The sequence below is a fragment of the Mytilus trossulus genome, chromosome 6, assembly GCF_036588685.1.
Source record: "Mytilus trossulus isolate FHL-02 chromosome 6, PNRI_Mtr1.1.1.hap1, whole genome shotgun sequence".
In the NCBI taxonomy this organism is placed as follows: Eukaryota; Metazoa; Mollusca; class Bivalvia; order Mytilida; family Mytilidae; genus Mytilus; species Mytilus trossulus.
Window position 1 is genome coordinate 17,392,771 of NC_086378.1, and position 62,507 is coordinate 17,455,277.

Here is a 62,507-nt window from a genome sequence, read left to right on the forward strand (position 1 = left end):
CAGAGTCAGAATTTCATTGACAACAGCACCAAATGGAAACGAAAATATTGGAAATTCTTTTGTCTTAGAACTAAACTTACCTCCAATTAAGAAATAACAATGTAAGCTGTGAATATGCTGTTCTTCTTTGACAGTACGACAGGCTGCTATCAGTGCCTGACCAATTACCTGTCCTCCATAAACAAATCTTCCAGCAAGGGGGCGCCAAAGATTCACTGGTGAAGCCCTGATAATGATAATAAATTACAGTCTTATGACTATAACATGTATAAGGGTAACAAAACGAACATGGATTCACAATTAATGGATTGGATTTATAACCTATAATTAAAATATAGGTTAAAATATGAAAGAATATTTTATTAAGAAAATTAAATTATCTGGATTATCTGTGAAATAAGTTAAAGACAATTCAGTTTTAGAAAAGTTAGGTCTGTCGCATCTCAAAAGCCAGGTAGAATGTATTGTACCTGTGATTAGTCTATATCACATCTGGTTTATATGTGGGACTATCAGACTGTTAGACTATAGAGCTGTCAGGCTATTCAACCGTCGTACCATTGAACCGTCCGACTATAGACCTGTCAGACTGTCGAGCGGACACCGAAGAGACCTTGTGGTTGCCATCATACACCTTATCGCTATTAGCCTACTTGGCCGGTCAACCCGGCCACTTGACCTTATGACGCATACAACAATCACTTTTCCATTGTGCCGTCAGTTATTTTGTTTTCAGACGTCAACATTTTATGGGAACCTGTGTGATATCCAGTAATGGTGGACAAATAGCGATAAGGTGTATTGGCAATATCATATATTGCAATTTACTTAAAAATTGAGAAATTTCATGATTTTACAAAAATATTTATATACAGAATTTTCTAGCGTAAGTCGGTAAGACCGTTTAAAAAAAGAGAAAATTTATGCATCCTTGGAAATATACAGATACCAAGGATTTGTATAGTTAACTATACAAATCCTTGCAGATACATAAACATCTGTATATAATAAAATTTCCGATGTAAATACTAAAAATGGGGGACTTCTGTCACTCATGTTGTTGCATGATTTCATGTTAAATAAATTATATGGCTCTTGATCTTTAAACAAAAAATGTTATATAAACAACATTAAGAAACTGTTTTCTACCTGAAGATATTAGTGTCAATAGCTTCCAACGTCAAATACGATCTTACGAGTTCATTTTCTAGATCGTCAGTTCCAGTTGCTGCCATTGCCATTGTTTATGGGAGGTAACTCTAATAATATTTGGCGCGAAATATAAAAGTGCAGTCATACATTACTGTACTGAACAGTCAATGACAGTGTTATACCATGGAAGTAATAAATATTACTTCCATGGTTATACTGAATGTGAATTTGCATTGCTTTGAGGCTAGTCTCGATGTTTAACTTTTGTACAGCTGTAGTAGTGTCATTTTTACGTCTATTTAATAATAGTAAAAATATCTTTAAAGTTCTGTAATCAGAGACATATAATACAATATAATACAATATGGTGAATCCCTTTATATTCGAGGTCAAAAGTGAGACTTATATTGCAATTTTCTATTAAATGATCATTAAATGTAAGTCCTAACTAAAATACACAATCCGTGAAATGGAGAAACCATAAATTTACCGACAATCATAAAAACAACTGAATGCAAGCTCATAATATTTCGAAAAACACAATTAGAAAACAATTTACAGACAATCATAAAAAAATCAACCCAATACAAGCCAAATTAATAATGAACCCAGAAAGTAATCATTTTTTAATGATCTATACAAATTATAAATATAAGACAAAGTCGATCATGATAAACGATATTTATCAAACAAATGTTGTTTTTTTTCTACACATTATTTAATTTTATGATTTGTAAATAATATTTTCGGAAGGAGTGTGTACACCTGTGGTGTAACTACTTCGTGTGTACCAGGTGTCAAATAAAACTCATTTTAACAGGTTGTGATTTACCTGACCATCGGATAATTCAAGCCGAATATACATGTCACACTGTGACATTATCTCTCCGAGACAGGAGTATATTTAATAGAAACCCATTATGAAACAATCAAATATAATTAACTCTGATACAAGACATAAAATTTATTACGTATTAATTATTTAATATCGTAATTTTAATACAATATCAAATAAAGTCTCTTTTTCAATAATACAAATAATCAAAATTAAAATGACATTGAAATACATAATTACATATGAACTAAAATTATTCAATTAATTATGTTAAATTTAACACTGAAACAGTTAATTCATGCTTCAAATTCACCATTTCTTCGAGTACCTTTAATACTTTGATAAAGACTCTATTAACCACAGAAATCTCGCGAGATTTAAATCTGGCCGAGTGAAATCACGGGATTTCGCCGAGTTGCCAATCTCTTGTATTATATGTCTCTGTTGATACAGATAATTTATATTTCATAAATGGCGGCATATTAGACAAAATAAGGAAAAGTGATAAAGTTGATATTTATTTGTACTCTTATATTATACATTGTAATGATAGAAGTATAACTATGAATGAACTTGAGTTATTTTGTCATATTGTATATTTTAATATTTTACTAGTCCGAATGTTTATGATTGCATTTTGGTTTTAGGACTCCATTGATGTAATTATATACAGAATATACATTGTGAACTGTGCCTATTCCTTGCCAGTAAAAACTTACTCCACAAGTGGTAAGAGTCAATCTATTTTTAACCATGTAATGTTGTAAACAAGACGTTATGGATTATTTCCCTTTAAATATGCGGTTTTAAGCATATTTAGTATATTGGCTTCATTAGTCTTTATGAGAATAGTATCTACATTTTAATTATTGTTGTAATGTAATTGTATGTAAAGAACAAACAATATATTATGTTCCGATCAGTTTAATGTTATGTTCGCAGTTTTAACTTTAGTTTTGTACCGTACTTATAGTAAACCAGTAAACACTATATACTATATTATTTACGATCAAGGGTTATATTCATTTACATATCCAGTCACGTCTCAGTCCTTACAGCTGAACGGACGTGCTGGGTCAGCTCTCCTTTACCCGCTATCTTCGATGAGGGTATACAGTTAGATGTTCAACGACTTACTACTTAAGATGACAGAAACCAATCCATGCCGTACAGAGAGACGTAGTAGTTGGCGTACCCGCGTTAACATGCCTCCAAAACCATTGTCTATTATGGGGAGTGTCATGCCGATTAACGTCCGAGGGCTGTATCCTAGGCTGTTGGGTGATACGACCTTCATTTCACTGCCTCACGGCTTTGGTCCTGATAACGCTTCCTGTCATCTTCTGAACTACGTCCGAGATCATCTACCAGTACTCCTTCATCGAGGCTAGCGGGCTGCCAAGCTGACCAAACTGGCCCTGAAAGCAGCCGTTAGTGAAGAAAAACATCAAAATAGTAAACAAAGAAAAATCAACTCACCAAAACCAAGATGGCGGCCTACATATTGCGACCTCCACTACTTGTTCCTGACCCATGGCATCAAATCATTTAAAGCTCACCAAACGCCTTCGGGCACCGAGCCGACCGTGCGAGGGCTGAAAGGCCAGTCAAGGTCGTTAAACACTTCCATATATAAGGGTTATATTCTGGTGTAGTTGTATAACAATGAGATTTAAAAGTACACGTGACATCATCTCACTGAATGTCTATTATATGTAATCTCAGTATAGTACACAGTATTATTGTGCATTGTATTATACCATAACTTTATGTGATAATGTATAACTTAGTTTTATAATAGATCCGTTATTTATAATTGTGATATTGTTATTTCAGAGTTTATTTTTATACTACTGGTATAATAAATAATCCGAACCCTAAACAGAGTTTATTATTACTTGACCCAAGAATCGACCCTGTTACAAAATGGCGCCCACGTAGTTTAATGGATTGATGGCACAGTCGAATTAGGGTACCAGTGTGTGTGTGTGTGTGTGTGTGTCCACCGAAGCAGACGACAGATGAGACCACGTGATGTTTGTTTACCAACAATGCGCAGATGTCCGAAGATGCACGTGCCAGTGTTTACATCCGTTGATGTCCACATGTGTTTATTTACATTAACATTTTATACCGTGTTCCAGTTATGAAAATTTGTGAAACCGGAAGTTACTTTTAGTAACTTAGACTTTTTGATTTTCTTAATTGAAAATAGAACTTTTGTTGTTTAAATTTATTCATATTATTGTGATTGGAATTGGAGAGTAACTTAGCTTTATAAGGTAGGCTTTTTACTTATATATATATTATAATTGTATACTGAAATAGTTTGCTTACACACTTTGAAAAAAAAAACATTTTACCTATACATTAATTTGTTTACATAAAGAAGACTTTAATTAGATAGCATACATTGGTCGATTACTATATCGTATTGCAACATCAACACTTATTACAGCAACATACATTGATAGATAGCATACATACATACATACATGTAGTGTTATTGCTATACCACAGTTCAACTTGAACTTAGTTACACTTAACATTTTTACACATTGACATTGTTCATTCATTCATACATTTTGGACTTTGAAATTTTTTTGTTAACGTCCTACATACTGACCTTTCACACTTAAACATTTTACATTCGAACATTGAATTTAAAATAATTTTTGTTGTTCATTGAACATTAGCATCACTTGGTGGTTGATAGTTTACATTTATAAGAGAGTGCAGATGTACTTGTAGAATTTATTGACTTATATTTTTTACACATTAAAAGTACATTTTATACAGAAAGCAACACTATCGTATACAGTTATAGTATATAGTACCTTTACTCTGTGTTGAACTTAGACAGAGTTTGAAAAATCTATAGTTTGATTAAATAGATTAGAAAAAAGTGACTGTTGAATTATTTGAATTTATTCACTTATAAATATAATCTGATTGAGGTGCACTCATTTGCATATGATGCTCAGTCATTTTAATATTTGGTAGTACTTATTTATCAATGTACACTCATGTGTATTTGATATAATTTGTGTGTATTTTAGTAATTATAGAATTGAGTATTAGTTATTGATTAAAATTTACCATTTTGATTAACTGTAATTATGATACTCTAGTACGTGTGGTGGTTATGTAGTTTATAGTTGTATTGCAACATTTTTGTTTTGAAACACCTTTTATAGACATAGGCTTTTGGGATTGAAAGTATTTTGTTTTCATTTTCGGTTTTGTTGTTGGCATTTATTAAGTAAGGGGCTACTACATTCTTCCAATTAGTCATGGAACAGTATGGTCCAAAGAAGAAACGCCATCGTCGTAGACGTAGACAACGACCCTACTGGGACAACGACTTTGACAACCAAGCCAACCAAAACTACTCACCTACTGCAACTCCTATTCCAAAAGATCCTATTGTATGTTATAGATGCGGAGGACTTGATCACATAGCCATTGGTTGCCGTATACGATTAGACCATTCACGAAAAGCCTATACCTTCCAGCAGATCAACGCTGAAGATAGAACATATGCATACCACTGTGATGCATACCAACAGCAACAGTCAACACAAGATGTCACTGACCAACTAATAGGTAACACCAACGAAGTCACTGTTAAGATACATGGTATTCCAGCTACAGCTTTATTAGACACAGGTTCCACAGTAAGCACTGTCAGCGAGTCATTTCATCGAAAATACTTACCTGATCATACTATACAGACACTTAACCGTATTTTACACATTGAATGTGCTGATGGAGAGAACTTACCGTATCATGGTTACATCACTGTTGACTTAGAATTACCTGGAGCATCACCATCAGATTTACCACAAACTTGCTTACTACTAGTAGTTCCTGATAGCAACTACAACAAGGTCGTACCTTTGCTACTTGGTACCAACGTATTGCATAGAGCTATGGATGATGTGAAACAACGCTTTGGTCATCGGTTTTTGCAAAACGCCAACTTGATCACTCCATGGTATATGACGTTTCGATGCCTTTTACTTAGAGAGCAACAACTCAACAAAAGAAACAACAGGTAAGCATTGATTAAATGCGCAGAGGGAAAGACTGTCCGCATTCCACCGAATAAAGATGTCATGCTTCAAGGCTATATGGACCATGAGTTGCCGTACCACCCTGTATGTGGAATACTCCAACCAACACATAAGGCAGCAGTACCTGAAGACTTAGACATAGCTCCAACTCTTGTCAACTACCAATACAGAGATAACAGATTAGTACCTGTACATATCAGTAATGTTACAACGAGAACCATAACAGTTTCACCGAACGCTATCCTATGTTAGCTGCAACCTGTCTCAATTGCTGATATAGAAACACCAGATGGTACAGATTATGATGTTTTAAACGATGTACACTTACCAACAGACGTACTCAGTGATGAACAGTTAGAGAAAGGTAAACAACTACTTAGACAGTATAGAGATGTTTTTAGTATGTCAGACACCGACATTGGTCATACAGATGCAGTTCGTCATAGAATTGATCTTACTGATGATACACCGTTTAAGCAGAGACATAGGCGTATACCACCAGCCATGTTTGATGAAGTTCGTACACATCTACAACAACTACTCACAGCTGGAATAATACCACGTTCTCACTCACCTTGGTCATCTAATGTGGTACTTTGTCGAAAGAAGGATGGGAAACTCAGAAAGTGTATTGATTACAGACAACTTAATCAAAGGTCCGTGAAGGATTCCTACGCTTTGCCACGCAGCGAGGAGATACTAGACGCTCTTGGAGGTAATACGCTATATACTGTACTGGATATGAAGAGCGGGTACCATCAGGTAGAAGTAGAAGAGTCCCATAAGCAGAGAACAGCTTTCACTGTCGGTCCACTAGGTTTTTTACGAATTTAACCGCTTGCCGTTTGGATTAGTCAACAGTCCAGCGACATATCAGAGGCTAATGGAAGAGATATTAGGAGACCTCCATCTTGATATCTGCTTTATCTATTTAGACGATCTTATTATATTCTCCGATACGTATGAGGAACATCTAGTAAGATTAGAGAAAGTATTACAGAGATTAAGAGAAAGCAACCTGAAATTATCGCCAAAGAAATGCTCATTCCTTCAAGAGAAAGTCAAATATATAGGTCATATCGTCTCCAAAGATGGAATACAACCAGATCCTGCAAAGATAGACAAGGTAACTAACTGGCCACGTCCAACAACACCAGAAGAAGTCCGTCGTTTCCTTGGTTTTGTAGGATACTACCGGAAGTTTGTTAAAGATTTTTCTAAAATAGCAAGACCACTCACCGACTTGATGCCTCCACCGAAAAGCTCATCAAAGAAACGCAAGCCAAAACCTCGAGATCCAAACAGTCAATCATGGATATGGGGAGATCTTCAAGAACAAGCTTTCCAAACTCACAAAACAGCACTAGCTTCACCACCTATACTTGGTTTTCCACGATACAATAATCAGTTCGAGTTACATACTGATGCATCCATGCAAGGCCTAGGAGCGGTATTATACCAAGAACAGGAAAACAAGAAGCGTGTCATTGCTTACGCCAGTAGAGGACTCAGTAAGACCGAGCGAAATTACCCAGTACACAAGTTAGAATTTTTGGCATTAAAATGGGCTGTCACCGAGAAATTCCACGACTATTTATATGGAAACACCTTTACAGTATTGACCAAGAGGTTGTACCGAATAAGGGAGAGTATAATTGGGATACGAAAATTCTTAGTATTTCGAATAATTCATACTTCTGCAAACAGTAAATTTTAGGTCGTGGAATGACCTATAGTTGTTAATTTCTGTGTCATTTGGTCTCTTTTCTCCTATTGATAGTTGTCTTGTTGGCAATCATACCATATCTCGGTTTTATATATAATTGATATTCATGTCAACACCGAAGTGCTAACTACATAGATCTACCTAAAGCAGAAGGTTTGGCATGCCATTAAACCAGGTTCAACCCACAATTTTTTTCTTAAAATGACCTGTACAGATTCAGGAATATGGCAGTTGTTATCATTTAGTTCGTTTCTATGTGTATAGACGTTTGTTTTTGTTGCACTTCGATGTTCCTGTTGTTCATTGGTTTTCTTCTTATAGTTGATGTGTTTCCCTCGGTTTTGGTTCGTAACCCGGATTTCCACATTTAATAAAAAAAGACAGCTGGTTCCAAGCAAATATTGTTATTTTTAGAGGAGCGTTATTGAACATATGAGAAAATTTCAACCCTTTTCAATATATTGAAGCAGGTGTTTTCAAGGTATCAGGAGCACCTTAGTTTTATAACTGATGTCTGATTTTGTTATGGATGTCATTCCTCTTGACCATTTTTGATATTACGCTGCATTAGTTGTACGTCACAGTTCGAAAATCCAGTTTTCCGGAATCCAGATGTAGGATGCCATTCATCTGTTCAATCTTTTGTCCCAGACTGCTGTATCATCTGCATAGGTGGCTCCAGGGAAAGAATCTATTTAAGGATAGAGGCTTATTCATGCAATAATTATTAGCGTGTCTACATAGAATTCGTCGAGTTTGTTGAAACCGCCTCAAGTAGATGACCAAAAAGTCATAATCACATTGAGACGTTACACGGCAGTCTTTGCTGACAGCTACATAAGACAAGGAAGTTGTATATTGATTACCCTCAGACCCACAGCGGGATGAATTTGCGTGTTTTTCTTTAACTTCTCTGAATGCAAACGAAATATCTTGTTCTACGGTCTCCAGACTGTGTTGTCAATGATACATGTCCCAAGCAACCATTTTCTAATAGTGAATTCTTAATCTCGATTTCGGGTTCATGGGATTATGGAATAGGAGTTACATATAGTTGTTCTCCAAGCTATAAATCTAAAATTGGATCGCAAAACATGTAGACCTTGTAGATCTGCCTGGAACTAGATTTAATCTTAAGTTTCTCTAGTTGGGATGGGCAAGGAATATCCCAGACATGAGATGTTCAATTTATATTCCAAGTATGAAGACTAATCACTTTATTTCAAGAAGAAGAATACGCGTCAAACATTGGAGAAACTACATCTTGATGCTAATTTGCTGTCATATCATCTCACAAACAAATGTTTTCTGGGGGGAAAGGGGGAGGGGGGGCAACAAAGCGTATGAGTAAGCAATCCGACATTCAACATGTGCTGTCGAACTAACAAAAAAGTTGTAAATCCTCTGTTCTTGCATTTGACGTTTGTCAGCGAATTAAGTATCTATTCCTCCTGCATCATTCTTTTGACTAAAATTTCCCTGAATTCTTTTCAAGATAACTTTTAGGTTATTGATCATCCATCAAATATTATAGATCAGCTAGATTTCGTTCAGATTCGGGTGTTCATATTTTGTGAAAAACAATTTTTGTCTTTGTTGATCAAAGACATCTTGTGCAAATCCTTAAACTCTTCAGTGCTCCTTTGCATGGAATCATGGAAATTAATTTGGTTTTGACTACAGAACGAAATAAGATGGGAAAAAAGTCCCTATATTTTCTATTTCCTGCATGTGCTTTTCGACAGGCAAGTTTTCAGTTTCACTTATGAATGATCCATCTCTCCTTGCCAAGAATATTTTAGCTAACTAAAACCATATTAGTTTTGTAAGATAATTTGACTGTTTTTATCAAGAAACCATGTTCGAATAGTTTTGTTCCTTTAAAAAGAGTAGACTACTAACCTCTCTTAAACAGTCCTTATTATTGCTAGCTCTGCAGATTCAATGTCATCAAAGAGGCAAGTTCATAACTCAGGAATAATCAATAGTTTTCGTTTGAAACATTTTAGATTAATCTTCCATTTCTTAGATTGACCAGTTATTGGAAGTCTATTATTACTAATTTAATCTCATTACCCCCATTTGGACCTAAGTTTTCTGTTACCTTTGTGCTTGCTGTGTCTCGTTTCGTGTCGACTGCTAATAGACTATTGTCTCAGGAACAGTATACTCTTTTCATGATTTATGAGTAATATTAGTGTATAATGCAAATATATTTGACTTGCACATGCTTTGAAATAATACTATCACTTAAACAGTAAGTGCATTGTGTGCTTATCTATTCAATAGGACAGAAATATTCACAGCAATGATTTATTTCTGGTAAATTTACAGGGCCAATTAGCTCCAAAATGTACCTTGATCTTCATTCAAATGTTTTCTGATTTTGCTAGCTATTTTTTTAAGGGAAAGAAGTAATTATTTTTTCAGTTTTGTAGTTGACAATTAATAATTAAAATTCGATAATTAAATGTGTGATTTTTAATTTAATTTTGTACAGGAATAGGTTAAGGGTTCTGTATTGATTACAGAAGTTGTAACAGTGTAATGGAAACAGATTGTTTTACTTTTGATATGTTCCACCTGAAAACAATATATAGATAGTGTCCTGGTCATATACCAGTACTTGAAAAATCTGGATTTGTAAAGAATTCCTCAGACAATTCCATAATAGCAGGCGCAATAATTCAACAGGGGCCAAAGATAACAGAGGGACAGTCAATTCAAACTCCTAGATCGAAAATAAACTAAATGGCTAAAATGAAAAAAACAAACAGACAAATAATAGATAGGACACAACATAGAAGACTTATTCTATATCTGTCAACCAACTTGTGATAGCGTCAGTAAAATTTACCCCACGATAATTTCAACTTTACCATTTGGGAGTCTTGGTTAAATATCTTCCTTGTGAGCAGCAACCCTCTATCAAGGAAACCATGACAGGAAATACAAGCAACATATGTGTATTTTTTTCCAGTTCTGAGTTTAAACTAAAGAAGGGTTTTCATAAATTATGTACCTCCTTACTAGTATATCACCCCCAACTGCCATTCATCTGAAAAAATCCCCTTACTTTAAGTTTGTTTTGGACTTCATCAAACCCAGTCAAAAATATAAAACACTAACTAGAAGAGAATTGTGTGTTATAATGAGGTTCCAATGGGTTAGGCGACTAAATAACCAGCGTGGAATTCTTCTTAATAGGCTTAATTCAGAGGAAAAGTAATTACAATATTAACAAGTCAGACAAATGTAGTAACCTTTCATATATTTAATATAGAAAAATAATATGTAAATAGTACATAAACAACTTGTTTATACTGTTTCCTATAGAAAAAAATATGTATTAACATGAAATTTCAGCACATCAGAGGTATTTGATATTAGCTAGGCATGAAAAAACAACTCCAAATATTTAATTTGTGGTTTTTAGAATTAAGGTCACAACAGACACTGGTTATACACGGATCTAATTTGATGCTATAAATACTTTCAAAACAAAGTTATGTGCAGTATCTATAACAAACATAGAACTGACTTACAGTGACTTTACCCATGACATCTCCAGTTTGACTTAGAGCCATGACACAAAGACTGACACAGATGTAACCCATGATATCTCCATGTTTGACTTAGAGCCATGACACAAAGACCTACACAGATGTAACCCATGACATCTCCATGTTTGACTTGGATCCAGGACACAAAGACCGAAACAGATGTAACCCATGACATCTCCATGTCTGACTTGGATCCATGACACAAAAACCGAAACAGAAATAACCCATGACATCTCTATGTTTGACTTGAATCCATGACACAAAGACCGACACAGATGTAACCCATGACATCTCCATGTTTGACTTGAATCCATGACACAAAGACCGACACAGATGTAACCCATGACATCTCCATGTTTGACTTGGATCCATGACACAAAGACCAGAACAGATGTAACCCATGACATCTCCATGTTTGACTTGAATCCATGACACAAAGACCGACACAGATGTAACCCATGACATCTCCATGTTTGACTTGAATCCATGACACAAAGACCGACACAGATGTAACCCATGATATCTCCATGTTTGACTTGGATCAAGGACACAAAGACCGAAACAGATGTAACCCATGACATCTCTATGTTTGACTTAGAGCCAGGAACCTAACTAGAAGTTAATAAAATACTACAAAGCCTCTAAGGCTATGTTTTAAAAAAATAAATAAATATATTTTGATTTCTGTCCGAGATTCTTTTCTAGGGGCACTTCAAATTCCTTTAAATGAATGTAATTTCGACTTTTTTCCATAATAATTAATGCGTTATTATGATTTGTTCTATAATAAATGTACATGAAAAACAGATTTGACACCAACATTAACACCTCTCTTTCAGTTAAACAATATATAAAATGACCATTCAGCTGTTTCTATCTTAAAATAAGAAAATGAAAATGAAGGTATAATATCAGTTAACTGATACTTACACAAAATAATGAAACACTTATTGATAATGAAAGGCGTGTGTAAAACATAATAATTTTGGATTTTTCGAAAATGTTTTTATACAAATACCACTTGTTTGTATAGAAAACAACAAAACCTCTAACCACTACTGATACTTCTTAAAAACAATCTACTTTCAAAAGGTAAGAAACAAACATAGTGCTAACATATTGGAAGTAAAAAAATACATTTATTTTTTTCAATTACACTACTGATAAATGATATGATATGAGACAATGAAATTATCATTCTGTTGGCTTCATTCAAACAAAAATACAAAACCGATCAATGTGATCACATATTACATAGGTAATACTTCATAGCACAAAACATGGTTACAGAAATTCAAATCAAATTGCACATTTCAAATGTAATAACTTAATGCATATATGTTGTGAATTGATCCTGACCATGTTACTGCTGTGCAGAAGAATGTGCTTCTAATTATGACAACTAATGAATGTTTTATTCTTCTACTTGATCTTCTGACAGCTTTTATCCAAGAGGATTTTCTTTAGCCAGTTTGAAGACATGAATTTAAACCCACTAAAATAAGTGTATTAGCTCACTGAATTGTGACAGAGCATAAGCCTCATTGATGGGCACAGTAAAAATATTGACATATTTTGTTAGTTAAAATAACCAAACTTAATCAGTTTTAACACTTTTAAATTAGCACTTTTCCTTTTTTAACAAGCACTCATATGATAGATTTATTGTGTGAATGGAATCACAGGTACTGTTTTGCAAGTGCCCTTAAGAATTTCCGTTTTCTAATCTGTAATGCTCTCTGTATAATGTCATCAGGATTATTGCTGTTCAGGTCTAACTGGCTCAATGCTTTCATCTGTAAAATACAAAATTCATAAGAATCTATAAATCAACATATCAAGTATCTTGGTATTACTTTTAAATTCTAAACTGATCACTAACTACATTTAGAACATAATTTATATAAGAATTGATTTTGACCTCAAAACTAAAACATATCTTTACGCAATTTTAGATGACTATTCACTAAAATTTGAACTCAGAGGAGAACCTGATAAAATTTGACATAGGAGTCAATTATCAGTCATAAAACTCCTTTATATATATACAGGAATGTTGAATACATAGAATATATGTCTATCTACCCATAAACATAAGGTAAATTCAGTAATTTTCAATTGAATTATGGGTAATATGAGCATGTTGTTAAAAGGATAGATAACTTACAGCTGTCTGCCTTTTGTCCATTTCTCCTCTTCTTGTATGTAAATCTAAATATGATTAAGGAGCTATAACAAAACATTAAAATATGACAATATAATAAGTAATCAACCTCTGGTTCATTGATGACTAACACATATATTCCTTCTTCTTTTATAACAACATTGAGTAAATTGTTTTACAAACATTCAGCCTGAACTGTGTTAAGGGACACCCACATACATATTTTTACCATTCATCAAAAAGTAAAATAACAAAATACTTGCCTTTAATATAAAGGGAGATAAGACAATAGATGTATTTACACTTGTATGCAAATTTGTCTGCCATTACGTAGAATCACACAGGTTCCCGTAAACTTTGACATAACAATTCCAAAAAATTGACGTCACAATAAAAAAGTGATTGTTGCTGGACGTCAAAAGGTTATTCAGAGGCAATCTAAGGTCATTTGGAGACAAAATTCAGCTAAATACCAAAAGTGTAAATACATTTATGTTCAAATGAGATAAGAAATTCCATACATAATAGAGAAATTTAAGCTTGAGAATCATGAATAGAAAATTTATGAAATCTGTAGGTAAAATTTTGTCTGCAGATTCTTAGGTTAAATATTTGTGTGCTGCATTTTGTCAAATGTATAAAAGGATACGGACTAGAAACTCTAATATACTGATATCCCAAATACAGGAATAATATGAGTCCATGGCATCGTATGAGTTCCTTTCCTGTAAAGCCTTAAAGGCTGTAGTATAATCGACTTCATCTGTAAACTGACATAATACTGCTACCTGAAAAATAAATCATAAAGTTCAAATACAGCTTAATTTGACTTTTCTGAGAAATGTTAATAGACGTATTTACACTTTTCTGAGAAATATTAATACACGTATTTATACTTGTAGGCAAATTTGTCCGCAATTACATAACATCACACACATTCCTGTAAACTTCGACTTCATAATTTAAAATATTTGACGTCACAACTAAAAAGTGATTGTTGCTTGATGTCAAAACGTTATTCGGAGGTGATATAAGGTCATTCGGAGGCAAAATACAGCTAAATGCCAAAAGTGTAAATACGTTTATTGTATAGTGCCCTGCAGAAGATTGGAAATACTGGGTATAAAGGATCCACAGAAAAAAAGGTTTGTATATGTAAATTCCGGGAAATTTGGTTACATTTCTATCTTAACCATGTTAAAAACACAAATAGTTTGTTCTAAATATGTATGGAAGAAACAAACCTGTGTATGGCACTGTAGATACAAACAACACTTGATCATTCTTTTGTATACCTGAAAAAAGAACAAAACATTTACACACTTAATGCAAATTTTTTCAGCAAAAAGGGATTATCACTCGTTAAAAACCCATTTTCCTTCACAATCTTTAATAGAGTTTACAGCTTTTTTTCAATTGAGGAAATGTGATCAAAGAAATGGTTTTATTCACATCTTACTAATAAACAGTATAAATTTGATAAAACTCCTGTGTGATCATATTAAAGTGATATCATAAATAGTATTTACCTGATCATCATATAAACTTTTAGGTACAGCTATTGAAAAGAAATCTGATGCTACAACTCCAGACTCCATATAAAACTTCATGGCCGGGGAATATTGATTATTTGCTACAAAAAATAATGTATATTAATTTTATAAATTCAGCTAATGACCTATGAAAAACAAGCCCTCTAGGTACCATTTCTAAGAAGATAATCAAAGAGGACAAAGTGCGAAAAAGGTACATAAATTACTATTCTGGATTTATTTTCTGTGTAATCATTCATATCTTCATAATTAATAAATAAATCAATGATTTTTCTTCAGTAAAAATATAATCTTTACTATTGTTTATGGTCAACAGAAATAAAGAATAAGAGGAAACCCTGCTAACGAAAGTTAAAAAATTCAATTCTTGTATTTAATAAATGTTTACCTGTATCTATTATTATTTCATGAAATTTTTTTTTTGTGGAAAGGTTTTGTATACAAGATTTACTCACCAAAGTGAATATCTGCCTGTGTTCTAAGCCATGATGGCTGTGAAGGGTTGGTAACTAGTGCATGCTGCATCAAAATGGAAAGACTCTCTTCTATGGCTCGGACATTTAATGTATTGGGACTGAAATATATTGCAAAACAAGTTTTATACTTGGGAACAAATTCTATAATTAAATGTGATACAGTAAAACCTGTATAAACGGGCCGGCTACGGGACTATGAAAAATGGCCGGTTTAGACAGTGAGCCTGTTTATTCAGGTTTCCGTTTTGACCAGAAGTAAATGACTTGTGACGTCTGATATATTGCATTTAAAAGTTCTGTCAGATTAAAAACTACAAAAAATGGATAGACTGAAAAAGTAAAATACAAAACGCAATAATGTAATAACTTGATTTGTTTTGAATCATAATCTTCATTGGCTGGAAAAAAATTAGAAACTGGTTGTGCCTAGAATTAAAAAAAAATTCAAGTAACAACGCAAGTTAAATCCGAGATATATTGGGCTTGTCTTTTAGATAAAATTAACACGTTAATAGTGTTTTAATAAATAATACAGCTCACTGCTGTCCTATTTTATTTTAACAGTTTAACACCTGGCTAAAATATTATCCTGGAAAGCCATTTTGTATAAACAAATATGTTTTGATTGCGTATCGATCATTTAAAATTAATTTGACAAACCGGTTTTGACAGGTAATATTTGATGTAATTAAGAGTATTGGGACTGCATAAGACCGAAATTCGGAATACGAACGGTTTATTTACAAAGGTTTTTTTAAGAAAGACTTTGAAGGGAAAACAAACGGGACTTTACAGCCTCAATGGACAGGAAACCGTTTTTTTCAGGGTCCTGTTTACTCAGTTTTGACTGTAGTTGTAAATTGATTTGTCCTTTTTTAAATAAATATATGACCTTTTTTCCCATTTATATGTAAATTTATTTTGCTTATTTTATATTAATTTATGCATATTTATTTTCCCCTTTTTCATATAAATATATTACAACAAACTTAGCAACAGCTTAGGATATGAGAGAGGACCAGGAATTTGCATATTTGATTTTAAAGTCCCTGGACTATAAACAAACATCAGAAAGGATCATAAATTTTTGGATTCAAACACCCTCTACAGGCACCCCTGTCAATAGTATTTTTTCTCTATTGTGGCATGATTCTCCAAACAGGGAAAATTTGACAAAAAATAACTATAGTAATTAGCAAAATGAAAAAACAAACTATGATACATATTTACTTACTTGTTGACAACAGTGGGCCAAAACTGTACATATTCACTGTAGATTTCACAAGAAATGTCGTCCTAAATATTAAATACAAAGAAATAAAGTGAATGCAAATAAAACAATTGTTACCAGAATTTACGGGCGTTTTTCAATAAAAACGTATTTTCTTGTCCCAGCCACTTAAAAAAAAATGTGTTTGATCTTTGCAAGTATTTTTTTGTGCAGTCAGTACATTGAATTAGATTTAACATTTTTATGCAAAGAAACAGTTTATTTTTAGAGGGATTGAAAAGATATTGACTCCTGAATGGTCCAAAACAACCAAAATGGCATGTCCCTAGACCGCCTGTTCAACATTCATACTCTAAAATATCGTAAAAAAAAGAAGAAATAAATGTTTTTTTTACCTAACATAAGTTCTTTAAATATTCAAAAGTATGTTCAGAGCCAACATATTTTAATAAACAGCTTTCATTATAGGTTTTTTAATTTCAGAAGGTGTGTCCCTCACAAAATGTCCACTACGAAACGAAGTCATTAAAATTTGCCAATAAACAGTTCTATAAAATCAATGTAATTTTTGTTTGCAAGAGATATAAACATTAGGGTCTTACAAAAGAAGTGATGCTTTTATAACGGCAATTAAATTGTTGGTAAGAAAAATTGAGCACATCAAATGGACCAGAGTGATACCGTATTTTTGATAATGTCCACTACGAAACGGGTCAAATCTCCTTCAGTATCTGGTTTTAAAATTATGAAAAAAATATCAGTGTACAGCTTGATAAATGCTTTGATGAATACAATCAGTCTTGTTACTATTGCAATATAGGGATTGTGGGGAAAAAATAAAACATGCGAATACGTCCCTTACGAAACGGTCCCCTACGAAACAAGTATGGAAGAAAAAAGTTTCGTAGTGGACACTATCACTACCATGCAGTCTTTTTTTAATCTTTTTTCAATTATATTCGTGCAAAACAAATAACAAGGGTTAGTTTCATGTAATTTTTATTATGTTTTTATTAACATATGATAGGGTTGATGTCAACTACGAAACTTTTTGTCCACTACGAAACGGTTTTGTCCACTACGAAACGCATCAAAATGTCCACTAGGTAACATAAGTTGAACCTTCATATGTGAAGTACTGTCTAATCTTTATCGATAACAATGGTTTTCCAATTCAGAAAAAAATAATATTTTTCTAGTATTTAAAGTAAACAAACTGGAATGTCTATAGGAAACATTTAAAATTGCAAAAAATATGTGTGTTTAGAAGACGTTCCGTAGGGAACAAAAGTCCCCTACGAAACAGTACATAAATTATGAAAATAATATAATTTTAAAGAATATTTAAGATTGCACTTTTTGTTTACAAACAGGTCTATTATAGAGGTATTCTAAATAACTCTTGGAATTAAATCTTAGACAAGTTGATTTTCCATTTTTTTTAGGTCTGAAAATAACGCTTTTATTGAAAAACGCCCTTACAGTACTCTCAAACGATTTAACCCTTTTATTTACTAACCAAATTTTGTGTTCAATGTTTTAAAATTCTAATGAATAAAAGGTGTTGCTTTTATGTTCCCTTTTCATTTTGTTTTTGAAAAGTTAAAAAAAAATCCAGAAAAAATTCTGCATACATTTTCCGTTTTCTTCTACATACTTACATTTTAAGCGAGTGAACTGTACATTTCTGCCAGTTATTACATATGTTCATACCCTGAGTAGATTATTACATATATACCTACCCTGAGTAGATTATAGTACTTGGTGAAGCAGGAAATTAATACAGAAATACAGGAAGGATCCTGAAAAAAATAAACATTTCTATCAGAAAATCTATTCAAATTTTACAAAAGGTTAATAAGCATATTCATTTTACATTAAGATCTTCTTAAGCCAAGCATTTGAAATGCTTGATGAAGTTAGATTTTAGAATATAACTCTTTTGTACTGACAAGTGCCAATGTCATATTGAGATTTTGACCTTTTGTTGTGAATAAATTAATAAATATGTATAAATGTTACTAAAATTTAGAGCATCCCTTTCCAAGTCATTGATAATTTTAACCTTGATCCCTATGAGTCAAAAAGGATATTCCTGCAAACAAAATAAAACCATCTGAACTGAGTTTGACAAATATCTTCTTTGACTGAAACAACTTATAGAAACAGCTGAAAATTTTAGATGTTTATGTATTTTGTAACATCTGATACTGTATAGCGGGTTATTTTCGCGGGTGTAAAATTTCGCGATTTTCATTGAATAACATATACGAAAATTTTTGAAAATAAGCGAAAATGTACACCCCGCGAAAATAACCCGCTGTACGGTATTACTATCAGTAGCAACACTCTAAGTGCCTTTTGTGTTTTAAATAAGCAACAGTAGGATTTCAGTCTGGTGCACTGTCCTACATTAACCTCAGTGAGGATTCTCTGAAAGGTTTTCAGACAAGATAGCTCCAGTAAATTAACTTCTTTATCTAAATCGATACTTACCACTTTAATCTTAGTAAGGAATGTTTGAAAGGCTTCAACAGCCATTATAGCTATGGTTGGATCTATGTGTATTGTCACTACCTACCTTGGACTTTGTGAGGAATGTTTGAAAGGCTTCAACAGCCATTATAGCTATGGTTGGATCTCTGTGTATTGTCACTACCTACCTTGAACTTTGTGAGGAATGTTTGGAAAGCTTCCACAGCCATTATAGCTATGGTTAGATCTCTGTGTATTGTCACTACCTACCTTGAACTTTGTGAGGAATGTTTGGAAAGCTTCCACAGCCATTATAGCTATGGTTGGATCTCTGTGTATTGTCACTACCTACCTTGAACTTTGTGAGAAATGTTTGAAAGGCTTCAACAGCCATTAAAGCTATGGTTGGATCTCTGTGTATTGTCACTACCTACCTTGAACTTTGTGAGGAATGTTTGAAAGGCTTCAACAGCCATTATAGCTATGGTTGGATCTCTGTGTATTGTCACTACCTACCTTGAACTTTGTGAGAAATGTTTGAAAGGCTTCAACAGCCATTATAGCTATGGTTGGATCTCTGTGTATTGTCACTACCTACCTTGAACTTTGTGAGGAATGTTTGGAAAGCTTCCACAGCCATTATAGCTATGGTTGGATCTCTGTGTATTGTCACTACCTACCTTGAACTATGTGAGGAATGTTTGAAAGGCTTCCACAGCCATTATAGCTATGGTTGGATCTCTGTGTATTGTCACTACCTACCTTGAACTTTGTGAGGAATGTTTGAAAGGCATCAACAGAGATGATAGCTATGGTTGGATCTCTGTGTATTGTCACTACCTACCTTGAACTTTGTGAGGAATGTTTGGAAGGCTTCAACAGCCATTATAGCTATGGTTGGATCTATGTGTATTGTCACTACCTACCTTGAACTATGTGAGGAATGTTTGAAAGGCTTCAACAGACATGATAGCTATCAATGGATCTCTGTGTATTGTCACTACCTACCTTGAATTTTGTGAGGAATGTTTGAAAAGCTTCCACAGCCATTATAGCTATGGTTGGATCTCTGTGTATTGTCACTACCTACCTTGAACTTTGTGAGGAATGTTTGAAAAGCTTCCACAGCCATTATAGCTATGGTTGGATCTCTGTGTATTGCACTGTGACGACCACTACTACTTATCCTCTGACTTCCTATTGTGTAAATATTTCTCACTGAAATAGAAATGCGATATTTACTAGTACCTTCAAAGACAAACCTTAATTTAGGAATTCAATTATCATAATGAACTTGACAAAACAATAAGCTTTATTTTAACGAAAAAGATACAAAACATTTGTTAAAACACTAAATGTTTCAGAACTTAATACCAATGGTAATTGGTCCATTTTCTCCAATTTTGTGTAAAATTAAAATAAGTGATAATTTAAGGGCATAAAAAAGTAATGAAATAGCCAAGAACAACCCTCTTTTTCCTTTTGAGTCATTATTTTAACTATGATGCATTGTGATAAATACCATGAACTTCTAATTTGATATTTGAGCAAGAAATGCAGGCCATGTTAGGGCCCTTTTTAACCTACTCTTTTAAACCAACAGTGAAAGTAAATGTCTTTAAACTAGAGGCCCTAAAGAGCCCGTGTCACTCACCTTGGTCTATGTGCATATTAAACAAAGGACACAGATGGATTCATGACAAAATTGTGTTTTGGTGATGGTGATGTGTTTGTAGATCTTGCTTTACTAAATTTTCTTGCTACTTACAACTCTATCTATAATAAACTTAGCCCTTTAGATACAGAGGAAAGTATTTTGTAAAAATTTACCAAACTTTACTATAAAGGGTAATAACTCCATAAGGGATCAACTGACCATTTTGGTCATGTTGTCTTAATTTTAGATCTTACTTTGCTGAATATTATTGCTGTTTACAGTTTATCTCTATCTATAATAATATTCAAGATAATAACCAAAAGCGGCAAAATTTCTTTAAAAATTACCAATTGGGGGCAGCAACCGAACAATCAATTGTCCAATTCATCTGAAAATTTCAGGGCAGATGGATATTGACTTGATAAACAATTTAACCAAATGTCAGATTTGCTCTAAATGCTTTGGTTTCAGAGTTATAAGCCAAAAACTGCATTTTACCCCTATGTTCTATTTTCAGCCATGGCGGCCATCTTGGTTGGTTGACCAGGTAACACCACACGTTTTTAAACTAGATACTCCAATGATGATTGTGGCCAAGTTTGGTTAAATTTGGCCCAGTAGTTTCAGGGGAGAATATTTTGATAAAAGTTAAAGACGACTCCGGACACCAAGTGATGAGAAAAGCTCACAAGGGCCTGGTGAGCTAAAAAAGTAAGCATACCTGTGTCCCATATTTCTCTGGATAGCTTCCGAACAGATTTAACAGATGGTAATTCTTTCAACATACAGGCTACTTGTCTACAAAACTATATTAGAAAAAGAAACATGGCTACATATTTTTATATTGTATTAATTTTTGCCTTACGAAAATATATAACAATGAGATTGATTAACAACTATTGGTGTTTACTGCCACTTTCAGCACTCTATGTTAAATGACTTATGCCACTTTTTATTGGGGGAGGAAACCAGATTGCTTGGCAGGAAAATTGGCTCAACATTGATAATAACAGTCATTATGTAATCTTCAACAACATTAAAAATTTCCTCTTTTTTTTATATATATATATCTTCATGCCTTATATATCATGTACTGTAGTACGCCGCTAGATTAAAACTGACGTGGAAAGGTAACATATGGCCACCGAAAGCTCTTTTTTTGAGAGCCCAGGTGGTCGTGTGGTCTAGCGGGACGGCTGCAGTGCAGGCGATTTGGTGTCACGATATCACAGTAGCATGGGTTCGAATCCCGGCGAGGGAAGAACCAAAAATTTGCGAAAGCAAATTTACAGATCTAACATTGTTGGGTTGATGTTATAAAGCCTATTCATTTTTATGCATGGCAAACCTCCATTGGACCAGTTGCCAAATTGGTAGCTATTTCAGAAAAAAAATAATGAGACCAAATTTGACATATTTCTTGACAATACCTCTATATGTCCACTTCCACTTTGGTCCATATTACTGAGGTATCCTATATCTCTAATGTTCATCAGGAAAGCAGCACAGTGCTGTATTATATTATGACTAGGTTGGATATCTGAAGAAGAGAAAAAATCATTCTCTTAACACATATTGCTAATATCATAATAATAGTGCCTTATAAAACTTTTATTACAACAAGAGGCTCTCGAGAGCCTGAATCGCTCACCTGAATTATTTCGGTTAAATCTCTCATCAATGATTATTTTGGCTTTTCAATTTATTTAAATGTTCTTTGAATCGTCCTTTTTTCTTCAAAAGCGAAAAAAAACCAACATTTTCTCCTATGTTCTATTTTAACCATAGGAGCTATGTTTCTTGACATACAAGGAAATAAAATATAAAATTTATACTAGATACTCTGAAACTCATTTAGCCTAAGTTTGGCCGAAATTGATACAGCAGTTTCAAAGGAGAAGATTTTTTAAAGTAAGTCAACATGATGAACAAATTGTGAAAAAAGTCTTTAAAGGGCAATAACTCCTTAAGGGGTCAATTGACAATTTTGGTCAAATTGACTTATTTGTAGATCTTACTTTGCTTAACATTTTTGCTATTAACAGTTTATCTGTATCTATAAAAATATTCAAGATAACCAAAAACAGCAAAATTTCTTTAAAATCATCAATTCAGGGGCATTTATACCTGAAAAACCAGTTACCCAATTGGGCTGAAAATTTCAGGACAGGTAGACCTTGACCTAATAAATACTTTAACTTTATTGTCTTATTTGCTCTAAATGCTGGAGTTTTTGAGATATAAGCCAAAAACTGCATTTTACCCTGTGTTCTATTTTTAGCCATGACAGCCATGTTTTTTGACGAAATAGAAAATAAAACACAAACTTCATTTTATACACCCTACTGATCATTCAGTTGAAGTTTGGTTGAATTTGGTTGAGTAGTTTTAGAGGAGAAGATTTTTTAAAGTTAGCAAATATGATGAACAAATTGTGAAAAATTGTCATTAAAGGACAATAACCCCTTAAGGGACCAATTGACAATTTTGGTTATATTAACTTATTTGTAGATCTTACTTTGCTGATCATTTTTGCTGTTTACAGTTTATCTTTATCTATAATAATATTCAAGATAATGACCAAAAACTGCAAAATTTCCTTAAAATTACCAATTAAGTGGCAGAAACCCAACAAAATTCATCTGAAATTATCAGGGCTGATAAATTTTGACCTAATGAACATTTTTACCCCATGTCAGATTTGCTCTAAATGCTTTCGTTTTTGAGATATAAGCCAAAAACTGCATTTGACCCCTATGTTCTATTTTTAGCAATGGCGACCATGTTTGTTGATAGATCAAAACTTCTGATACAATTCATAAACTAGATACCCTAAGGAACATTCAGATAAAGTTTGGAAATATTTGGCCAAGTAGTTTCAGAGGAGAAGATTCTTGAAATAGTTTACGACGACAGACGACGATGACGGACGCCAAGTGATGGCATAAGCTCACTTGGCCCTTCGGACCAGGTTAGCTAAAAAGTTACCTCATTGTATTTTATTTTAATAATGGTACAATTTGGAAAATTAAAAAGAGGGAGTGTCTAGAGCATTTAACAATGGTTTCAATTTGACTCTTGACCTCTTATTTTATGCTTTTCAGTGTTCCCTGCAACTATTGTAAAAAAAATAAGCAATTATCAATTCTTGTGATATCTTTTCAAAGAAATAACAGCCATTTAAAAAATTGGTGTAGAAGAGTTGCTTTAAAAACAGTAATAGCTGTAGGGCTTTGCTCATTGTTGAAGGCCGTACAGTGACCTATAGATGTTAATTTCTGTGTCATTTTGGTCTCTTGTGGAGAGATGTCTCATTGGCAATCATACCACATCTTTTTTTTTATCTAATGTTTTTTTTTTTAAATATTTTATAAGAATACCTTGTCCTAATCTAACAGAAGTTATACAAGTTTTAGTTTTCTTGATGAGATCTTGTAATGTTGAATTTTCTCCAAGTGACTCATTCATGTTGTATTGTTGTAGATCAGCTAGCAGTGTATACCATCGTATGTGTTTAGATAATGTGTAGGATAACTCTGCTACAACACGGTCAGCCACCATCAGCAACTGTCTAGCTCTTTCATATATCTGAAATGTGGGAAGAGTTGATATGGTTAAATCAGTTTTTCTATTCATAAAGGGACATAACAAGAATGGTGAACGTAGTGCTACCAAAATACCAAATTGATTTGTTTTTGGTGGTAATAAGCATTGTGTATAAGTTTTATTTGGTAAAGGCAAAGTAAAATTAAAAGGAAGTTAAATAAAGACAGCAGTAGAATTTAACAAAACTTCTTTCCATCAATAGATTATACACAGAATATAAAAATATTCTCAATGTTACGATACTCAGTTGTAAATAACCTTACCCTAACATCCATCAAATGGCAAGCTTTTCCCACCAGGAGGTAAATATAGGCTTGATCAGGACTAGATGTCAAATTATATATGACTTGGTGCATTTCTCTTGGAACCTTCCACTGTAAAATAATATTATTCAGTTAATAAAGAAAATAAAAGTTAGGAGTTTTCACTTGAATTAAGATAGTGAAGAGATCATATTTCCAAATTCACAGTGGTTTTTCATATTTCGTATTTTTCAACAGTAATATGATATTGGTTATATTTTCAATTGTTTAACATTCTACATATTTTACAGCCATGTTTCAGTCATTTTATATTTATCTACCACTTGCATTTATCCATGTCTTCAATCCTGTTTTAATAACTGCTACATGCAAATATCTATGTTAACTTTTTTTAGCATACTTGAGGCATTTCACAGCTTGTTATGTAGCATATGCTTTGCTTATTATTAAGGCTGTACTGTGGCCTAAAGTTGCTCACATCAACATAATTAACAATTCAAGTTTGACATATTTCCTATGATTAATATTCAACTTTCTTTATACCCAGGAAATTCATGCTAACAAATTTCTCTGAAAATTTAATTGGTGTACAGTATTGTGATGGTTTTTATATAGATTTAACCGTTGGTTTTCCTGTTTGAATGGTTTTGCACTAGTAATAAAGTTTTGGTGCCAAGGCTCCATGTTAAAAGCTGTACCTTGACCTATAATGGTTTACTTTTATAAATTGTTATTTGAATGGAGAATTTAGGTGTGTTAAGTGTCATTGGCACTCATACCACATCTTCCTATATCTATCTATACCTTTTCATTAAGTGACATAACATAGGCTGGAGACCTGCCAAGTTTGGTACAGAGATCTGATACGACATGGCGTATTATGTCAGGGTCATACGAGTACATCAACTGTTGTTCAGGGTTACTTAATGATACAGAGGAATCTGAAAAATTATAAAACAGTAATTAAATGAGTTTCTAACATTTAATGCCAATTAAAATATAAAACAATAAATAAAGTTGTAAAAAAATTAATCTGTATTACATTAATCTGCAATTCAGTTCAACTTGATCTTGATTCTTTAAAGTAATTGTACTGTAATCAAATCATACTAAAGCATTCATCTTATATTCTACATTAAATCTTATCAGTGAAACAATATTTTTTTATTTATGAAACCAAAAAATATTAATATCAAAATGCAAATCTTTTTTAATCAAGCTAAAAGTAACAAGTTTTGCAGTTGAAGTATATAAATTACTTTTATGCATATACTAGAATTTAGACTCGTCTAGAATATATATATATATATATATATACATGTATATAAATATGTAAATATCTAGAACACAAACAAATAAAATATTGCTAATACCAAAATCTACAATATCCCAAGTAATAATAAATGTATAAATGTAACAATTATATACAATGGTTTAAATATAATTCAGTTAAATTTCATCAACACTTCAAATCAATCACCATACAAATTTGCAAATAGATTTGCTAGAAATTCAAATGGATAAATAAAACCATGCATAATCAGGAACTTCACATATTATTATTCAGTTAAAACCTCATGGAAGTGATATCATAGGATGGGAGGGTTTATGTCACACAAATAAACTATGGATTATTAATAAAAGTCCAGTGTGATCAAATTTGGGTCCTGTGCGATTAAATAGGTCTTTATAGGAATATTTTCATTTCTTGTTAATATACTTCTTACCTCTTTTATCATGATTACTTGCTAAATAAGTATTTATTGATTTAGATTATGTATTAAATATTCACCAAATCAAAATTTAATATTCTGACAGCAAATTTCTACAAATTCAAATACATATAAACAAGTCACCAATGTTTTGGGAAACATGCGCACATCCACTCCACTTAGAGTTTTGATGGATAGTTCTCTCATTGGAAATAATACCACATCTTCTGATTTTTAAATCAGAGTGTTTTTGAGTTATTAACATTTTTTTATGAAATAAGTCTTTATACTCCAAAACGTAAAATCAGAATTTTCTAAAAATAGAAAATATCAATACATTTACACAATTCAACAAAGTTTCATGAAAATTGTGAAAAGCATTTTTGAGTTATAGAAAAAAAAATGAAAAATCCTACACTTTTAATAATAAAGAATAACTCAGAATCGTAAAATCTGAAATTTATAAAAATTAAAGGGAGCTTACATCTTTGAATATAAACTATTCACCAAAGTTTCATGAAAATTGGTGGAAGTATTTGAGTTTTTGTCTGAAGTGTTAAAGAGCGATAAGACAGTCAAACAACGGTATACAACTGAAATATCTGGGCTTCTGTGCCACATATTTTTAACAATACTAGAATAATTTCACAGTATCTTTTAAGTATCTTAGGTAGCAAACTTATAGTTAAACATAAATAAGCCTTCTATTACAGAACTTCTTTAAATATTATATATTATTTATGAAACTATTGAAAAAAGTTAAGTGTTGAATTAAAATAATTGGGTATAAAACCAAACCATCCATAAAATATTAATCTACTAATAAAATGACTGGCATATAAACTTGGCATAACACAGAAATAAAAAAGCAACTTTTTTCTTTTTTTCAAGCATAACATTTTTCATGTCCTATCACCTCAATTGTATTTTATGTAAAATATGGAGCTGCATGCTACAGAAACGCAACCCTGAATACCTCTGATCATTTGTAATTCAGTTGGTTGTTGGCTGAGAGATGACAAAGTAGACACCGTAGATAGACTCCTCATTGTCGGGAGGGAAGTCCTCAAAAGATTACCTTTGATCATATCTAGAATTTATCAATCAAAAATCAGGCTAGCTCAAAAACATTATATATCAGTAATTGAAATCAATAAATAAAAGAAACTTATAATATACAGCTGATACATGTATGTTGATTTTAAAATAAAGGTTAGTTTTCTTTAGATTAATTATTGGTTGTTCATCTGCAATTTGATTGAAGAGACATTTACTAGACTTATTTTCTCCCAACACTTTGTTGTCTTCCCTTCATTAATAAACACAGTATATAGGATTGAGTCACTCATTAAGATATTATTTATATACATTATATAAATCACATGTATAATACACACCAGTGATTATTATAACATTTGAATATCAAAGCAATAACTGATGCAAACTGCTAAGTTTACTCCTAAAAATCCACAAATACCAAAAAAGAAAAAGTAATACAAGACATATTGTAGTTTAGTGTATTCAGAATCGATAGAGCAATACCTGCCAAACACATTATGTAGAAGGCATTAGCCACTGCATGTGAAGAACCTTAAGGATTTTATCTAATATCTAAAAGAAATTAATTTCATCATGAGTTTTGTTTTTACCATTTAGGTCCTATTTCCTGATGTTTTTTACTAAAATTAATCACTTATATAAATACCTTTTGTTTTTATGTATTGTTTGTTTGCTGTCACAGTAATTTATATCCCACATCTCCTTTTATCATTTTATCATCAAAAATAATCTTTTAACATAGAATGCTGTAAAGCAATATCTTATACATTTTTTATATAATTGATTTTTTTAATTTTAATTTTTTTTTTATATCTTTTGTTTTTTAAAAAGTCTATGAGCTTGTCCTTTGTAGTTATCAATAGAATGACTCATAAATTGTAGTTCTATATTGTTGAAGAATTTAACTTATAATATGAAAAAATGTATTTGAAATACTAGGTTAATATGAAGAAAAGCATTTGCAAGAAGCCTGTATTAATTTTCTGGTGATTGCCGAAATAATTTTATGTAATAAGTGATCAACAACTTCTATCCAATATATTTTAAAACCACAGTGCAAAGTGTCTACAATATTAAAATAAAAATCCTAATTTGTGATCTTCACACATTTAAGTGAAAAAAATAATAAAAATTAAGATGTACTAAAAAGTTAGTATCTGACATTATCAAAATGTACGGTCTTATTTTAAGAAGCTACACACATCTATGATGTTCTTCTAATAGCTATCTGTGCACCAATTTTGGTTACCTGTAGAATGAGCAGTTGATGGACGAGTCCTTGTTGAAAAAGAGGTCAAGGTAGGTTCCCTTGAGAAACTTGTCTGAGTATTGTACCGTGAAATAGGTGGGAATCGTGACCTGATGACTTTTAAATGATTAAAATAAAAAAATATCGATAAATCTAATTATAAAATAAATGTTCTAAGAATTTGATATTTGAATTATTCTATTTATTCCTGTTATTTGAGTATATTCTTTTTATTCATTTTTTAAGCAAATAAACTAAATGAAGGGAGAATGTGTTTTTAGGAACATAGATGATGCCCCACTTGCAAATAACGTTATAGAGGAGCATAGCTCCAGAAGGGTAAAAGTGAGGCCACCCAATTTCCAACTTGTTATGTGTTTTGTGGGTAATCAGCATTATGTATAAGTTTCATAATATTTAGTAGAGGCAAACTAGAGTATGAGAATGGAAACCAATTTTGGGACTAAGTATGTACAGACCAACACATGGACAAGGATAACACTTAATGTCCCTCCACTTTGGCGGAGACATAAAAATGCAGAATATTTAATTTTCTATGCATTCTCACTTTGTTTGATGCATTGTAACCATTGTAAATATAATGAATAATTTCTAACATAATGATGCAATTGCAAAAATATGAAAAACCTTTTTTTACACATGATGGCTCAACTTTACAATAAAAATATTTTATTTTCAACACAAAACTGTTTGTACTCAAATTAATTGATATATCAACCCAAATGAAAACAAGAATGCAAGCAATGTCCCCCACACGTAACTGAAAGAAGTGGAAAACATGAAGTATTTTTCTGACATATCCAATAAAGGGCTGCGCTTTAGCGCATGATACGCCCGTTACTCTTGGTATAGTTGATGTAAAATCTGATATTTATACAAATCAAAAGAGATGTTACATTAATATATTCACCAAAGTTTCACCAAAGTTGCATAAAATCCCCCTTTTTTAAGTATAAAAATTCATTACTTTTTTAAGTATTAAAATTCATTACTTAAGAAAATGCAAAATCTAAAATTTATAAAAATGGAAAGGGAGCTTATGTCAATAGATATATAAACAATTTATCAAAGTTGCATAAAACTTTGTGAAAGTGTTAGTTATTGTCCCAAAATTGGAAAATCCCCCCTTTTTTAAGCATAAAAATTCATAACACAGAAATGTAAAATCTGAAATTTATAAAAATTGAAAGGGAGCTTACATCAATAGATATAAACAATTCACCAAAGTTTCATGGACATTGGTGAAAGCCTTTTTGAGTTATTGTCCGAAGTGTTAAAAATCCCCCTTTTTTTATAAATAAAGCCCCATAAATCCAAAACTTAAAATCTGAAATTTATAAAAATTGAAAGGGAGCTTTCATCAATAGATATAAACAATTCACCAAAGTGTCATGAACATTGGTGAAAGCTTTTTTGAGTTATTGTCCGAAGTGTTGAAAATGCCCCCTTTTTTATGAATAAAGCCCCATAAATCCAAAACTTAAAATCTGAAATTAAAAAAAACCGAAAGGGAGCTTAAGTCAATAGATATAAACAATTCACTTAAGTTTCATGGAAATTGGTGAAAGTGTTTTTGAGTTATTGTCCGAAGTGTGGACGACGGACGGACGGACAACGGTATACCATAATACGTCCCGTCTTAAAGACGGGCGTATAAAAAGTGCTCATCAAATATCAGACCTTCAGACATTCAATTCCAGTGGTTCATGTAAAAAGAGTGACAAAATAATTTGTTGAAAGGACAGATAGACAAGATGATTACAATATAGCCCTCACTTTTATAGAAAGGGTTTAATAAGATAACAAAGCAAGACCTTGTTCTCATAAGGGTTAGTAAAATACTTGCACCAGCCAACATGATTTAAACTGATAACTGAAAACTGCAAAGGATATTCACTGAACTGTATAAAACTTATTTGTATGACTCAAATAGTCATTTAAATGCAAAAGACTTGACTTTGTTCTATACAGTTCAATGAGCTACGAAATTAGTCCAAAATAAACACGTTAGGAGTCAATGGAGTCATTTCAAACATATATTTTTCATAATTCAGGTTACTGAAAATTATAAAATGAGATGAATTATGAGTAAAAAAACCATGAATTGAAATTTTCATTATGAAAACATACACTGTCCATAAGGTAATGCTTGTTTGAATTTTAAGTTTATCAAATTCATAAAACCAAATTTTTATCAAAAATACATGGTATTATTGATTGATTGTTGGTTGCTTAACTCCTAGAGCTATGGTTAAATTGCATTAAGAAAAATCTCGTTTAAAATTAAATCCCTCGTCTTATTTTTTTTTAAGAAACCTGGAACTATTTGTTTTATGGTTTTAACAGAAAAATTCAAACTAATATAAAAGCATTACCTCTTAAACCAGTGTTTAGTGTTAATTAAATTCTTGTACATAAAAATTTCAGCATTTTCACAAACCTGTCATTTCTACCATAAAATACAAAACAATAAAATATTTTGAAATTAACAGTGTATCATGTTCATCTTTAAATACTTCATTTTCTAATTTCATTTGATAACAAATTTTAAAGTCTGCAAATCATAATGAATTATTTAATTTTGAAATCCTATTGGTACCATAAAATAAAGTCTAAACGGAATTTCATTCCAAATAAGTTATAAAACTACAGTATCAAAATTATTGTGACTATTCTTCTGTAGTTGGGTGACAAATAAATGCCTTAATTCAGCAAATTACGCATAAAATTAAAAAAAATTGGTAGGTTCTTCTAATCAATTTTTAAAGGCTATAATAGATTTAAGGTAAATTTAAGATTTATTCATTTTCAGTTGTTCTACTAAATTCTGATTTTTAAAACAAAACAATATAAGATATCATGTATTTGACCTTCAACCTTTATACCTTTTACTGTCAAGATAATAATGTATAAGTTGCAAATAGATATGCAACACAAGCAACTCAGCAAGGACTCTGATGATTTTTCTTGGTGAAAAAGAAAAATTGAAGTCCCCTATTTTTTACCCAAAAATAAACACTAACTCAAATAAAAAAAATGTAATTTTGTGAGTTTTTAATTTTGAAATAAAAAGTTATGCAATATTACAGATGCAAACAGGAAGTAAACCTTATTTCCTTCCAAACTTTTATCAAATAATGTAATTCCAAAGTAAATCATACAACTAAACGACTCCGGATGCGGGAATTTCTCGCTACATTGAAGACCTGTTGGTGACCTTCTGCTGTTGTTTTTTCTATGGTCGGGTTGTTGTCTCTTTGACACATTTCCCATTTCCATTCTCAATTTTAACTAAAGAATACTTTTAAAACTGGTAGTGCATTTTGTTTGTTTGCTTTTATAAAATGTCTTATATCATCCAGTGCAAGTGTGACAAGTCACCACTAATCTTATTATTTATGAATTACACACTCACCTCTACTGGAAGGAAAACTACTACATGTAAGGGTAGCATCATCAAAAGAGTCCGCATAACTTAATTCTGGTTCCCTGATATAAACACTCATTTCCATTATCTCCTGTTCATTAAAATGTTTCTTAAAATCTCCATTCATTATGGCATGATTAAAATGTGATGCTGCAGCAGAAAGGTCCATTAAATGCCTGAAATCAACATACATGTAACAGAACGAATATAATTGCTAGCTCTACTTTCCAAGATTAGATGTAAATGCAAGAAGTTAATTTTGATTATTTTCAAAAAAAAATCATATTGTCTGTAAACAGTAGTTAAACATTATTAATGAAATGAGCTTCATTTACCCTTTTGATATTTACGTTTTTATTACTGGCATACATTTGGTTCTAGTGTAACATTATGATTCTGTTATGTTGAGATGAAAAATCTTTTTTTCAATTGTACTATAAAGTATAGTTATGGGGATTATGATTGTTTATATTGTGGTGAAATGTTTTCTAATACAAAAAATTCTTTTATTTTGGTTTCTCTTTAGTTGCTGTTGATGAAAAAATTCTTTAAGTTGTTTTTTTTTTTTTAAAGCTATATGTTAGTATCTTTTAAGTTGTATTATGTGTTACTGCAAAATTTCAGGGACTCTTTTCTCCTGGTCTTTGGGCATTTTTACCATACTCTTCAGTATCAGATATATGTAACACTACATACTTCATATAATTGATAATATAAAATATAAGAACCTCTTACCACACAAAACATTTCAGATTTGATTTCTGGCTAAAAGAGGCACCATGTAATGCTCTCCCTAAAACCTGGAAAATATTCAATAACAGTAAATTCAATGTACCTCTTACGCCTCAGACTAATACATTAAAATTTAGGAAGTTTTTATCACTTCCTTCTTGAAATTACTTCCCCTTTATACATTATTTTAAAACTATAATCCATTGGATTGTTGGTTCTTTATTGGTATATTCTATTTCATCTGTTGACATTCAAATCCTAGCTTTTATAATTTTGACCAACCATAAATATGATATCATATATCATTCATAAGTACATGTATGGTTACATGAGGACACTTTTTCTACATTTTTTTCAATTATTCTTATTTGACCACCTTCTTTATTCTCTATTCTTTGTTTTTTGTCCTTTAATCTCCCTTTCCCCCTATTAATCTCTATTCTGTAAACCTGACCCAGACCCACTTATATTTCACTGAACTACTGTGAGTAAATCTTTTCATCCTAGGCTGACAACAAATTCATTAACAATACATCTAAGTATACATACTAAGATGAGGAATTCTATAGTTTGTGGATCAGCATCTTCTATAACATCTGCTAACAGGGAAACTAAAGCTTTGCCCTCCATCACACCTCTCACTACATTACATATACTGACTTGTACATATACCTCACTTAAACTGAAAAAAAACACTACATTACATATACTGACTTGTACATATACCTCACTTAAACTGAAAGAAAACACTACATTACATATACTGACTTGTACATTAACCTTACTTAAACTGAAAGAAAACACTACATTACATATACTGACTTGTACATAAACCTCACTTAAACTGAAAGAAAACACTACGTTACATATACTGACTTGTACATATACCTCACTTAAACTGAAAGAAAACACTACATTACATATACTGACTTGTACATAAACCTCACTTAAACTGAAAGAAAAGCTGTTTATATTAAGACTGGGATATAGATGTAAATAAGACAATAATTTTAGCACACAAACATCATGTTTAATAAAAGAAACAACTTGTTTTCATGTTTATCTTCATTGTCAAAATTGCTTTGAGATCTTCAGTAATGGAAATTAGCTCTCATGCTGACTAAATTTTCAAAATTTAACTTATCCTTTCACCTTATAAAAAAAGGGGGGTAAAAAAATCCTTTTTTTTAAAATTTCAAATCATTAAAAGTGAACTGCATATTTATGAATCTCCCAGAGTCAAACCTATGACCCACAGTAGAGGTCACATGAGAAAAATCCTCCTGACAATATTACAATGCCATATTCAGCCTTTTGGTTGAATTTATTCACAAATAACTTGTACAGATAAAGTTTTTATTTATTACCTATCTCCTTTTGTTCCTATTTCATCTTCTAATTCACTTCTGTATATCATAGTTAGTTCCTGTCGTAAGTTGTCTTCTATTAATACATCAACTATACCCTACAGATATATCAAGGCAAATTTATGACAAACACATATTTTTTTCTTTATTTAAGATCAGAATCTTTATCACTTTCTATAATAGAAAAAAAGTACACACACAAATTTTTTTGCCTGCTTTACTGATCATCATTAAAATGATGTTGAAAGTCTTTAAAGATAGTTCTAAAAACTTTGAATTATAAAGTTTTTATTCTGACACTATACATCCTATTGGAGTATTTCTTTACCAAACATCACAGGAAGATGTTAACCTTGAAATCAATTTTATAACAAGGCTGTGATCTTTAACCTTTAAATACTCAGAGAATTTTTCCTTTGAAACCACTTTGAGGATAGGCCTCTGACTTCATAGGAGGATATTTACCTCCAAATATTTTCTTAATATACTTTTGATCGTTCATCAAACATAAGCAACCTAGAATTTTTATTAGCTTAAGGTCAAGGAACAGTAAATGGGCTATGTCGCAGATTTTGCTAAAAATTTACATACAACCTTGGCTCGTTGAACTACAACTGAAAATCGAAAAAATAATACATTTATCTCTTTTATTATCTGAAAAATTGCAGATTGATTTCTTTTGATATGGGTGAATATTTGTATAGAAAGCACATAAAATCGGCGAAAAACCTTCTCAAATTTGTCTTAAAATCGCCAAATCAATAATTCTACTCCATAGATTTTTCTTATAAAACTATATATTGTTGACACATAAATTTCTGTTTTAATGATATAAAATAATCATAGGGTCACCGACTTCGTTTTTTGTCTAATAATCAATTTGATACCTTGTCGGTAGTGAAAAACGTCAAAAATCAACGTTTTACGGCCTGCAACGCGATAACGTTACGATTATTTCGACGTTTTGTCGGATTTTTTCACAAAGAACGCAACTTTGAACGATGTATACCGTAAAAACGAAGTCGGTGACCCTATCTTTATTTTGCATCATTATAACGGGAATTTATCTATCAACAACATATAGTTTTTTAAGAAAAATCTATGGAGTAGAATTTCAAATTTGGCGATTTTAAGACAAATTTTAGAAGGGTTTTCGCCGATTTCCAGTGCTTTCTATACAAATGTCACCCATTTTGTAAGAATTCAAACAGTAATATTTCAAATGATAATTGAGATAAATACATTATTTTTTCGATTTTCAGTTGAAGTTCATCGAGCCAGAGTTGTATGCCAAATTTTACCGAAATCTGTGACATAGCCCATTTACTGTCACTTGACCTTAATCTTTTTTAGGAGAAGACTTTGACTTAGTTGTTGGTTTTTACCTTGAAACCATTTCTCCGACAAGCCTCTGATTTTTCATACAATGTAACTTTTTCAGGAGGTTCTTGTTGAGTAACACCCTGTAAACTCTGGCAACCATGATGATATCCTTTTAACCTGGCATTATCTACATTGATAAACACTGGATCATCTACCTAGAAATGGAAGGGTTAAATATATACTGACTACTGTCATGCATTGTCAATGGCTAGACCCATGATACTGTCTATATTTAACATGGAAAACTTTCTTACAGGATATTGCATGATACTGTCTATATTTAACATGGAAAACTTTCTTACAGGATATTGCATGATACTGTCTATATTTAACATGGAAAACTTTCTTACAGGATATTGCATGATACTGTCTATATTTAACATGGAAAACTTTCTTACAGGATATTGCATGATACTGTCTATATTTAACATGGAAAACTTTCTTACAGGATATCCTAACATACTGCTGAGCTACATTATACAAAATTATTAAAGCAGTGATTTATAAAAGTTAGGATTATTTGAATGTTAATTGATAGGCGGTCATATTTTTTTCAATCACATGATATGCAGAGCCTTCTGATAGGTTGTTATTGCTCTTGTCAACACTGATGCATAGACCATTACAATATCCCTTTTCAGTAATGGAACTTAGAATTACACTACGATTTTTTTATAGAAAGTACTTTGTTATTGCTCTTGTCAACACTGATGCATAGACCATTACAATATCCCTTTTCAGTAATGGAACTTAGAATTACACTACGATTTTTTTATAGAAAGTACTTTGTTATTCAGTAATGGAACTTAGAATTACACTACGATTTTTTTATAGAAAGTACTTTGTTATTGCTCTTGTCAACACTGATGCATAGACCATTACAATATCCGTTTTCAGTAATGGAACTTAGAATTACACTACGATTTTTTTATAGAAAGTACTTTGTTATTGCTCTTGTCAACACTGATGCATAGACCATTACAATATCCCTTTTCAGTAATGGAACTTAGAATTACACTATGATTTTTTTATAGAAAGTACTTTGTAATTGCCCTTGTCAACACTGATGCATAGACCATTACAATATCCGTTTTCAGTAATGGAACTTAGAATTACACTACGATTTTTTTATAGAAAGTACTTTGTAATTGCCCTTGTCAACACTGATGCATAGACCATTACAATATCCGTTTTCAGTAATGGAACTTAGAATTACACTACGATTTTTTTATAGAAAGTACTTTGTTATTGCTCTTGTCAACACTGATGCATAGACCATTACAATATCCCTTTTCAGTAATGGAACTTAGAATTACACTATGATTTTTTTATAGAAAGTACTTTGTTATTGCTCTTGTCAACACTGATGCATAGACCATTACAATATCCCTTTTCAGTAATGGAACTTAGAATTACACTATGATTTTTTTATAGAAAGTACTTTGTAATTGCCCTTGTCAACACTGATGCATAAAACATTACAATATCCCTTTTCAGTAATGGAACTTAGAATTACACTATGATTTTTTTATAGAAAGTACTTTGTTATTGCTCTTGTCAACACTGATGCATAGACCATTACAATATCCCTTTTCAGTAATGGAACTTAGAATTACACTATGATTTTTTTGTAGAAAGTACTTTGTAATTGCCCTTGTCAACACTGATGCATAGAACATTACAATATCCCTTTTCAGTAATGGAACTTAGAATTACACTATTATTTTTTTATAGAAAGTACTTTGTAATTGCCCTTGTCAACACTGATGCATAGAACATTACAATATCCGTTTTCAGTAATGGAACTTAGAATTACACTATGATTTTTTTTAAAGAAAGTACTTTGTAATTGCCCTTGTCAACACTGATGCATAGACCATTACAATATCCCTTTTCAGTAATGGAACTTAGAATTACACTATGATTTTTTTATAGAAAGTACTTTGTAATTGCCCTTGTCAACACTGATGCATAGACCATTACAATATCCCTTTTCAGTAATGGAACTTAGAAATACACTATGATTTCTTTATAGAAAGTACTGCAGAACTTTTATGTAACATTTATGGCATGGACGTGTCAATGAGACAGCAATGTTCAACATTGTGTTTGTGTGTACATACCTGTATTATAAGATCTGAAGTGTGTTTAAACATTGTGTATGCTTGTGTATAAGCCTCCTGGTAGAAGAAAAATGTTCCTAAATCATAGTATAACTGAAAATAGAAAACAAACAACTATATTTCAATTTTGATTACTATTTATGATTTCAGAATACATAAATAGATATAAGTTATATCATTGAAGTCTTATTCTTTTGTATGCAAAAGGGAAAATATTCATGATCATTGAGTTATTTATGATAAATTCTCCTTTATTTGTACGTTTAACCTTGCAAAATCTGTATGTGCCTGTCCCAAGTCAATAGCCTGTAATTCAGTAATTTTGTTGCTGTGCTTCTTGTTTTCTTGTTCGAATTGTTATTCATTTGTCATTTCTGGGACTTTTATAGCTGGTAATGCTGTTTGGGATTTGCTCATTGATAAAGGCTCTAAAGTGAACTGTAGTTACCAAACTTCTACATCTCATTCTATCATACCAAATCTTTTTATTTTTTATATGAAGACAAAACAAAATGGTGGTTAAAAAATTCTTTGAAACATCATTCAACCTGTCAGAAATGAATAATGTTTATTATAATATATATGCTACATATATAATTTACCTGACAGTGATATTCTTGTGGAGTTACTGTTGCACAGTTATCCCATATCAAACTAAAATCCTCAGTGTTATCACTTAGTACGGGAAAACATTTGGAGACAGGCAATTTTAGGACACGCCCACATTGTATACACTTCTCTAAATTCTCTATTGAGACTGCAGTAGACTCTCTGAGCTGAAATAACAAAAACAAGAATTACAAAGACCCTTAAAATCAAAATATTATATAGTGCATCAAATCATCATAAAATTTATTTGATAATTACATATGTATTAAATCATTTCTTTTTGGTATAAGTTCAGTACATACTGACCCTCTACAACTGGAAAATTTCAAAACTTTATTGCCCTTAGGTACTCCATTTATAATTTGACAATAAACAAAAAGGTGACGATTATGATCAACTGAGTTAGATATTTTGATCATATTGATAGAATTAGTTATCTGTCACAACAACAGATATTTTGTTTATAAACAAGTGAAACTGCGAGCTACTGCTCACTGATGATACCCCCGCCTCAAGTGGATAATATTAATAGTGTAAAAATATGCAAGTGATCGGTAAACAGGAAGTTGTCGAGTGATGAATCTGAAAACGCATAACACGGTATAGCTGACTTATAAAATCCTGAAACCAAATTTCAGAAATCCTTGTATTGTAGTTCCTGAGAAAAATGTGACAAAAATTTTCAACTTGGCTTTCATGTGTAAAATCATACAAGTGTTCGGTAACAGGAAGCTGTCAAGTGATCAATCTGAAAACGCATCACACGTTTATGGCTGACATATATAAATGTTGATACCAAATTACAGAAAGAGTGGATGTGTAGTTCCTGAGAAAAATGTGACCAAAGTTTCATGGGACGGACTGACTGACGGACAGACAGAGGTAAAACAGTATACCCCCTTTTTTCAAAGCGGGGGTATAAAAATTAAGGTGAAGAAATCCTCATTAAACTGCTAGGTTTAAATTAAAGCTAAACAAGAATGTGTCCATATAACACTGTTGCCCCACTCAAACTTTAATTTTCTATATTTAGTGGACCGTGAAATTGGGTGGAAAATTAAATTGACATTCAAATTAGAAAGACCATATCATAGTTTAAAGTTGAATGGACTTCAACTTCATCAATATTAACCTTGACCAAAAACTTTAACCTGAAGCAGGACAGACCACTGACAGAGGAACAGACAAACAAACCGAAAAAAAATAATGCCCATAAATTGGGCACAAAAATGTAGCTCATTCTGAAAATGCTACTGTTGGGAAGATGGTTGGAGATAACTGTATTGTACATGTCACTGTCAGTTTTTTATTTTTATCTATTTTTTATTTGAACTTTAAAAAAAAAAAAAAAGCCACTAAATTGTTGTTTTTAAAATATAGATTAACATTAAGTAAAACTTCCATATCACTTCTTACCATAGAAATGCATCTTTCCCTCTCTTTATAGTATAAAATGTTACTCATTCTTCAATGTACTTACATTTCTCATTATGATTTCATTCAAAGCATGGTATGCTATAGCAGGGTCTACCTGGCCTTGACTGAAAAGACAAATAACAACATAAATTTTCTTTATATAGCAATTGATTTTTTCTGTATTTTTAATAATCATTATATCCGAGTTGCACTTAAAAATTACTGTAAATTCAGAAATTATTGCGAGGTTTTTATTATTGTGAAAAATGTGACAGAGTTGTAATCACAATAATTTAAACTCGCATTTTGTAATATTTTATATGAATTAAACAGGATTTTTCTCAAAATCGTAAAAATTAAAATCGAATTTTGGTTTAAAATGACAAAATCGCAATAATAAATGCACGCAATAATTTCTGAATTTACAGTAATTAATTTGAAATTTTATCATGTTATTTTCTTTTCATTAATACAATAAGTGTAATAATGTACATCAACAGTTTATTGACCTGAAGACTTAGATTTCCACATTCCTTCTATCTGACTTATAATGCTCACCAACCAGTTATATATTTTACAAGAACAAATGGTCAATGCACAGCATTCAACTATATTACTGGTCTTGTACAATATATTTTTTCTATTATTATCACTAATTGGATTCATTTTTGCAGAAGTACCTTTTACTATTGAGAACTGAGATAAACTTGCATTTTCTCAGATATTTGATTTTATGGTGTTGCCAAAGTCTGTCTACATTCTAATAGAAAATTTGTAATTCATTGAACGTTTAAATTTGTGGTAACACTGTACCCATGAAATCTTCATAAAATTGGTATGAATAATAATTAATCCACAGTGTTATACTTTGATTATTTGTCTTTTCAATACACCTTATCGCTATTTGTCCACCATTACTGGATATCACACAGGTTCCCATAAAATTTTGATGTCATAATACAAAATATCTGACGCCACAATGGAAAAGTGATTGTTGAATGCGTCAAAAGTTCAAGCGGCCGGGTCAGCCGGGATTAGCAATAAGGTGTATTGTACTCTACTCAAAGATCATAGAATTACTTTCAGTGTTTATTAGGAATTCTAGCTATTTTGTGATGTGTAACACATTGTCTAACTAATTAAACACTTTTTATTTGTATATTACATAGACTCATTCAACATGGTAAATATTTTTTTTTTAGAAACAACAGTATTAGTTCTTGAACTGCACGCATATTAAATTACCAGCAAATGAAATACCACACAACTATACCATCTGAACTAACTTCTTTTCAATAGATTTTTCACTTCTAAGTAAATGCCAATTTAGAATACATTTTGTGTTTTATTATATAATCCTCATATCTATGATAACAAAAACACATCTGGCTAAAATTAACATCACTGAAAGCTCAGATTTTACATAAAAAATGTCAAAAAGACACAGAAAATTAGCAATAAAAATGAAGTTATCCATTGACCAATGAAACCTACACCAATTAACAATCAAATGAATGGTTGATTTCTTTGTGAAATTTGTACAAAAAATAAAGACATTCACAAATCAACACATTTGACAATTTACCTGAACAAAATCAGGTAAAACTGCAAAAGTTAATAGTAACTTATTTGTAAATGGAGGGATGTTTTAACGCATCAATGTAAATATAACGGATTTTGATGAGACTGTCATTAATGTGAGAGGGTTAGCGCTATAGAACCAGGTTTAATCCACCATTTTCTACATTTGAAAATGCCTGTACCAAGTCAGGAATATGACAGTTCTTGTCCATTCGTTTTTGATGCGTTTTGTTATTTGATTTTGCCATGTGATTATGGACTTTCCAAATTGATTTTCCTCTAAGTTCGGTATTTTTGTGATTTTACTTTTTCCATTGAAATTACTTTTTTACATTTCTTTTAAACATTGGCGTGTTGGACATGATATCCATTTGAAATACATTAAGAGTGTAGGATTTTATATCAGCATTTAGAGCTTGCATTCTATAACTGTGAAATTTCTCTTTTGTTCAAAAAGGTTTCACAATTAATATGTTTTTCTGTTTTCCTTCAATAATTTGTACATACATTAGGTTGTTAGTTTTCTCATTTGAATGGTTTTACATTTGTCATTTCAGGGCCTGTTATGGGCTTAAATTTAAATTTGTGCTCATTGTTGAAGGCTATACAGTGGCCTATAGTTGTCTCATTGACAATTGTACCTGATCTTATTTTTTTCATAACAAGCTACCAGTTATAGTCATCAATTATTACTGCTGGTCTTTTTTTTTTTTTTATCTTTAAAGCTTGACATATCAAATAGAAACCAATTTATTGTAAAAGACAATATATTGACCGCTAAATGTACAATAAAATTATTTTTTAACTGTGAAAAATAAATATGAGAAAGCAGTACCTTTTAAAATAAGATAAAAAATCACATCTTTAATCAAGCATACTTCCAAAATAAGAATTTCCGTAATCAAAAACGAAATTTACAGCTCTTTTAGTAATAAAATTGTATTGAAAATTAACCCTGTAAATATCTATTCATATATATATATATATTCGACAAGTAAAACAAAACTTACACTTGAACAAATGATTTGATTGGTCTCCTAGGAAAGCTGTCTCTTACAACTGCTAGTAATGTCCTGCAAAAAAAGAAACAAGGTATAGGAACTGAGAGTGTGTTCCTACTACAACCAAGTTTATATGGTCTTTTTGGTCAAGGAGTCTATAAAAGAATGTTTGAATTTTGTGAACAATTGGCAATTGGACACAAGTATAAGTGGCTTGTAGAAAGCTATTACAATGTAGTACAACTGTTCAACACTCCCATTGTTTACAAATACATCAACTTTTTTGTAATATATTTGTTATAGTGTGTGTGTGTGTGTGTCATATAAATTGAGCAAAACATTCCAAAAAAGTGTTTGTTGGTTTATTTAATTTTTGGCTTTAAATCACTCTTTTTACCGGTACAAATTTATTGTTCATGGTTTGTTATTATCAAAACAAGGTTTGTTTAATGTTCTAGCTAGTTGTGTTATGGTTAAAGCCATCAATTTAGGTGGAAGCACTATTTGTAATGATAATTTACCATCTATGATAAAGTTGTAATGAGAAGAGAGTTTCTTCACTGATACTGTTATAATCTGATACAGTGGACTTGATCTCTTCAATGTCTCCATCAACTGTTAACCTCATCAGCTCATTCAGAAGGATCTGTAGTAATGCTACTGGTATACTACAATTATAAACACAAAATAATTACTATTAATTCAATTTCATAAGGTGGCTAAATGAGTACATGTAAAATTCAAATTTAGAATATTTTGCTGGCATTTCTTATATGATTTTTTTTAAAGATTAATGATAACAATTTCAGTAAATATATATATATACAAAATTTGAAATGATTGTTTTTATGAAACTTATTTTGTTATTTTCACCAAACAAAATCATCATAAAAATTTCTAAATTAAAGTGGCATATTTACCCAAACAATGAACTTATGTTACATTAATCCCTGAACAAATATGTGCACTTGACTTTAATGTATGTATTTATTTGGTTTTAAAGGAATATATTTGTGTGCTTGTTCTACATACATGTACATTATTCAAATGGATTCAAACATGAGTTTTTAGATACTGTAGATTGCATTTATTTATTATAATACATGTAATATACTGAAATTTACTCAACGAAAAACTAGAAAGCTTTATACATGATAATACCTCTATTTTAAAACTTTAAAACAAACTCTGTATAGCATTTTTCATTATCGCTCTTTTTAGACACTATACACCTACTTTTTGAGAAGAATATTGAGATTCCAGTTTAAGTGGGCTGCTACTTTCAATGCCAGTAACTTCAGTGCTATCACTTTTTTGCTTTCTTTTACAATTAATTTGTCTGAAAATAAAACAAAGTCTCTGTGAATAACTTCATAGTAATATTAAGGTCAAGTTACAGTAAATAATCTATGTCACAGATTTCAATAAAATTTGGCATACAACTCTAGCTCAATGAACTACAACTGAAAATCGAAAAAATATTGCATTTATCTCAATTATCATTTGAAATATTACTGATTGAATTCTTACAAAATGGGTGAACATTTGTATAGAAAGCACATAAAATCGGCGAAAACCCTTCTATAATTTGTCTTAAAATCGCCAAATCTCTAATTCTACTCCTTAGATTTTTCTTAAAAAACTATATGTTGTTTATAAATGAATTTTCGGTATAATGATGCAAAATAAAGATAGGGTCACCGACTTTGTTTTTATGGTATACTTCATTTAAAGTTGCGTTCTTTGTGAAAAAATCCAACAAAACGTCGAAATAATCATAACGTTATCGCATTGCAGGCTGTAAAACCTAGATTTTAGACGTTTTTCACAACCAATACGGTGACTAATTGATTATTTGACAAAAAACGAAGTCGGTGACCCTATGATTATTTTATATCATTAAAACAGAAATTTATGGGTGAACAATATAAAAAAAATGAAAATTACTATGTAGAAAATTATGTACATGTATAAATAGGGCTAAGGATTCGGATGAACTGCATAACAATTTCTTTAAACACTATTAAAGGAAGAAATGTGCAATAGAACACATAAGAATGAAGATCAAATACCTCATGATTAAATATGCCAAGACTGTAAAAAAAATTAAAGAAATTCAAAGGGTATACATATCAAGGACACAAAAAATGTCTGTCTTTGAGTCAAGATTAATCTCTTTAACTTGATATGTAGTCCTTCAAAGATAAACTTTGTATAGCATTTAAAAGTAGACCTTTCATTTCTTTATTTTTTTCAATTCAGAAAAAAAGTCTTTATGAAAATTTGTAAAACACAATTATATCATAAAATATCAACACACTCTTTGACATTGATTAGTGCATTAATTCAATTACATGTACATTACAAAACAATTATAATACATAGGCATGTAAACAATTATTGGGCAGACATACACGACACAACAGTCCAACAATTTTCTATGTTTTTTTTTAAAGAGAAAAAAATGATTGACTGTATTTTTCAGGATATCTTGCGCTAATGAATGCAATTAGTTAAATCCTTAAAAATGTATTAAACAAGTTTTTTTGTTAATAAGCATACATGTGTAATTTGAATATTTTAATTCAAGATTAAATAAGCCATATGATTTCCTTTGTCATATTTCATATTTCGGCTATTGAATATGCAATTGTTAATGAAAACCTTTAATGCACTGATACTTAAAGGAAATCAATGACTCTATACAAAACTTTTCAAATACATCCATCTGATATGTAAGGTGCTAGATTTTGACACCAACATGACCTAGAATGTCGTTAATACAATGTACATGTAAGTGTCTGTCTGACAGACAATGAACTTATAACCTTTAAGAAATTATGGTCAACAAATTATATACATGAAATGTATTATTTAAATTTTATTGTTTTTCTCTTCTTTTAAGTTTGAAAAAAAAGATTTCTTAAATCTGATTTTCATATTATTTATAACAGAGTAGCAGTGGCTCCAATTACTTCTGTTGTGTTTTTCTTAGTTTTCTACAATTTGCAAGTTAAATGTATTTATTCTATGATATCACAATTTTAAATAGTTTTATAAATTAAAGGTTGTTGTTAATTAATTTCATAAATGCCTGCTTATTTCAATTACATTTTTGAAAATTATGACAAAGCAAACACTTCAGGTAAAAATTCATAAAAAAAAACTTAAAAAAAATATCCTCATTTGTACAGATCATACATATTACAAAAGAAATAACATACTGTATTTCTCATCACTTTAGCATGTTCATATTATTAGTCAATATTTAAGTGCACAAACTTTGTAAAGTAAATCTTTAGAATCTGATTTACAAATCAAATTATAAAAAATACTTCTATCAAGTTTACAATAAACAAGACATTAACAGGTACTTCTGTTGTATCAAAATGTTTAAAGTATAAATGTTTTCACTCCTGTCATATCACCCTTGGTTAGGAATTTATTTTGTGTAGAATGTTCCCTGTGCCTATTAACTTATAAAGGTTTTGGTCACTGTCTATAATATTTGTTATCTATCATATATATATTAGTTAGTTTATTATTTTGTACAAAAATCAGGCCATTGGTTTTTTTGTTTCAAATTGTTTTACATTTTGTTATTTCAGAGCATTTTATAGCCTTTTATACAGTACAAGCTTTGATCATTGTTGAAGGACGTATGTGTACCTGTAAATCTGTTCATCTATATCATTTGGTCTGTTGTGGATGTGGATAGTTGTCCCACTAGCATGCAATCATAATACATCTTCTTATTATCATATCAATTTCAAAAATTGCACTGATAAACCTTTATTTCATGTAAAAGTATACTCAATTTCAAATATAAACATTACGTATATCCCTGCATTACAATAAAAATCTTTATCAATATCTTGACATTTTGATAGACTTCAAAACATGAAATCCTTAGGTCCCGAATCAAAAAAAAAATTAAATGCTGAAAACCCGGAAATTCGAAAAAAAGAATTCCCAGATCCCAAAAGGGTCAATCCTGAAAGTCAATCCTGAAATCCGGAGTTTAAAAAAACACCTGATCCAGACGTTCTAAAAAAGGTCATTCCGCCTTTCATAACCCTATACTTTTATTTAAAAGAAAATGAATTTTCCACATTTCATTTTTTGGTCTGTGTGATTATATGCACATATATAGTAAGTTTGGGTTGTGATACTTAAATAAAGTTTAATTCAAAACCAAGTACAATTTATGTTATTGCCTTCTTTGGTTGACTTTCTTCTCCCTTTTTATGATTATTTTTTTCATAGACAAAAAAGCTTTATATACATGATATACATAACATGTGTATATCCTTAAATGCATACTTAGTTGCAGTTTCTACTTATTAAAAATCTTGTTCAACTGACAACAAAAACAAACCACAGAAAATATACCTATTCAACCTTCCAATATTCATGATATTACCATATCATCTCAAAGAATAAATATTTTCTTCAGTGATCCAAAAATCAATTAAATTATCTCCAATCATTTAAATTGACATTCTCTAATAATTTTTAAAGGTTTTACAGCTGTGAAAAGACAGTGACGAAAGCCGTACAAAATTGTAACAATCTGTTCATTGTTCCGTGACAGACAATATAACATATTTAAATATTGTCAATAGCTATACTAACAAAAAACTATTTACATCGACAAAAAGAAGTTTAAGAATCTTATTAAGCATAATTATTTGGGCACCAAAAGAAATAAATCTTCCAACAGGAAATCTGACTCTATCCAGGGGTTGGATATATGTGGAAAAATCAATTAATAACTTGACTTGTTAATCAAAAATACAATCATTCATAAATTAAAAATTCAATATCTGTCACCTTTTTAAAACTGGTCAATACTTTTAGCAATGTCTTCTGAGTTTTATATGGGCCTAAGAACTAGTTAAAATTATCAATACATGTGTTTAAAACAGATGAAAAACTTCCTTTAACCCTTTCCTCCATAATGATGCCACCCCCTTTACTCTAAGGGGACGCCTTTTGACGCCTGTGTTATAGCTCAGTTGAAACCCCTTGACTACAAAGTGTCTGCATCAGACTTAATAAAATTTGTATTGAATATGATAAGGATATTCATAAGAATATCTGACTAAAATTTATTTGATGGAATATTTGTTTTTCGCTAACGCAATACTTCAAAGCATATTTTCAATATTTTGTTGAAAAATCCTATGTGAATCAAGCATGCAAAAAAATCTTTTCAATGGAATATAATATAATCATTCATTTAATTTTCGTACAAGCAGAAAGAACATTAATCAATTTCATAAATCTGTGAAATGTTGCTTCCATTTTTTCTATCAAATACTTGATATCCACCTTTTTCACTTTTTTTCAGCTCACACCATCAATTTTCAGTAAACAGCGAATTCCAAATCTGGGTAAAATCAGTTGGCAATGGTACATGCATATATTTTTTACATGATAATGAACAGCGCTGAAGGCGGTACATTGACCTATAATGGTTTACTTTTATTAATTATTATTTGGATGGAGAGTTGTCTCATTCAATTGTGTCATTGGCACTCGTACCACTGTGGCACATCTTCTTATATCTATGTATACTTTTAAAGTTGATTAAACCACAACTTCAGGGTAAACTTTCTTAAATAAAACCTTTAACCTGATACCATGGTTACAGAAGGAATTGATGGATGAACTAATAGACTGACCAAAAACATTATGTACCCCTTCTATCAAAGGTACATGTAGATCATAAAAATATGAAATCTACAGAACACATAAAAGTGTAATTTCTTGATCCATCGTAGCTAAGCAACCTCAAATGACATGCACAACTCTGTAGCAGGAATTTTCATTAGGATTTAAATCAAATCTTGAACCTTTTTATTTGCAAGTCATTTTGACTTCAACATGTTCAACCCTGAATATATTATAATCTTTTTTTTTCAGACTTTGAGCACTGTTAATATCTACAAGATGACCCTATTTAATTGAGATTTAGAAAAATTCTTATTCTTAAAAGTAAACTTTATAAATTGTAAAATGAGGCTCTGCCTTCACTTTGTAAACAATGAGATTCTACCAGGATGATGCAAGAAATTTCTGAGTAGAACACTGAAATTTGCAATTTCAGTTATATTTTGAACAACAAAGTGCTTGCTATTATATTAAAAAAAAATCTAAAATATTGTAAAAATTAATGTTTTAATCGCTTTAATTTTAAAAACATTTATTCAAATATGTTTTCTTTATCCTATCAGAGTGGGTGCCTTTAAACCTGTACTTTTAAGTCAACTCATAATGCCTGCACACGTTAAAATGAACTTAAAAGCATAACATACAGAAATTATTTCTTTAATATACTTACATTTAATTTGTACTTTTTGTACTTCTATGTACAAATGTATGTTTAAAGTTTAAACACATTGAAACCGGGTGATCAAACTTTTAAAATGGCTTTACATATTGCATCTCACAAATAAAATGAAAAATGATCAAATCATTTCGATGCAAGGTTGCTTAGAAAACTGTCGCTATTTTTTTTATGACTTTTATTTTGGAAATATGTAGAGCCATGATTTTTTTTTTCATTAACCAGTGAGCAAAAATGTGTAATGCATTAAACTTTATAACTCACAAATATCAATGAATATAATGTTTCATGTCAATATCCAAATGATGAACCAAATCATTGTGATATAACTTGTATATTTATAGCTACAGATAAATATTTTCACAATTTTTCTAAAGCATAGACCTATGAAATATATAAATTTACCATGCATATTTCCATCTTCAGACCTGGAATCATTCTGACCATTAGGTGTAGTTGGTATTTCCCTGACCAGGGCAGTGCTGGCTGCTAAATGAGCCTCTGCTTGCTGTAAAAACTGGATAATCAACTGACAAGGTGAGGGATCTACAATATGAGTAATTTTAAATAATTACATTGAAGATAATTTTTTTTAACTACACTGAATAATTACTTTTCATTCAATGACATGTACTTTTGCTTTCTTATACAATACACATACATTGTATGTTGAAAAAGGATCCAAAATGGAAGATATCCATTTTAGCTTTATTTCAATTTCCTACATTATTTTATTTTTATTATTTTACATACTGACAGTGCATTTATAAACAGAAATTGTTACTTTGCCTTAATTATGTTTGTGGCAAAGGTTGAGGATCTTAAATTGCAACAAAAAAAAAGTTTGCTACTTTTGAAAATGTAAGACATCTCAGTCTCAAATGCATATATTATATATATTATAAATATCCACTGCTAAAAAATGGGCTCAAATTCAATTTAAAAGAGGTTGAACTCTGGTTTGCTTATTCACCACCAAAAACCATTTTGCCATGCTTCTGTGTGTATAATTGTCTTATTATGCCTATTGTTAAATTTAGGTTACATGTAAGGTGAGGTACCCAAATTGCACCTATTTTGACAGTTTTTTAACCTACGTTTATTTATATATGCTTCAAACAAAAGATCTCATTATGTGTTTATTTTGTAGATGTATCATGTATATGGTTTCACCAAATTAATTTTAAATCCATATAGATTCATAGAAAAATTTGTCTGAATGTATTCATTTTTTTCCGAGAACAATAAGGTTGTGGAATACCCTACCATACCAAGTAGCCTGTAGCCCAGACTTAGAAGCTTTTAAGTCTGGTGCAAAACCACATATGTATTGCTAAATCAAACCATGTTTTTAACTATATACAAAAATTAAAAAAAATAAAAAATGTTTTTTTCTTGCAATTATTGTAAATATGTTTAGTTTTAATTTGTTTCCCTAGCATGTGCCTTCTTGTAATCTTCAACATATTGAAGTTAAGAAGTATTATGTAGATGTAGATGTAGATCATCAATGATTCTGTATTAATAAGGAGTACCTAACTTGCATCCATGTTTAAATTTGTATCGTCAAAAGTGGGATAATAGAGCTTTTGTTTAATTTCTTCAAATATTTTTAACAATTGGATATTTAAGTCTGTGCTTATCCTTCATTTTTTTAAGAAATGGATACTTGTAACACATTGTATTTGTTAGTTTAAAAAAGATGATGCTTTGATGACGTTGCACTTTGATGACGTTGCACAGCTATGTTTCCTATGTTTCCGTACATTTTGCTTTTTCAGTAAACACTTCATGATCATCTGTTGATAAATTACTGTGAACATTTTGGGTATATTTAAATATGTTTACCCATATATGTTGAAAGACATGCATCATGTGCATACATGTAGTATCAAATCATAAAAATACAAATTGTTTTGTCTCTAGTCTAGGAAATATTGTTAGATTTCCGCTTCTATTTTTGCTCACCTCACCTCACCTATCCTCTTCATGCCGGTCGGCATTTAAGGCCCTGATTTTTGCTAAATAGGTGTAATTTGGGTACAGTAAGTACTTACATGTACATCCGTTACAATCTTGTAATATTGGAATTAAAATCTAATAAAATATTGTCTGAATCAGCACATCTGTTAACCTGTCAATCCTGACCAATACCATGAATACTCAACATATCCTGTTGGCCCAGGACATAGAGTAATTTTGTAAGATTTAAATAGTGCCATAAATATATAAAGCAAGTATACAAATGTATAAGTACATGTACAATGTACATGGATGTGTAATTAATGAAAATAAAGTAAATGAACATGAATCATGCAAGGCAATTCTTTAATAACATGTTTAAATTAGCATGAAAACAAACACCCATAACTTTTGTTATAAAAATGCTGATGATCAATTGCAATTATCTGAATCTGTTATATATATTAAATTGTTGACTGCACAATACTAAGCATGTCAATAGCATGTATCCCATTTGTGTGTGCAACCTGATCATTTACCTGGGTTTTGTTGTTGCAAATGATTATCCAGTTTATGCTCATCCAACAGAAACTCAAACCATGACACACTAGACATTGACATTGAAGTGTGTCTCATCATCTCATCACTTGGCATCACAATATCTGACATTCTTAGTTCTAAGGTTATAGAATAATAACAGAATGAAAGTTATACACACTGTCACTGTCAGCTCAGCCTCAGGTGTAATGCTTCACTGCAAATTTATTTATTTTTTCATTATAATTTCCACATGTAATGCAATACATTGACAGTAAGTGTTCATAACTTTTATCCATACAAATAACTAGTAGCAGTAGTTTTTGTCGGCTGTTATGGTAGTTGACAAGCACCTGTCCAAGGGAAATAACCAATAATTGAAATCCGGTGTGTGCTATTTGAATAAAGAACAGATTTCAATACAAAGCTATTATAGCTTTCCGCACACACATTTAATTTATTATCATTATCTAAAGTCAGGTTTTCATATATTTACAATGACAACACCAAACACGTGAGATTCCGAGCTCTTTAAACGACTGAAAGGAAGAATATTATTATTCCAACCCTCAATTAATGTTAATCAAGGTAGATCAAGGATTTTACTCTAATAGGCAATATTAGAATGGATTTAACTATTGAATTTCTTGTTTTACTTGCCAAAATCCGTAACATAATATTTTGTCAGTGTATTTTTTTCCAGAAAAAAAGTTATTTATATCATGATTTTTTCTAAAATGTAAGTAATTATGGAAACCTGTAGATAGAATTTTTAAAGAAGGGATTATCTATAAATTGAAAGTGGTCACGTCAGGCGTGCCATACAGGGGACCCGTTTGTTTATTTCAAACCCGGCCAAATCGGTAAATTCCTCACAGACTCCTTTGTAAAAGAAAGGTTATCTGATATTATCATGGCTGAGTTATGTCTCCATATATGGCAATGTTTTAAAATTTTAATAATGCAAAACATGTCATGTCAAAAAGCTATTCTAACACACACAATTTTGTTTTGTTTAGATGAAAATTCTTACAAATGAATTACATTCTTCTTTAAAAATTTGTACATATCAATATGTTCTGATATCAGTATACAATATATATGGAAGTGTTTAACGACCTTGACTGGCTTTTCAGCCCTCGCACGGTTGGTAAGTATACAAAACGAGATTTCATTTCTTATAGTTTTTCATTGAATAAAAAAATTCTTTGTATTACAATAAAGTAAAAGCGGAGTTACGGTTTATGTTTGGTTCAAGGATGATGTACCCTTGTGTTGATTCAATGCTAAAACAAAATAGAAATTTTATACAAAATCTACAGCATTTCCCCTTGTACTGTCATATAGTTGGCATTTTAGTGCTTGATAAATGGAGGATTATTGCAAACAGTGCTAGCAATGATTTCCTAAAATCAAGTTTATAAATTTAGATATTGGTTTAAACTGACACTACTGTTATAGTAGTCTCAGTTTTAAACAAATATGAATATGGACCAATTCACGTACACCTTTCTAGGCTGCGCTCGGCTGTCGGCGTAACTTAGCACGATAAAAAAATAAAAATAAGATTGTTTAGGACTTTTTGTAAACATTTAACGCTAGCACATCATATAATAAATCAAGTGAGTAATCTATGCTTAACATTTTATAACAAAAATATCTGTGGATTTTCTACAAAAATCTTGATTTATTTGCCACAAAATCCCGTCTAACTTTGAAATGCAATGAAACAATAAAATAATGTCAGCTCAGTGCTCAGGTGCTGTACACAAGCAATTTATTATGGATATCCGTTAAACCTCTACAGTTGATATAGATACAGTGGCGGATCCAGATCTTTTCCTAAGGGGGGCCCTCTGACTGACCTAAGAGGGGGCCCGGTCCAGTCATACTTCAGTGATTCGCTATATAATCAACAAAAAAAAAAATCCACAATGGATCCGCCTATGGCATATGTTTATAATGGAGTAATTCATTGAATTAAATACATCATTACAAATGTAGCTCAGGTTGCTTCATCCCTTCTTAAATTTTACGGACGCCATCACGAGTTGGTTGACCATTATCATGATTATGGAATAACCGTTTCACAGATTATATCGGATATGTTCCTTACGTTGTAACTACAATCCCCTTCCCTTTCATGAATGTGACCTACCGAATTAGACTATTCACCGGATTTGTTATAACATGATCAACACGACGGGTGCCACATGTAGAGCAGGAGCTACTTACCCTTCCGGACCACCTGAGATCACCCCTAGATTTTGGTGGGGTTCGTGTTGCTTATTCTTTAGTTTTCTATGTTCAGTCTAAGATCTAAGCCCAAGAATTTGCATCAAAATGATGTTGAATAAAAATTGAACTTATCTCCTACACCACTTAGAAAACACCAAATTTTCAAATTAAACTGTCACATCAATTATATTATGTTAGTTCACAGATACCACATGGTTTCTCTCTCAATTTAAAGGAGACAATTTTTTTGCAAGATGGGATAATAATACACAATACCAATCAAGATTTTTTTTTTTCATTATATGCGATTTTGATTTTTTAACAAAATTTAATTTTTTAAATAAATTGCAAGAATAGAATATTTTAATAACCATATATAAAAATAATTAGTTTTCAAATAGATTTTGAAAGTCAGGATAAACAACATCAAAGAATATTTCCAAAATATTAAAAAAAAGAAAGAAAAAAAAGAAGGCGGGTGCACAGGTCCCTGTGCAAATTGTTTAACTTTGAAATTTTAACACTTTTTTGTTTAAAACATCTGTTTGTTAGTAATATTATTGGTCGCCTTATCAGTATGAAATGACAGACTTATAGCCCTTCTTTACCCTTTTATAATTGAGAGAAGATATGAAATTTTCACTTTCTTGTGCATGGATGTATGACTGTGTTGTGTCATATGTACTATTGTTTGTCTGTTTGTCTTTTTCATTTTTAGCCATGGCGTTGTCAGCTTATTTTCTATTTATGAGTTTGACTGTTCCTCTGGTATCTTTCGTCCCTCTTATGCATTAGAAAATATTTGGCCATAATTGTATTAGTTATTAGGAAAGTTAATAAAGAATGTTAACTAGATAGCAAGAATTGAGACATACTCATTCTGACCTGTATCACACCGAGAAATTGTGAAATGTATGAAAAAATAATCGTAGTAAAAAAGTGGCTAGACTGCGTCAGTGGAACTAGCAGGGTCGAAACCCCACTTGATTTTTCAGGTAGAGAAAATGTTTTCAGTGTTAACGAAGTATCCACACGACTACGCCAGCCATTGTCGAAATGGATTTATTTATATATATCAACATAGCAGACGATCTATGTATTTGATCAATGCGGAAGTATAATTATAATTGATTAGATTTCAACATGCATACATAATTATATATACGATCAGTTGATTTTAGCTAAATTCAATGAATATATCTTGAAGATAAAGAATGGGACCTTGCATCACTACATCTTTCCCGTGATCTTATCTAATTTATATACAAAGACTCCGGTCTGATTACCTTGCATTTACTGTAGTAAACAAATAATCGTAAAAAAAAGAATTATAGTGAAGTAACTTCTGCATCTCTCGTGTGGACTATCACACACTGCAAAATCAAGGAAACATAGTTAGATCAGTGGAAATTCGTATGGAGTTATTGACTGTTGTTTGGGTTCACAAGTACAAGTCTTTAAACAAAACAGGGACGAAAGATACCAAAGAGACAGTCAAACTCATAAATCTAAAACAAACTGACAACGCCATGGCTAAAAATGAAAAAGACAAACAGAAAAACAATAGTACACTTGACACAACATAGAAAACTAAAGAATAAACAACACGAACCCCACCAAAAACTAGGGACGATTTCAGGTGCTCCGTGACATGTGAGAAGACTATCACTTAAAAACGAAAGGTCGAAATGCTTGCTCGAAGTTTACCATTTGTATATGTACAACATGGCCCATCTCTATTATTCATTATCTTTGCTGTTTTTATACTATTGCAGTTTGAAAACTTTCTAATTCAAAGGCTACAGATCTAGAAGGGTCATAAACCTTATTTTTACCCCGTGATTGTACCATAGAAAAGTACCGTACACATAACCGGATTTATAAATGAATTGATTGAAATAAAATTGGCAAATCAAACACACCTATGTAACAAAAAATTTGTTCCGGCGTGACATTTGTTCCACGGGAACAAATTTCATAGGAAATATGTTCCACCGGAACTTATGTCACAGAAAATATGTTCCAGCACTATAAAATTTGTTCCAGAACTAATTTTTTAACCAAGTGTGAAATAAGTTCCGGAACAAAAATTACAGCACCATGACAATGTATAAGTTTTGTTCCAATATTAAAATAAAAAAAAAAGTGAAATAGGTTTGTGTGATATTAGTTTTGAAAGAAGGTATTTTATAGAAGTCAATGAAAATGTTCTGCTGGAACCTATTTCACAGGAAATACGTACTGTGCTTGCATGGGGTACATTTGCAACTGAAGGCATGACTTTAGGATGAAAATAAGAAATAAAAGCGATGATAATGTTTCATAATTTGTATCTATTTTTATCTTTTATGTGGTATTCCACCTCCTTGTTTCCTGTTGATCTGTCATGGGTGTTCTAATCATACATGTACTTAGCTATGGTCATTGGTATCAGGTCCGTTCGCGCCCAATATACTTTCGCACCCTACACGTTCGCACCTCGCATGTTCGCACCGAAGGTCCGTTCGCACTCTACACGTTCGCGCCCAATTTTAATACAAATTCCAGTTGAATAATTGGAAAATCGTGATTGTTGTTTTTAAATGCTTTGATGTAAATACTGAATGTATTTATAGCTTGGTATGAGTAAATGATTGAATATTTTAAATGAAAAACACAAAAGAAAATTGTTTTTAACAGCTTGGTCCCTTTGATCTGAAACAATGACATAATAAAATATGCAATACACTATTAATATATAAACCAAAACATGATAAAATTTATTCAACGCACAAAAACAAACGTAGTCAGAATCTCACTTCATTTTGAAACAAGTCAATGAAACAAAGTTATAGGCAATACACTAAACAAAACATGATTAAGTGTTATTCAATACAAAATAAAACGTTGACAGAATCCCACTTTAATATTAGAAAGGAATATTATTTTTTTAACAATACACTCTCAAAAACATGATTAAGATTTATTAAACACATAAAAAATGCTGTCTCGCTTTATTTTGAGACAATGGAATCAATTATACTTTTAAGAATACCTACTTGCCAAAACTTGATATCAAAGTTATTAAACACAAAACCAATTAAAATTAGGCGCGAACATGTAGGGTGCGAACGGACTTTGGGTGCGAACATGTGGGGTGCGAAAGTGAAAAGGAGCGAACATGAGAGGGTGCGAACGTGAATGGGCGCGAACGGACCCGGATTCATGGTCATTGCACATTTTTAAGAGAGTGTGTTTTTTGTTTCTCTATGTCTTTAAATATAATTGATCAGTCACTTTGTCCTTTTTGAAAACGTACAAATGTTCATCTTTAACTATTATAATATTTTTTTTCCTGAATGACTTTTATTATTATTTCTTATTCTACTCTTTCCTGGTTCATAAGTGTCATTTTTAGTATTATTAATTGAGTATGTTATTAACTTTTGCTTTACTCCACGTACATGATCCAAATTGGATGTTTAAACTTTTTCTATATTACCTTATGATGGCTTATCAATTAAGTACATGTTTTTTATAATGACTTTAAACTCACTGATGACAAGTGCTCAGTATAAAAGAAAACTTGTTTAACCAGGGGAACATATTTCATAGACAAGGAACTTATTTCACCAGGTGAGGAACAAATCTCACGAACATGGAACTTATTTCACTAGATAAGGAACAAATTTCACCAACCCAGAACTTATTTCACCAGGTAAAGTGTGGAACTTATTGCATAGAGATGGAACAAATTATATAGAAATTGTCTGTGAAAAAAGTTCTCCCAGAACATATTTCCTGTGACATTAGTTCCACTGGAACTTTTTTCACAGGAACAAATTTTGGCTCACACCTACAGCATGCTTGTGAATAAGATTATAATTATCAATAAATTTTTAATTCATAGATTGAAAACTTATTTTTAAACTGACTTCTAAAACTAGTTTTACAATGTTTATATTGTAACACTAGAGTTTTACAATGTTTATATTGTAACACTAGTCCTGCATGTTCTGATTGGTTCTCCATCAAACTATTGAGATCTATTGACTCATTCCATACGCTTGTTTACCTTTCCTAATAATGATTTCATGGTTGAGCTAACAAGGAAGCTAACCAAAGAATCTACATGTAGCTTCATAATCGTTGGAATCTGTTGTAAACTTGAAGACTTTTTTTACTGACTGTGCGAGGGCTTAACGGTCAGTCAGTAAGGTAGTTTAAACCACTAGGGACATGTGTACTAGTTACTTTTTACCATGTTTACGCACCATTTATCATGTTATCAAATTGTCTAGAAAAGCAGTGAGATATAATTTTTGTTCCATATGTCTCTGATACTGAACAATCAACAACCAATGATAACTGACTCGATCATTACTGACACGTTTATTCCACTGTGTTATACATTTAATAGTAATCTCAGAAGGGACCAGTCAAAGCTCTTTAGTTAAAGGAAGACAGACAACATATTTCCAAGGGGGAATCATTGGCATCAAGACCGACTTTTTGTTAAAAAGACTGACTGACCTAAGAGGGACCCGCTCCAGTCACGTCAGACACGCTTCAGTGATTTCCTATATAGCCAACCAAATTTTTCTCACGAAATTGGGGCCCGGACCCCTTAGGCCCCTCCCCTGGATCCGCCTATGGATATGAAACAACCAACAAAATCATAGTCATATTAACGATATACATATATGCAAAAGTATTTAACAATATACGAACTCATGCAAAAATTAGGAGAAACAAGTCTTCTAAAGGGTTAGCAGGCAATTCTACATGACTGGCATCTGTCTAGTGAACAAGTGAAAATCATATGAAATTTGAATGAGTTCATGTTCAAAACAAACAAATGTTGATAGGACTCTGTATTCGACGATTGAAACTTTTATTTAATTAATCTGCTACACATACAGATACATGTACATTGTATTTGATAACGGACAATCAAAGCATGCTGTCATCCGTCGAAAACTTTCAAAGAAAAATAATTCTAAATACAAAAATAAAAACCATTTGCACAAAAGTTGTCCTCGCAAGAAACAACCCTCTTTCTGGAAAATCCTACATGAAATGCAAGCCTGGGATATCGCCTCAACTGTGGGACATAGTTCCACATGAAGGTGTTCGGCGGGAATATCGCTTTGTTCATAAAATGAAGTTCACAATTGAAATTAGTTATCAAAGGTACCAGGATTATAATCTAGTATGCCAGACGCGCGTTTCGTCTACATAAGATTCATCAGTGACGCTCATATCAAAATATTTATAAAGCCAAACAAGTAAAAAGTTGAAAAGCATTGAGGATCCAAAAGTCCAAAAAGTTGTGCCAAATACGGCTAAGGTAATCTATGCCTGGGATAAGACAATCCTTAGTTTTTCGGTAAATTCAAAGTTTTGTAAACAGGAATTTATAAAATGACCACATTAATGACTTTTTAATGTTCAAAGTTTTGTAAACAGGAATTTATAAAATGACCACATTAATGACTTTTTAATGTTCAAAGTTTTGTAAACAGGAATTTATAAAATGACCACATTAATGATATTCATGTCAACACCGAAGTGTTGACTACTGGGCTGGTGATACCCTCGGGGACGAAACGTCCACCAGCAGTGGCATCGACCCAGTGGTGTAAATAATTATCAAAGGTACCAGGATTATAATTTAGTACGCCAGACGCGCGTATTCGCTTTCATCGTGATTGATTGATTGATGATTACGTTACTTCGCATAACTTTCAGTGTGAAATCTTAATATCAGTTTCAAGATGTAAATAAAAATGTGATGTAGATATTTCTGAGTCTGTGGTATTAGCTGTATTAAAAGTTCAGTGGGAAAGATGAAAGCTATTTTTTGAATGTAAAAAAAAATCATCTTTATAGTGGAACGCGAAGGTAAATTAGGGATGATAGTGTCTATTGACTCATCTCAGTGAGGAAGCCCCTTGGACAAATGATAAAAGAACATTTCGGCTAGAAGAACTGGGACACATTAGTTTAGCTTAGTTTAGCTTCTTATAGGAGTGCATGGCAATTGTCTGTTTCCAAAATATCACAATATAAAGGATGTTACTAAAATTAGTTTCTGGACAAAAAGACAACCATGGTATCATGATAATTGCAGCAAGAAGGATCCACTGGAATAACCAGCTCAATAATAAAATAACACTTTTTTTCAATAAATCATATATAGATAAGAATTATCCGTCAACCTTATCAAAAACTTTGATATGAAGATTTCTTGATATAATTATGATTTCAAGGTAAAAATCCTTTAACATGTTTAAGGAAAATAGCTATTTCAAATTGTATCGAAAAATTAAGTAAGTTTCATTGGAAAATATAGAAATGCTAAAGTAAATTTTACCTATACTTGTTGACTGTCTATACATTGTGACTTGGATGGAGATTTGTCTCATTGGCACTCATATCACATCTTCTTTTTTTTATACATACATAATTTGATGGGATTAAACATGCAAAAAGTCAGGAGATTGTAATTCAGTGGTTGTCCGTTTGTTGCTCGGTGTATATTTATATATAATTACATTAGATGTAAGTTTCATTTTAATTACGTTATTCTGATTGGCTAACATGTTATTCCGTAAACAATTGCATCAGACAATAACATTTATCATGCATGATGACACCGAGGTGCCACAAAAAAGTGCACAGGTGAATTAAATAAAACTGGATAAAAATCGTGTTTTCATGATTTTAGCTAAACAAATGTAATTATAAGTATTGAATACTTCTTTTTGAAACTTTATAGGGTTGTAAAAGCGTTGACCGTGCGTACATTTTTAGAATGAAGCGCTTCCGCGCTTCATACAAAATGTACTTCGGTCAACGCTTTTACCACCCAATAAATTTACAAAAAGAAGCATTCAATTCTTAATTGTTTTTTTGCCAGTTACTGTTTTTTCACATAGTTGTGGCTGTTATGTTTTCTCAGTTTCATTTTTGAATTTCGGGGTCTATGGGAGAGATCCCTTTGCGCCAAAAATGCGTCCTTTTTCTCCAATGCTACGTTTGCGCTACCTGTTTTAGAATTACATGGTATCATTTGCGCCAAAAATAACACATACGATTTCGCCAATTAGAAGACAAATTACTTCCCTTCTCCTTTATTCGCACTTGGAACCGGCAAATGTTTCCTTTTCTGAAACATACTTAAACGTTTCTTCTTACTGCTGCTGCATAGGTACTTCCCAACTTAATATATGCAGTAGCTTGTAACTTCACTACATTGTCTAAAAAGAAAAATATTGAAGGATGAAATGCATAAAACAGTTCATTATAATTCCTGTAGAATGCTTCTGCTCCATTACTGGTGCTCCATTACTGGACGTCTTGCGGTATATACACTATTTTAATCTCTTTTGACATATCTTGTATTTTTCTTCTATCTCTGTACATGGACTGTCTAATGCATTTCAAAAAATCACTCTCCAGGTACTCATCCTCATGATGAAATGTCTCCGAACATATGATACTTTTTAAGCCAAAAATAGAAATGAAATGAATATTAATCATTTATATTCATGATAGATATGCGTAACGTGAGGTAAATTGGCGCAAATGAGTTCCGAATATTGGCGCAATTGATATATTTGGAAAACAAAATTTTGCGCAAAAGGACTGCTGCCTATTTTTATAAAGTACTATGCGGTACATGGGTTTTATTTTGCTCATCGTTTAAGGATGTACGCCAGTCCATAGTTCAACGGATTGCTTCTACGGTCATTTGGTCTCTGATGGGAAGTGGTGACCGCGTGTCATTCGCAATCATACCAAATCCATCAAATTTTAAAAACTATTACCCAGCAAAAAATACAAAGAATTATTTGTTTAGGACTTTCATTTAGTCCTCTTTTATAATGAGTATATACGCGTATCTTTTATTGAAAAAAAAACACCCTATGGTGTAAACATGATACAATCTCATAATGAGTATATCAAATCCGATGAATTTTATTCAAAGTCAGAAAGATTACTAACTGTAAATTACTGCTTTGTGTTTGTTATAAACACAAATCGTTATTTTTATATTAGCCACCACCACTAACAAACGATTTTTTAATATATTTCTTTATTTCGGTTTTTGTATAAAACTTTGCTTGCGAAATGGTAGAAGGCTTTTTATCAAGGTCGTTAAAAATTTCAATTTGTTGCCGCGTGAGACGGCACAACAACCAACCAGATGCATGCGTATTTCAAATATTTAGATACCTTTTAACCATGTTAACGAAAATGCTACTTTTAATCTCTTGTGCTTTTAATTAGCAGTCAAAGTTATGATAACATATTTTACCTAAATTCTCATACTTGACATAGATTCTCCTATTTGACCTAAATTCTCATATCATGATTCATAACATGCTTAAACGCATATCCAAATTCTTGATAATATCTATCAGCATTTCTTGTGTATTTTATTGTATTTTAGTTTAGATATGTTCTAATAAAAAAAGGATTTACCTTCAAAGACTACCGAAGGTCATACTATAACCCATTTTAACCGTGAATATAAATATAGATAGATGATATAGACTGCGAGTACGTGCATTTTTTTTTTATTAAAATATTATGTTTTGTCTGTTATTCAGCCACAATCTGATATCAGGTACTCGGATGGTCGAATAGGGAATAGGTACTGGTCACCATCGCGTCCCGGGTGGTGTTGTCACGAACCCCCCCCCCTCCCCCTTTCCTCAGTTACACTTTGATACTTAGATAATTCTTAAATTCGAAATATTCTGGCTAAACCAAAAAAAATATGGGTATTTAAAGAAGGATTTTAAAAAAAGAAGTAGATGTTACTATAAGTTCATAGATAGCCCTCGGTAAAACAGAGAAATACCAAACTGGATGCTGTCTGGCCTTTTAGTGCTTATTTTTATTTATTTATTGTTTATATGCTTTTAGTTTGTTATACTTTATGATCTTCAAGTGATTTGCTGATCCCCCCGT

At 31.5% G+C, this 62,507-nt stretch overlaps 2 protein-coding genes across 2 annotated transcripts in view; both read right to left on the reverse strand.

Moving 5' to 3' along the window:
- LOC134723231 (acyl-coenzyme A thioesterase 8-like) overlaps nucleotides 1–1,264 on the reverse strand; it is a 4,530-nt gene extending 3,266 nt beyond the window's left edge. Inside the window, exons 1-2 of the mRNA XM_063586854.1 lie at nucleotides 1,150–1,264; nucleotides 81–226 (exon numbers count right to left, since the gene is read on the reverse strand). Of these exons, the coding sequence (XP_063442924.1) occupies nucleotides 81–226; nucleotides 1,150–1,241 (238 nt within the window). The 5' untranslated portion in view covers nucleotides 1,242–1,264. The remainder of the gene's footprint in view (nucleotides 1–80; nucleotides 227–1,149) is intronic.
- Nucleotides 1,265–12,364: 11,100 nt separating this feature from the next.
- LOC134720877 (integrator complex subunit 8-like) lies at nucleotides 12,365–51,655 on the reverse strand. Its single transcript, XM_063583426.1, has 27 exons — nucleotides 51,311–51,655; nucleotides 49,215–49,355; nucleotides 43,694–43,796; nucleotides 42,979–43,125; nucleotides 42,467–42,529; nucleotides 39,940–40,000; nucleotides 38,453–38,626; nucleotides 37,851–37,943; nucleotides 35,730–35,882; nucleotides 34,345–34,442; nucleotides 33,527–33,659; nucleotides 32,981–33,045; nucleotides 32,234–32,421; nucleotides 25,582–25,718; nucleotides 24,778–24,888; nucleotides 24,289–24,496; nucleotides 22,339–22,448; nucleotides 21,630–21,714; nucleotides 20,342–20,469; nucleotides 18,519–18,578; nucleotides 16,780–16,841; nucleotides 15,525–15,643; nucleotides 15,046–15,149; nucleotides 14,761–14,811; nucleotides 14,166–14,304; nucleotides 13,520–13,563; nucleotides 12,365–13,148 (listed from the first exon to the last, which is right to left on the reverse strand). The coding sequence occupies exons 1-27, from the start codon at nucleotides 51,438–51,440 to the stop codon at nucleotides 13,032–13,034; spliced, it is 3,024 nt and encodes a 1,007-aa protein (XP_063439496.1). The 5' UTR covers nucleotides 51,441–51,655; the 3' UTR covers nucleotides 12,365–13,031.
- Nucleotides 51,656–62,507: the final 10,852 nt, after the last annotated feature.

Coding starts and splice junctions, on each gene's coding strand:
- LOC134720877 (XM_063583426.1), bottom strand. CDS start 51,440: ATGTCAGATATTGTGATGCCAAGTGATGAGATGATGAGACACACTTCA. Junction 38,627..39,939: donor ATGAAATCATAATGAGAAAT/GTAAGTACATTG, acceptor TTGTTATTTCAG/CTCAGAGAGTCTACTGCAGT. Junction 18,579..20,341: donor CATTCCTCACAAAGTTCAAG/GTAGGTAGTGAC, acceptor TATTTTTTTCAG/GATCCTTCCTGTATTTCTGT.